Here is a 70,636-nt window from a genome sequence, read left to right as displayed (position 1 = left end):
ACTGTCTCTCCCTGTGTGTGTAGTTTTGCCTGTTGCTGATTGTCTCTCCGTGTGTGTGCATGTAGTTTTGCCTGTTGCTGACTGTCTCTCCCTCTGTGTGTAGTTTTGCCTGATGCTGACTGTTTTTCCCTGTGTGCAGTTTACCTTTTGCTGATTGCGTCTCCGTGTGTGCAGTTTACCTGTTGCTGACTGTTTGTCCACGTGTGTGTAGTTTTGTCTGTTGCTGACTGTCTCTCCCTGTGTGTGTAGTTTTGCCTGTTGCTGACTGTCTCTCCCTCTGCGTGTGTAGTTTGCCTGTTGCTGATGGTCGATCCCTCTGTGTGTGTAGTTTGCCTGTTACTGACTGCCTCTCCCTCTGCGTGTGTAGTTTGCCTGTTGCTGATGGTCTCTACCACTGTGTGTGTAGTTTGCCTGTTGACGACTGTCTCTCCCTCTGTGTGTGTGTAGGTTGCCTGTTAACGATTGTCTCTCGCTCTATGTGTGTGTAATTTTGCCTGTTGATGATTGTCTCTCCCTCTCTCTGTGTGTAGTTTTGCCTGTTGCTGACTGTCTCTCCCTGTGTGTGTGTAGTTTGCCTGCTGATGATGGTCTCTCTCTCTTTTTTTATGTGCGTGAAGTTTTGCCTGTTGCTGACTGTCTGTGTGTGTGTGTGTTAGTTTGCCTGTTGCTGACTGTCTCTCCCTGTGTGTGTGCAGTTTTCCTGGGGATGACTGTCTCTCCCTCTGTGTGTGTGTAGTTTGCCTATTGCTGATGGTCTCTCCCTCTGTTTGTGTAGTTTGCCTGTTGATGACTGTCCACCTCTGTGTGTGTAGTTTGCCTGTTGATGACTGTCTCTCCCTCTATGTGTGTGTAGATTTGCCTGTTGCTGACTGTCTCTTCCTGTGTGTGTGTCTGTAGTTTGCCTGTTGATGACTGTCTCTTCCTCTGTGTGTGTAGATTGCCTGTTGATGACTGTCTCTTCCTCTGTGTAGTGTGCCTGTTAAAGACTGTTTCTCCCTCTATGTGTGTGTGTAGGTTGCCTGTTAACGACTGTCTCTCGCTCTATGTGTGTGTAATTTTGCCTGTTGCTGACTGTCTCTCCCTCTGTGCATAGTTTGCCTGTTGGTGACTGTCTCTCCCTCCGTGTGTGTAGTTTGCCTGTTGATGATGGTCTCTTTCTCTCTTTTTATGTGTGCGAAGTTTTGCCTGTTGCTGATGGTCTGTGCATGTGTGTTAGTTTGCCTGTTGCTGACTGTCTCTTCCTGTGTGTGTGTGTAGTTTGCCTGTTGATGACTGTCTCTTCCTCTGTGTGTGTAGATTGCCTGTTGATGACTGTCTCTTCCTCTGTGTGTAGTGTGCCTGTTAAAGACTGTCTTTCCCTCTATGTGTGTGTGCAGGTTGCCTGTTAACGACTGTCTCTCGCTCTATGTGTGTGTAATTTTGCCTATTGCTGACTGTCTCTCCCTCTGTGCGTAGTTTGCCTGTTGATGACTGTCTCTCCCTCTGCGTGTGTAGTTTGCCTGTTGCTGATGGTCTCTACCACTGTGTGTGTAGTTTGCCTGTTGACGACTGTCTCTCCCTCTATGTGTGTGTGTAGGTTGCCTGTTAACGACGGTCTCTCGCTCTATGTGTGTGTACTTTTGCCTGTTGCTGACTGTCTCTCCCTCTCTCTGTGTGTAGTTTGCCTGTTGCTGACTGTCTCTCCCTCTGTGCATAGTTTGCCTGTTGACGACTGTCTCTCCCTCTATGTGTGTGTGTAGGTTGCCTGTTAACGACGGTCTCTCGCTCTATGTGTGTGTAGTTTTGCCTGTTGCTGACTGTCTCTCCCTCTCTCTGTGTGTAGTTTGCCTGTTGCTGACTGTCTCTCCCTCTGTGTGTGTAGTTTGCCTGTTGATGATGGTCTCTCTCTCTTTTTTTATGTGCATGAAGATTTTGCCTGTTGCTGACTGTCTGTGTGTGTGTTAGTTTGCCTGTTGCTGACTGTCTCTCCCTGTGTGTGTGCAGTTTTCCTGGGGATGACTGTCTCTCCCTCTGTGCGTGTGTAGTTTGCCTGTTGCTGATGGTCTCTCCCTCTGTTTGTGTAGTTTGCCTGTTGATGACTGTCCACCTCTGTGTGTGTAGTTTGCCTGTTGATGACTGTCTCTCCCTCTATGTGTGTGAAGATTTGCCTGTTGCTGACTGTCTCTTCCTGTGTGTGTGTAGTTTGCCTGTTGATGACTGTCTCTTCCTCTGTGTGTGTAGATTGCCTGTTGATGACTGTCTCTTCCTCTGTGTGTAGTGTGCCTGTTAAAGACTGTCTCTTTCTCTATGTGTGTGTAATTTTGCCCATTGCTGACTGTCTCTCCCTCTGTGCGTAGTTTGCCTGTTGCTGACTGTCTCTCCCTCTGTGTATGTAGTTTGCCTGTTGATGATGGTCTCTCTCTCTTTTTTTATGTGCGTGAAGTTTTGCCTGTTGCTGACTGTCTGTGTGTGTGTTAGTTTGCCTGTTGCTGACTGTCTCTCCCTGTGTGTGTGCAGTTTTCCTGGTGATGACTGTCTCTCCCTCTGTGCGTGTGTAGTTTCTCTGTTGCTGATGGTCTCTCCCTCTGTTTGTGTAGTTTGCCTGTTGATGACTGTCCACCTCTGTGTGTGTAGTTTGCCTGTTGACGACTGTCTCTCCCTCTATGTGTGTGTGTAGGTTGCCTGTTAACGACGGTCTCTCGCTCTATGTGTGTGTAATTTTGCCTGTTGCTGACTGTCTCTCCCTCTCTCTGTGTGTAGTTTGCCTGTTGCTGACTGTCTCTCCCTCTGTGCATAGTTTGCCTGTTGACGACTGTCTCTCCCTCTATGTGTGTGTGTAGGTTGCCTGTTAACGACGGTCTCTCGCTCTATGTGTGTGTAGTTTTGCCTGTTGCTGACTGTCTCTCCCTCTCTCTGTGTGTAGTTTGCCTGTTGCTGACTGTCTCTCCCTCTGTGTGTGTAGTTTGCCTGTTGATGATGGTCTCTCTCTCTTTTTTTATGTGCGTGAAGATTTTGCCTGTTGCTGACTGTCTGTGTGTGTGTTAGTTTGCCTGTTGCTGACTGTCTCTCCCTGTGTGTGTGCAGTTTTCCTGGGGATGACTGTCTCTCCCTCTGTGCGTGTGTAGTTTGCCTGTTGCTGATGGTCTCTCCCTCTGTTTGTGTAGTTTGCCTGTTGATGACTGTCCACCTCTGTGTGTGTAGTTTGCCTGTTGATGACTGTCTCTCCCTCTATGTGTGTGAAGATTTGCCTGTTGCTGACTGTCTCTTCCTGTGTGTGTGTAGTTTGCCTGTTGATGACTGTCTCTTCCTCTGTGTGTGTAGATTGCCTGTTGATGACTGTCTCTTCCTCTGTGTGTAGTGTGCCTGTTAAAGACTGGCTCTCCCTCTATGTGTGTGTGCAGGTTGCCTGTTAACGACTGTCTCTTGCTCTATGTGTGTGTAATTTTGCCCATTGCTGACTGTCTCTCCCTCTGTGCGTAGTTTGCCTGTTGCTGACTGTCTCTCCCTCTGTGTATGTAGTTTGCCTGTTGATGATGGTCTCTCTCTCTTTTTTTATGTGCGTGAAGTTTTGCCTGTTGCTGACTGTCTGTGTGTGTGTTAGTTTGCCTGTTGCTGACTGTCTCTCCCTGTGTGTGTGCAGTTTTCCTGGTGATGACTGTCTCTCCCTCTGTGCGTGTGTAGTTTCTCTGTTGCTGATGGTCTCTCCCTCTGTTTGTGTAGTTTGCCTGTTGATGACTGTCCACCTCTGTGTGTAGTTTGCCTGTTGATGACTGTCTCTCCCTCTATGTGTGTGAAGATTTGCCTGTTGCTGACTGTCTCTTCCTGTGTGTGTGTGTGTAGTTTGCCTGTTGATGACTGTCTCTTCCTCTGTGTGTGTAGATTGCCTGTTGATGACTGTCTCTTCCTCTGTGTGTAGTGTGCCTGTTAAAGACTGTCTCTCCCTCTATGTGTGTGTGCAGGTTGCCTGTTAACGACTGTCTCTCGCTCTATGTGTGTGTAATTTTGCCTATTGCTGACTGTCTCTCCCTCTGTGCGTAGTTTGCCTGTTGATGACTGTCTCTCCCTCTGTGTGTGTAGTTTGCCTGTTGATGATGGTCTCTTTCTCTCTTTTTATGTGTGCGAAGTTTTGCCTGTTGCTGATGGTCTGTGCATGTGTGTTAGTTTGCCTGTTGCTGACTGTCTCTTCCTGTGTCTGTGTGTAGTTTGCCTGTTGATGACTGTCTCTTCCTCTGTGTGTGTAGATTGCCTGTTGATGACTGTCTCTTCCTCTGTGTGTAGTGTGCCTGTTAAAGACTGTCTCTCCCTCTATGTGTGTGTGTGTGCAGGTTGCCTGTTAACGACTGTCTCTCGCTCTATGTGTGTGTAATTTTGCCTATTGCTGACTGTCTCTCCCTCTGTGCGTAGTTTGCCTGTTGATGACTGTCTCTCCATCTGTGTGTGTAGTTTTGCCTGTTGATGACTGTCTCTTCCTCTGTGTGTGTAGATTGCCTGTTGATGACTGTCTCTTCCTCTGTGTGTAGTGTGCCTGTTAAAGACGGTCTCTCCCTCTATGTGTGTGTGTGTAGTTTGCCTGTTGACGACGGTCTCTCTCTCTCTCCTTGTGTGTGTAGTTTTGCCTGTTGCTGACTGTCTCTCCGTGTGTGTGTAGTTTTGCCTGTTGCTGATTGTCTCTCCGTGTGTGTGCATGTAGTTTTGCCTGTTGCTGACTGTCTCTCCCTCTGTGTGTAGTTTTGCCTGATGCTGACTGTTTTTCCCTGTGTGCAGTTTACCTTTTGCTGATTGCGTCTCCGTGTGTGCAGTTTACCTGTTGCTGACTGTTTGTCCACGTGTGTGTAGTTTTGCCTGTTGCTGACTGTCTCTCCCTGTGTGTGCAGTTTTGCCTGTTGCTGACTGTCTCTCCCTCTGCGTGTGTAGTTTGCCTGTTGCTGATGGTCGATCCCTCTGTGTGTGTAGTTTGCCTGTTGCTGACTGTCTCTCCCTCTGCGTGTGTAGTTTGCCTGTTGCTGATGGTCTCTACCACTGTGTGTGTAGTTTGCCTGTTGATGATGGTCTCTCCCTGTGTGTGTAGTTTTGCCTGTTGCTGACTGTCTCTCTCTTTTTTTTATGTGCGTGAAGTTTTGCCTGTTGCTGACAGTCTTTCCCTGTGTGTGTGTGTAGTTTTGCCTGTTGCTGACTGTCTCTCCCTGTGTGTAGTTTTGCCTGTTGCTGACTGTCTCTCCCTCTGTGTGTGTAGTTTTGCCCGTTGCTGATTGTTTCTCCGTGTGTGTGTGTAGTTTTGCCTGTTGCTGACTGTCTCTCCCTCTGCGTGTGTAGTTTGCCTGTTGCTGATGGTCGATCCCTCTGTGTGTGTAGTTTGCCTGTTGCTGACTGTCTCTCCCTCTCTGTGTGTAGTTTGCCTGTTGCTGATGGTCTCTACCACTGTGTGTGTAGTTTGTCTGTTGACGACTGTCTCTCCCTCTATGTGGAGAAAGTGAGGTCTGCAGATGCTGGAGATCAGAGCTGAAAATGTGTTGCTGGAAAGGTGCAGCAGGTCAGGCAGCATCCAGGGAACAGGAGAATCGACATTTCGGGCATAAGCCCTTCTTCAGGAATGAGGAAAGTTTGTCCAGCAGGCTAAGATAAAAGGTAGGGAGGAGGCACTTGGGGGAGGGGCGTCGGAAATGTGATAGGTGGAAAGAGGTCAAGGTGAGGGTGATAGGTCAGACTGGGGTGGGGTCGGAGAGGTCAGGAAGAAGATTGCAGGTTAGGAAGGCGGTGCTTCCTCTATGTGTGGGTGTAGGTTGTCTGTTAACGACTGTCTCTCGCTCTATGTGTGTGTAATTTTGCCGGTTGCTGACTGTCTCTCACACTCTCTGTGTGTAGATTTGCCTGTTGATGACTGTCACTTCCTCTGTGTGTAGTGTGCCTGTTAACGACTGTCTCTCCCTCTATGTGTGCGTGTGTAGTTTGCCTGTTGACGACGGTCTCTCTCTCTCTCCCTGTGTGTGTAGTTTTGCCTGTTGCTGACTGTCTCTACCTGTGTTTGTGTAGTTTTGCCTGTTGCTGATTGTCTCTCCGTGTCTGTGCATGTAGTTTTGCCTGTTGCTGACTGTCTCTCCCTCTGTGCGTAGTTTTGCCTGTTGCTGACTGTCAGTTTTGCCTGTTGCTGACTGTCTCTCCCTGTGTGTGTAGTTTTGTCTGTTGCTGACTGTCTCTCCCTGTGTGTGTGTGTGTAGTTTTGCCTGTTGCTGACTGTCTCTCCCTGTATGTAGTTTTGCCTGTTGCTGACTGTCTCTCCCTCTATGTGTGTAGTTTTTCCTGTTGCTGACTATCTCTCCCTGTGTGTGTGTGTAGCTTTGGCTGTTGCTGACCGTCTCTCCCTGTGCGGGTGTGTAGTTTGCCTGTTGCTGACTGCCTCTCCCTGTGTATGTGTACTTTTGCCTGTTGCTGACTGTCTCTCCCTATGTGTGTAGTTTTGCCTGTTGCTGACTGTCTCTCCCTCTGTGTGTGTAGTTTTGCTTGTTGCTGACTGTCTCTCCCTGTGCGTGTGTGTAGTTTGCCTGTTGCTGACTGCCTCTCCCTGTGTATGTGTACTTTTGCCTGTTGCTGACTGTCTCTCCCTATGTGTGTAGTTTTGCCTGTTGCTGACTGTCTCTCCCTGTGTGTGTTGTTTTGCCTGTTGCTGACTGTCTCTCCATGTGTGTGGAGCTGTGAAACAGCCTGACTGTCTCTCCGTGTGTGTGTGTGTGTATGTGTGTGCGCGTAGTTTTGCCTGTGGCTGACTGTCTCTCCCTGTGTGTGTGTGTGTGTGTAGTTTGCCTGTTGACGACGGTCTCTCTCTCTCTCCCTGCGTGTGTAGTTTTGCCTGTTGCTGACTGTCTCTCCCTGTGTGTGTAGTTTTGCCTGCTGCTGACTTTCTCTCCCTCTGTGTGTGTAGTTTTGCCTGTTGTTGACTGTCTCTCCCTGTGTGTGTAGTTTTGCCTGTTGCTGACTGTCTCTCCCTGTGTGTGTGTGTAGTTTTGCCTGTTGCTGACTGCCTCTCCCTGTGTGTGTGTGTGTAGTTTCGCCTGTTGCTGACTGTCTCTCCCTCTGTGTGTGTAGTTTTGCTTGTTGCTGACTGTCTCTCCCTGTGCATGTGTGTAGTTTGCCTGTTGCTGACTGCCTCTCCCTGTGTATGTGTACTTTTGCCCGTTGCTGACTGTCTCTCCCTATGTGTGTAGTTTTGCCTGTTGCTGACTGTCTCTCCCTGTGTGTGTTGTTTTGCCTGTTGCTGACTGTCTCTCCCTGTGTGTGTATTTGTGCCTGTTGCTGACTGTCTCTCCATGTGTGTGTGTGTGTGCGCGTAGTTTTGCCTGTGGCTGAATGTCTCTCCCTGTGTGTGTGTGTGTGTGTGTAGTTTGCCTGTTGACGACGGTCTCTCTCTCCCTGCGTGTGTAGTTTTGCCTGTTGCTGACTGTCTCTCCCTGTGTGTGTGTAGTTTTGCCTGTTGCTGATTTTCTCTCCATGTGTGTGCATGTAGTTTTGCCTGTTGCTGACTGTCTCTCCCTCTGTGTTTAGTTTTGCCTGTTGCTGACTGTCAGTTTTGCCTGTTGCTGACTGTCTCTCCCTGTGGTTGTAGTTTTGCCTGTTGCTGACTGTCTCTCCCTGTGTGTGTGTAGTTTTGCCTGTTGCTGACTGACTCTCTCTGTGTGTGTAGTTTTGCCTGTTGTTGACTGTCTCTCCCTGTGTGTAGTCTTGCTTGTTGCTGACTGTCTCTCCCTGTGTGTGTATTTGTGCCTGTTGCTGACTGTCTCTCCATGTGTGTGTAGCTTTGCCTGTTGCTGACTGTCTCTCCCTGTGTGTAGTTTTGCCTGTTGCTGACTTTCTCTCCCTCTGTGTGTGTAGTTTTGCCTGTTGTTGACTGTCTCTCCCTGTGTGTGTAGTTTTGCCTGTTGCTAACTGTCTCTCCCTGTGTGTAGTTTTGCCTGTTGCCGACTGTCTCTCCCTGTGTGTGTGTAGTTTTGCCTGTTGCTGACTGTCTCTCCCTGTATGTAGTTTTGCCTGTTGCTGACTGTCTCTCCCTGTGTGTGTGTAGTTTTGCCAGTTGCTGACTATCTCTCCCTGTGTGTGTGTAGCTTTGGCTGTTGCTGACTGTCTCTCCCTGTGTGTGTAGTTGTGCCTGTTGCTGACTGCCTCTCCCTGTGTCTGTGTATTTTTCCTGTTGCTGACTGTCTCTCCCTGTGTGTGTAGTTTGCCTGTTGCTGACAGCCTCTCCCTGTGTATGTGTATTTTTGCCTGTTGCTGACTGTCTCTCCCTATGTGTGTAGTTTTGCCTGTTGCTGACGGTCTCTCCCTGTGTGTGTTGTTTTGCCTGTTGCTGACTGTCTCTCCCTGTGTGTGTATTTGTGCCTGTTGCTGACTGTCTCTCCATGTGTGTGTAGCTTTGCCTGTTGCTGACTGTCTCTCCCTGTGTGTAGTTTTGCCTGTTGCTGACTTTCTCTCCCTCTGTGTGTGTAGTTTTGCCTGTTGTTGACTGTCTCTCCCTGTGTGTGTAATTTTGCCTGTTGCTAACTGTCTCTCCCTGTGTGTAGTTTTGCCTGTTGCTGACTGTCTCTCCCTGTGTGTGTGTAGTTTTGCCTGTTGCTGACTGTCTCTCCCTGTATGTAGTTTTGCCTGTTGCTGACTGTCTCTCCCTGTGTGTGTGTAGTTTTGCCAGTTGCTGACTATCTCTCCCTGTGTGTGTGTAGCTTTGGCTGTTGCTGACTGTCTCTCCCTGTGTGTGTAGTTGTGCCTGTTGCTGACTGTCTCTCCCTGTGTCTGTGTATTTTTCCTGTTGCTGACTGTCTCTCCCTGTGTGTGTAGTTTGCCTGTTGCTGACAGCCTCTCCCTGTGTATGTGTATTTTTGCCTGTTGCTGACTGTCTCTCCCTATGTGTGTAGTTTTGCCTGTTGCTGACGGTCTCTCCCTGTGTGTGTTGTTTTGCCTGTTGCTGACTGTCTCTGCCTGTGTGTGTATTTGTGCCTGATGCTGACTGTCTCTCCATGTGTGTGTAGTTTTGCCTGTTGCTGACTATCTCTCCCTGTGTGTGGAGCTGTGAAACAGCCAGACTGTCTCTCCGTGTGTGTGTGCGTGCGTAGTTTTGCCTGTGGCTGACTGTCTCTCCCTGTGTGTGTGTGTGTAGCTTTGCCAGTTGCTGACTGTCTCTCCCTGTGTATGTAGGTTTGCCTGTTGCTGACTGTCTCTCCTTGTGTGTGTGTAGTTTGCCTGTTTCTGATGGTCTCTCCCTCTGTTTGTGTAGTTTGCCTGTTGATGACTGTCTCTCCCTCTGCGTGTGTAGTTTGCCTGTTGATGACTGTCTCTCCCTCTATGTGTGTGTAGATTTTCCTTTTGCTGACTGTCTCTCCCTGTGTGTGTGTAGATTGCCTGTTGATGACTGTCTCTTCCTCTGTGTGTAGTGTGCCTGTAAAGACGGTCTCTCACTCTATGTGTGTGACTGTGTGTGTAGTTTTCCTGTTGACGACGGTCTCTCTCTCCCCCTGTGTGTGTGTAGTTTTGCCTGTTGCTGACTGTCTCTCCCTGTGTGTGTAGTTTTGCCTGTTGCTGACTGTCAGTTTTGCCTGTTGCTGACTGTCTCTCCCTGTGCGTGTAGTTTTGCCTGTTGCTGACTGTCTCTCCCTGTGTGTGTAGTTCTGCCTGTTGCTGACAGTCTCTCCCTGTGTGTAGTTTTGCCTGTTGCTGACTGTCTCTCCCTGTGCATGTAGTTTTGCGTGTTGCTGACTGTCTCTCCCTGTGTGTGTGTAGTTTTGCCTGTTGCTGACTGTCTCTCCCTGTATGTAGTTTTGCCTGTTGCTGACTGTCTCTCCCTCTATGTGTGTAGTTTTTCCTGTTGCTGACTATCTCTCCCTGTGTGTGTGTGTGTAGCTTTGGCTGTTGCTGACCGTCTCTCCCTGAGTGTGTGTAGTTTTGCCTGTTGCTGACTGTCTCTCCCTGTGTGTCCAGTTTTGCCTGTTGCTGACTGTCTCTCCCTGTGTGTTGTTTTGCCTGTTGCTGACTGTCTCTCCCTGTGTGTGTATTTGTGCCTGTTGCTGACTGTTTCTCCATATGTGTGTAGTTTTGCCTGTTGCTGACTATCTCTCCCTGTGTGTGGAGCTGTGAAACAGCCTGACTGTCTCTCCGTGTGTGTGTGTAGTTTTGCCTGTTGCTGACACCCTCTCTGTTGTGTGTGTGTAGTTTTGCCTGTTGCTGACTGTCTTTCCCTGTGTGTGTGTAGTTTTGCCTGTTGCTGACTGTCTCTCCCTGTGTGTGTGTAGTTTGCCTGTTGCTGACAGTTCTCCCTCTGTTTGTGTAGTTTGCCTGTTGATGACTGTCTCTCCCTCTGTGTGTATAGTTTGCCTGTTGATGACTGTCTCTCCCTGTGTGTTTGTAGATTTGCCTGTTGCTGACTGTCTCTCCCTGTGTGTGTGTGTAGTTTGCCTGTTGATGACTGTCTTTTCCTCTGTGCGTGTAGATTGCCATATTGATGACTGTCTCTTCCTCTGTGTGTAGTGTGCCTGTTAAAGACTGTCTATCCCTCTATGTGTGTGTGTGTAGTTTGCCTGTTGACGACGGTCACTCTCTCTCCCTGTGTGTGTGTAGTTTTGCCTGTTGCTGACTGTCTCTCCCTGTGTGTGTGTAGTTTTGCCTATTGCTGATTGTTTCTCCGTATGTGTGCATGTAGTTTTGTCTGTTCCTAACGCTCTCTCCCTGTGTGTTTAGTTTTGCCTGTTGCTGACATGCTCTCCCTGTGTGTGTGTAGTTTCGCCTGTTGCTGACACTCTCTCTGTTGTGTGTGTTAGTTTTGCCTGTTGCTAACTGTCTCTCCCTGTGCGTGTAGTTTTGCCTGTTGCTGACTGTCTCTCCCTCTGTGTGTGTAGTTTTGCCTTTTGCTGACTGTCTCTCCCTGTGTTGTGTAGTTTTGCCTGTTGCTGACTGTCTCTCCCTGTGTGTGTGTAGTTTTGCCTGTTGCTGACTGTCTCTCCCTGTGTGTGTTGTATCGCCTGTTTCTGACGGTCTCTCCCTGTGTGTAGTTTTGCCTGTTGCTGACTGTCTCTCCCAGTGTCTGTGTGTGTGTAGTTTTGCCTGTTGTTGACTGTCTCTCCCGGTGTGTGTGTAGTTTTGCCTGTTTTGACTGTCTCTCCCTATGTGTGTGTAGTTTTGCCTGTTGCTGACTGTCTCTCCCGGTGTGTGTGTGTAGTTTTGCCTGTTGCCGACTGTCTCTCCCTGTGTGTGTGTGTGTGTAGTTTTGCCTGTTGCTGACTGTCTCTCCCGGTGTGTGTGTGTAGTTTTGCCTGTTTCTGGCTGTCTTTCCCTGTGTGTGTGTAGTTTTGCCTGTTTCTGACGTCTCTCCATGTGTGTGTGTGTAGTTTTGTCTGTTGCTGACTGTCTCTCCCTGTGTGTGTGTAGTTTTACCTGTTGTTGACTGTCTCTCCGTGTGAGTAGTTTTGCCTGTTGCTGACTATCTCTGTGTGTGTGTGTGCGTGTGTGTAGTTTTGCCTGTTGCTGACTGTCTCTCCCTGTGTGTGTCGTTTTGCCTGTTGCTGACTGTCTCTGCCGTGTGTGTAGTTTTGCCTGTTGCTGACTGTTTCTCCCTGTGTGTAGTTTTGCCTGTTGCTGACTGTCTCTCCCTGTGTGTGAAGTTTTTCCTGTTGCTGATTGTCTCTCCCTGTGTGTGTGTAGTTTTGCCTGTTGCTGACGGTCTCTGTGTGTGTGTATAGTTTTGCCTGTTGCTGACTGTCTCTCCCTGTGTGTGTGTAGTTTTGCCTGTTGCTGACTGTCTCTCCCTGTGTGTGTGTGTGTGTGTGTAGTTTTGCCTGTTGCTGACTGTCTCTCCCTGTGTGTGTGTGTAGGTTTGCCTGTTGCTGACTGTCTCTCCATGTGTGTGTTGTTTTGCCTGTTGCTGACTGTCTCTCCGTGTGTGTGTAGGTTTGCCTGTTGCTGACAGTCTCTCCCTGTGTGTGTGTGTGTAATTTTGCCTGTTGCTGACTGTCTCTCCCTGTGTGTAGTTTTGCCTGTTGCTGACTGTCTCTCCCTGTGTGTGTGTAGTTTTGCCTGTTGCTGACTGTCTCTCCCGGTGTGTGTGTTGTTTTGCCTGTTGCTGACTGTCTCTCCCTGTGTGTGTGTTGTTTTGTCTGTTGCTGACTGTCTCTCCCGGTGTGTGTGTGTAGTTTTGCCTGTTGCTGACTGTCTCTCCCTGTGTGTGTGTGTGTGTGTGTAGTTTTGCTTGTTGCTGACTGTCTCTCCCGGTGTGTGTGTGTAGTTTTGCCTGTTGCTGGCTGTCTCTCCCTGTGTGTGTGTGTAGGTTTGCCTGTTGCTGACTGTCTCTCCCTGTGTGTGTGTAGTTTTGCCTGTTGCTGACTGTCTCTCCGTGTGTGTAGTTTTGCCTGTTGCTGACTATCTCTCAGTGTGTGTGTGTGCATGTGTGTAGTTTTGCCTGTTGCTGACTGTCTCTCCCTGTGTGTGTGTCGTTTTGCCTGTTGCTGACTGTCTCTCCCGTGTGTGTAGTTTTGCCTGTTGCTGACTGTTTCTCCCTGTGTGTAGTTTTGCCTGTTGCTGACTGTCTCTCCCTGTGTGTGAAGTTTTTCCTGTTGCTGATTGTCTCTCCCTGTGTGTGTGTAGTTTTGCCTGTTGCTGATGGTCTCTGTGTGTGTGTATAGTTTTGCCTGTTGCTGACTGTCTCTCCCTGTGTGTGTGTGTGTAGTTTTGCCTGTTGCTGACTGTCTCTCCCTGTGTGTGTGTGTGTGTGTGTGGTTTTGCCTGTTGCTGACTGTCTCTCCCTGTGTGTGTGTGTAGGTTTGCCTGTTGCTGACTGTCTCTCCGTGTGTGTGTTGTTTTGCCTGTTGCTGACTGTCTCTCCGTGTGTGTGTAGGTTTGCCTGTTGCTGACAGTCTCTCCCTGTGTGTGTGTGTAATTTTGCCTGTTGCTGACTGTCTCTCCCTGTGTGTGTAGTTTTGCCTGTTGCTGACTGTCTCTCCCTGTGTGTGTGTAGTTTTGCCTGTTGCTGACTGTCTCTCCCGGTGTGTGTGTAGTTTTGCCTGTTGCTGACTGTCTCTCCCTGTGTGTGTGTAGTTTTGTCTGTTGCTGACTGTCTCTCCCGGTGTGTGTGTGTAGTTTTGCCTGTTGCTGACTGTCTCTCCCTGTGTGTGTGTGTGTGTAGTTTTGCTTGTTGCTGACTGTCTCTCCCGGTGTGTGTGTGTAGTTTTGCCTGTTGCTGGCTGTCTCTCCCTGTGTGTGTGTGTAGGTTTGCCTGTTGCTGACTGTCTCTCCCTGTGTGTGTGTAGTTTTGCCTGTTGCTGACTGTCTCTCCGTGTGTGTAGTTTTGCCTGTTGCTGACTATCTCTCAGTGTGTGTGTGTGCATGTGTGTAGTTTTGCCTGTTGCTGACTGTCTCTCCCTGTATGTGTAGTTTTGCCTGTTGCTGACTGTTTCTCCCTGTGTGTAGTTTTGCCTGTTGCTGACTGTCTCTCCCTGTGTGTGTAGTTTTTCCTGTTGCTGACTGTCTCTCCCTGTGTGTGTAGTTTTGCCTGTTGCTGACTGTCTCTCCCGGTGTGTGTGTGTAGTTTTGCCTGTTTCTGGCTGTCTTTCCCTGTGTGTGTGTAGTTTTGCCTGTTGCTGACGTCTCTCCATGTGTGTGTGTGTAGTTTTGTCTGTTGCTGACTGTCTCTCCCTGTGTGTGTGTGTAGTTTTGCCTGTTGCTGGCTGTCTCTCCCTGTGTGTGTGTGTAGGTTTGCCTGTTGCTGACTGTCTCTCCCTGTGTGTGTGTAGTTTTGCCTGTTGCTGACTGTCTCTCCGTGTGTGTAGTTTTGCCTGTTGCTGACTATCTCTCAGTGTGTGTGTGTGCATGTGTGTAGTTTTGCCTGTTGCTGACTGTCTCTCCCTGTATGTGTAGTTTTGCCTGTTGCTGACTGTTTCTCCCTGTGTGTAGTTTTGCCTGTTGCTGACTGTCTCTCCCTGTGTGTGTAGTTTTTCCTGTTGCTGACTGTCTCTCCCTGTGTGTGTAGTTTTGCCTGTTGCTGACTGTCTCTCCCGGTGTGTGTGTGTAGTTTTGCCTGTTTCTGGCTGTCTTTCCCTGTGTGTGTGTAGTTTTGCCTGTTGCTGACGTCTCTCCATGTGTGTGTGTGTAGTTTTGTCTGTTGCTGACTGTCTCTCCCTGTGTGTGTGTAGTTTTACCTGTTGTTGACTGTCTCTCCGTGTGAGTAGTTTTGCCTGTTGCTGACTATCTCTGTGTGTGTGTGTGCGTGTGTGTAGTTTTGCCTGTTGCTGACTGTCTCTCCCTGTGTGTGTCGTTTTGCCTGTTGCTGACTGTCTCTGCCGTGTGTGTAGTTTTGCCTGTTGCTGACTGTTTCTCCCTGTGTGTAGTTTTGCCTGTTGCTGACTGTCTCCCTGTGTGTGAAGTTTTTCCTGTTGCTGATTGTCTCTCCCTGTGTGTGTGTAGTTTTGCCTGTTGCTGACGGTCTCTGTGTGTGTGTATAGTTTTGCCTGTTGCTGACTGTCTCTCCCTGTGTGTGTGTAGTTTTGCCTGTTGCTGACTGTCTCTCCCTGTGTGTGTGTGTGTGTGTGTGTAGTTTTGCCTGTTGCTGACTGTCTCTCCCTGTGTGTGTGTGTAGGTTTGCCTGTTGCTGACTGTCTCTCCATGTGTGTGTTGTTTTGCCTGTTGCTGACTGTCTCTCCGTGTGTGTGTAGGTTTGCCTGTTGCTGACAGTCTCTCCCTGTGTGTGTGTGTGTGTAATTTTGCCTGTTGCTGACTGTCTCTCCCTGTGTGTAGTTTTGCCTGTTGCTGACTGTCTCTCCCTGTGTGTGTGTAGTTTTGCCTGTTGCTGACTGTCTCTCCCGGTGTGTGTGTTGTTTTGCCTGTTGCTGACTGTCTCTCCCTGTGTGTGTGTTGTTTTGTCTGTTGCTGACTGTCTCTCCCGGTGTGTGTGTGTAGTTTTGCCTGTTGCTGACTGTCTCTCCCTGTGTGTGTGTGTGTGTGTGTAGTTTTGCTTGTTGCTGACTGTCTCTCCCGGTGTGTGTGTGTAGTTTTGCCTGTTGCTGGCTGTCTCTCCCTGTGTGTGTGTGTAGGTTTGCCTGTTGCTGACTGTCTCTCCCTGTGTGTGTGTAGTTTTGCCTGTTGCTGACTGTCTCTCCGTGTGTGTAGTTTTGCCTGTTGCTGACTATCTCTCAGTGTGTGTGTGTGCATGTGTGTAGTTTTGCCTGTTGCTGACTGTCTCTCCCTGTGTGTGTGTCGTTTTGCCTGTTGCTGACTGTCTCTCCCGTGTGTGTAGTTTTGCCTGTTGCTGACTGTTTCTCCCTGTGTGTAGTTTTGCCTGTTGCTGACTGTCTCTCCCTGTGTGTGAAGTTTTTCCTGTTGCTGATTGTCTCTCCCTGTGTGTGTGTAGTTTTGCCTGTTGCTGATGGTCTCTGTGTGTGTGTATAGTTTTGCCTGTTGCTGACTGTCTCTCCCTGTGTGTGTGTGTGTAGTTTTGCCTGTTGCTGACTGTCTCTCCCTGTGTGTGTGTGTGTGTGTGTGGTTTTGCCTGTTGCTGACTGTCTCTCCCTGTGTGTGTATGTAGGTTTGCCTGTTGCTGACTGTCTCTCCGTGTGTGTGTTGTTTTGCCTGTTGCTGACTGTCTCTCCGTGTGTGTGTAGGTTTGCCTGTTGCTGACAGTCTCTCCCTGTGTGTGTGTGTAATTTTGCCTGTTGCTGACTGTCTCTCCCTGTGTGTGTAGTTTTGCCTGTTGCTGACTGTCTCTCCCTGTGTGTGTGTAGTTTTGCCTGTTGCTGACTGTCTCTCCCGGTGTGTGTGTGTAGTTTTGCCTGTTGCTGACTGTCTCTCCCTGTGTGTGTGTAGTTTTGTCTGTTGCTGACTGTCTCTCCCGGTGTGTGTGTGTAGTTTTGCCTGTTGCTGACTGTCTCTCCCTGTGTGTGTGTGTGTGTAGTTTTGCTTGTTGCTGACTGTCTCTCCCGGTGTGTGTGTGTAGTTTTGCCTGTTGCTGGCTGTCTCTCCCTGTGTGTGTGTGTAGGTTTGCCTGTTGCTGACTGTCTCTCCCTGTGTGTGTGTAGTTTTGCCTGTTGCTGACTGTCTCTCCGTGTGTGTAGTTTTGCCTGTTGCTGACTATCTCTCAGTGTGTGTGTGTGCATGTGTGTAGTTTTGCCTGTTGCTGACTGTCTCTCCCTGTATGTGTAGTTTTGCCTGTTGCTGACTGTTTCTCCCTGTGTGTAGTTTTGCCTGTTGCTGACTGTCTCTCCCTGTGTGTGTAGTTTTTCCTGTTGCTGACTGTCTCTCCCTGTGTGTGTAGTTTTGCCAGTTGCTGACAGTCTCTCTGTGTGTGTAGTTTTGCCTGTTGCTGACTGTCTCTCCCTGTGTGTGTATTTTTGCCTGTTGCTGACTGTGTCTCCCTGTGTGTGTGTGTAGTTTTGCCTGTTGCTGACTGTCTCTCCCTGTGTGTGTTGTTTTGCCTGTTGCTGACTGTCTCTCCTTGTGTGTGTGTAGGTTTGCCTGTTGCTGACAGTCTCTCCCTGTGTGTGTAGTTTTTCCTGTTGCTGAATGTCTCTCCCTGTGTGTGTAGTTTTGCCAGTTGCTGACTGTCTCTCCCTGTGTGTGTGTAGTTTTGCCTGTTGCTGACTGTCTCTCCCTGTGTGTGTGTGTAGTTTTGCCTGTTGCTGACTGCCTCTCCCGGTGTGTGTGTAGTTTTGCCTGTTGCTGACTGTCTCTCCCTGTGTGTGTGTAGTTTTGCCTGTTGCTGACTGTCTCTCCCTGTGTGTGTAGTTTTGCTGTTGCTGACTGTCTCTCCCTGTGTGTGTGTAGTTTTGCCTGTTGCTGACTGTCTCTCCCTGTGTGTGAGTGTAGTATTGCCTGTTGCTGTCTCTCCCTGTGTGTGTTTGTAGTTTTGCCTGTTGCTGACGGTCTCTCCCTGTGTGTGTGTAGTTTTGCCTGTTGCTGACTGTCTCTCCCTGTGTGTGTAGTTTTGCCTGTTGCTGTCTCTCCCTCTGTGTGTGTGTGTAGTTTTGCCTGTTGCTGACTGTCTCTCCCTGTGTGTGTGTGTGTAGTTTTGCCTGTTGCTGACTGTCTGTCCCTGTGTGTGTGTGTGTAGTTTTGCCTGTTACTGACTGTCTGTCCCTGTGTGTGTGTGTAGTTTTGCCTGTTTCTGACTGTCTCTCCCTGTGTGTGTAGTTTTGCCTGTTGCTGATGGTCTCTCCCTGTGTGTGTAGTTTTGCCTGTTGCTGACTGTCTCTCCCTGTGTGTGTAGTTTTGCCTGTTGCTGACTGTCTCTCCCTGTGTGTGTGTGTGTGTAGTTTTGCCTGTTGCTGACTGTCTGTCCCTGTGTGTGTGTGTGTAGTTTTGCCTGTCTGTCCCTGTGTGTGTGTAGTTTTGCCTGTTGCTGATGGTCTCTCCCTGTGTGTAGTTTTGCCTGTTGCTGACTGTCTCTCCCTGTGTGTGTAGTTTTGCCTGTTGCTGACTGTCTCTCCCTGTGTGTGTGTAGTTTTGCCTGTTGCTGACTGTCTCTCCCTGTGTGTGTAGTTTTGCCTGTTGCTGATGGTCTCTCCCTGTGTGTGTGTAGTTATGCCTGTTGCTGACTGTCTCTCCCGGTGTGTGTGTAGTTTTGCCTGTTGCTGACTGTCTCTCCCTGTGTGTGTAGTTTTGCTGTTGCTGACTGTCTCTCCCTGTGTGTGTGTAGTTTTGCCTGTTGCTGACTGTCTCTCCCTGTGTGTGTGTGTAGTATTGCCTGTTGCTGTCTCTCCCTGTGTGTGTTTGTAGTTTTGCCTGTTGCTGACTGTCTCTCCCTGTGTGTGTGTGTAGTTTTGCCTGTTGCTGACTGTCTCTCCCTGTATGTGTGTAGTTTTGCCTGTTGCTGACTGTCTCTCCCTGTGTGTGTGTGTAGTTTTGCCTGTTGCTGACTGTCTCTCCCTGTGTGTGTGTGTGTAGTTTTGCCTGTTGCTGACGGTCTCTCCCTGTGTGTGTGTGTGTAGTTTTGCCTGTTGCTGATGGTCTCTCCCTGTGTGTGTAGTTTTGCCTGTTGCTGACGGTCTCTCCCTGTGTGTGTGTGTGTAGTTTTGCCTGTTGCTGATGGTCTCTCCCTGTGTGTGTAGTTTTGCCTGTTGCTGATGGTCTCTCCCTGTGTGTGTGTAGTTATGCCTGTTGCTGACTGTCTCTCCCGGTGTGTGTGTAGTTTTGCCTGTTGCTGACTGTCTCTCCCTGTGTGTGTAGTTTTGCTGTTGCTGACTGTCTCTCCCTGTGTGTGTGTAGTTTTGCCTGTTGCTGACTGTCTCTCCCTGTGTGTGTGTGTGTAGTATTGCCTGTTGCTGTCTCTCCCTGTGTGTGTTTGTAGTTTTGCCTGTTGCTGACTGTCTCTCCCTGTGTGTGTAGTTTTGCCTGTTGCTGACTGTCTCTCCCTGTGTGTGTGTAGTTTTGCCTGTTGCTGACTGTCTCTCCCTGTGTGTGTGTGTGTAGTTTTGCCTGTTGCTGACTGTCTCTCCCTGTGTGTGTGTGTGTAGTTTTGCCTGTTGCTGACGGTCTCTCCCTGTGTGTGTGTAGTTTTGCCTGTTGCTGACTGTCTCTCCCTGTGTGTGTGTAGTTTTGCCTGTTGCTGACTGTCTCTCCCTGTGTGTGTGTGTGTAGTTTTGCCTGTTGCTGACGGTCTCTCCCTGTGTGTGTGTAGTTTTGCCTGTTGCTGACTGTCTCTCCCTGTGTGTGTGTGTAGTATTGCCTGTTGCTGTCTCTCCCTGTGTGTGTTTGTAGTTTTGCCTGTTGCTGACTGTCTCTCCCTGTGTGTGTGTGTGTAGTTTTGCCTGTTGCTGACTGTCTCTCCCTGTGTGTGTGTAGTTTTGCCTGTTGCTGACTGTCTCTCCCTGTGTGTGTGTGTAGTTTTGCCTGTTGCTGACTGTCTCTCCCTGTGTGTGTGTGTGTAGTTTTGCCTGTTGCTGACGGTCTCTCCCTGTGTGTGTGTAGTTTTGCCTGTTGCTGACTGTCTCTCCCTGTGTGTGTGTGTAGTTTTGCCTGTTGCTGACTGTCTCTCCCTGTGTGTGTGTGTGTAGTTTTGCCTGTTGCTGACGGTCTCTCCCTGTGTGTGTGTAGTTTTGCCTGTTGCTGACTGCCTCTCCCTGTGTGTGTGTGTGTGTGTAGTTTTGCCTGTTGCTGACTGTCTCTCCCTGTGTGTGTGTGTGTAGTTTTGCCTGTTGCTGACTGTCTCTCCCTGTGTGTGTGTGTGTAGTTTTGCCTGTTGCTGACTGTCTGTCCCTGTGTGTGTGTGTGTAGTTTTGCCTGTTGCTGACTGTCTCTCCCTGTGTGTGTGTGTGTAGTTTTGCCTGTTGCTGACTGTCTGTCCCTGTGTGTGTGTGTGTGTAGTTTTGCCTGTTGCTGACTGTCTGTCCCTGTGTGTGTGTGTGTGTAGTTTTGCCTGTTGCTGACTGTCTCTCCCTGTGTGTGGAGCTGTGAAACAGCCGGACTGTGAGCTGGGAGGAGGAGTCAGTCAGCTCCCGAGCTGTATTTGAGCAGCACTGGCTGGCGGAGAGGAACTTGCCGCCCAGCAGGAAGTGTGGGCGGTGTCGAGTCCCAGGTAGCAGCTCCGTCTCCAGCTCCCTCCCTGCCTTCCCTCCCTCACGGCCCGCCCTCACTCACTCCCTCCCTCCCTCCCTCAGTCCGAGCCGGGGTGCGGACAGCAATGCCCGGGATGCAGCTGGACTTCGGGCCCCTGAAGGAGCCGATCGGCTTCATCAAGATCCTCGAGTGGGTGAGTAGCAGCTTCTCCCGAGTCTCTCACGGTGAAGGCCGAGGCCTCGGGCCGGGCCGGGCCGCCCAGCTCCCGCTCCAGCTCGTGGCTTGGACCTGGGCCCTCGGCCGTCCCCCGTCCCCTCCTCCCAGGCCCCGCTCCTCCCGGGGGAGGTTAACCCCACAGCAGCTTCCCGTGCAACATAGTGGTGCAAAAAAAATGTTTTTTTCTCCCCCTTAAAAAAGTAATCTTTATTCTTCAAATTGAAACTTTGTGCAAAACCGACTTTTGCTGAAATCGACCGCAGTCCAGCGAAGTTATGATTTAAATCAATATTTGAGGGTGGAACATTAACTTTACTGTTGGGAGAAATTGTCATTTACCAGGAGAGTCAGCATTTCACTGTCAGTCGTCAGTGAATTTTGTTTAAATAGAGCAGTGCAGCACCGATGATGTTTGACAAGTGTTCACTGTAAGTTGTGTTTTGTTCTATTATTGCATTAACCATCCTTCCTGAAGGTGCTTCGTCTTGGTGACAGTCACCAAAAGTGAGGATTATTGTTTCTCTTGAGAACTTGGGCCTTGTTGCTGCTTCACCCCAGAGTGAGTTGAGGGGGACAGGGTGCACCACACCTTTTGTTCAGTTCTTGCAGCTCACTCCCTTACTTTGACTGCACTGACTCCGATCGTACAGGGTGAACCTTATCCAAGTGAAAATGGGTCCCTGGTTCTCTAAATGGATTGACTAGTAAATGGTTTCAGTGGTGTAAATGTGAGGTGACGTTATCGTAACTCTCATCAACAGCATGGATTGGATTGTTTGTTGTAAACTAACCAACTGGGTAGCGTCCTTTGTGGGGGTGAGAATGCATCTTAGCTATACTGTGAAGTGTAGTGAATGCTTGGTGTTTATAGTAGTTGTCTTGGTAGATATAACTGTTCATTAGTGCAGGCATGATGCTTTTAGGATTTTGTGCCATGTGGAATGATGGGTCAAGTGGGTAGTTCTGTGGCTGATTACAAAACTTCTGGTTCTGCAATCTTCTTGAGGTTTTGTTGACTTCTTACATTTTATGTTTGTTTTTATATTTGAAATCACGACCACAAAACTAGCAACGGCTCAAATTGAAAGTGTTTGACGTTAACAAATTTACACATTTGTACAGTAATTCTTCTTGTCGCTCAAATTGTAATTTTGGAGTCTGTGGGACTCTTCTTCTGGATACGCAACTCCATAAAGGAAGTGGACAAATATTGATCAGTGTCATAAGAGCTTCTATCTACACTGACTTGTAAAATTATAATCAATGAATATACCACAAAAATAGATCACAATACTCTAACTTTATCCCTTGATTATCATTTGAGTTGTCCATTTTCAAAATCAAAGTTTTAGTGGCAAAGAATTTAGAATTTTAAATGAATTCACTTGAGATGCCGATGTCACTGACTGGGCCAACATTTATTGATCAGTGGGCAGTTAAAAGTCAACCACATTGCTGTGGGTCTGGACTTGCATGTAGACCAAACCTGGTAAGGATGGCAGATTTCATTCCAGAAAGGGCAGTAGTGAATCAGGTAGGTTTTCAAAAACCATCTACAGTGGATTGCTTTTTTTATTCCAGATTTTTATTGAGTTTAAATTCCACCACCTGCCATGGTAGGATTTGAACCCATATCCCTAGAAAATTGACTTGATGCGCTGGACTACTGGTGAAGTACCATTATGCTACTACCTCCCCCATTGCACCAGCCCTCTGCATAATTTGCACTTAGCAATATTCTTTGCTGTTTGACTTTCAATAGTTATGCTCCAACATCCTTTACATTTAAACAAAGTGGAAAATGTGTACAATTCCTGAATTGGTTTAATCTTCCTTTATAAACAATCCAGTATAAATAATTACTGTAAACCAAACTTTAGTATCTAAAATATGTTGTAACGGTTTCTGTATTTTCAAAGAATTGTTTCTTCAGAATTTAAGCACATGCTTAATCTGGTACATTTTTGAACCTTATTTCATTTCATTTTCACTGAATGAAATAGCATAAACGAGATCATTCAATATTTGTTTATTCTGACTTGCTGAAAGAATCACCAATCAATTCAACTGCCCTGTTGTCTCTTCAATGCTACGCAGTTTTTGTCCCTTTTTTTTTCTTTAAAGGTTATTTCCAAAACCCTTTTGAAAGTTTTTATTGAACTTCTCTTTCAGGTAGTGAATTCAAAAACATCACATGAATTGAATATTTTTCAACTCTACTGGCTTTGTTGGCTATCAGCTAAATCTGTGCTCTCTGTATGACTCACCTACCATACGAAACACTTGAATTCAAAACCCTTGTACTTCTAAACATATGTTTATGTGGTATAGGAACAGGCCTTTCAGCCCAACCAGTCCCTGCTGTCCTTTGTCTTATTAAGCCTTAGAATTCCCCCTCTAAGGGCATTGTGAGTCAACCCAGAGCAGGTAGACTGCAGCGGTTCAAGAAGGTTGCTTACCCACACCTTCCCAAGGGTAGCTAAGGGCAGGCAATAAATGTTGGCCAGCCGGTGCTACCTACATCCCACAAATGAATTTTAAAAAATAATCTCCACATCTAAATCGATCATCATAGCCGTCAAAAATTATAGCCCTTGAATATCTGTGGTCGCTAAGCTCTGGTCGTGATGACAAAAGCCAAGTGGAACTGGGGAACAAGTGATGGTTATTGGTGGGTAATTGGTTGAAAACATTACTGGCTCTATAGACAAGGAACAAATGAGTGGTTGGCGTTAGTATGTGAGTACTGGGGTTTGTGGCACAGTGGGAGTGTAACCTCTGCGTCTGAAGGCGTGAGTTCAAGTCCCATCTGCTGCAGTGGTGTGTCAGCCTATCTGAACAAGCTGATGAGGCTTTCTTTGGTGGGTTGGAATAAAATTCTGACTGGAAAAACATTTCTAACCGATGTTTTAATCTCCAGTGTTTAACAGTGCCCTTCTCCCTCCTGCTTAATCAGCTTCCTCTTAAATATATCAGCAATTTGTTTCAGACATTCCCTGTGGTAATTAATTCCATGTTGTTAATACTCTGGTTGGAGAGACTTTTATTTTCTGGATTTCCTGTTGATTTGTCTGGTTATAAAGGTGTCTAATTACACACTTCTTGAGAGGAAACATTTGTTGCATCCAATCTTACCAAAATTTTATTAATGTTAAAGATCTCTATTTGGTCAGTGCTCAAATCTCTCGTTTTCAGATCTGTGGGTCTTGTTTAAAGTTAGCATCCCTCCTCGTTCAGGCAGGTATAATATCTGACACAGGCTTTCGATATATGCCTCTCAATCCCTTCAGCCCAACCATCACACTACCAGAACTGTGCTGAAATTTGAGATGCATGATTCTCACTGTTTGGTTGAAAAAAAAATTAGAGGCTTTGTCTTGGCCTGTCACAAGGGAGGGGTTGAGTATTGTTGGAGGCCAGCATTAATGATTTACATTGCTGGCCCAAATCCAACCCAGGTACAGAGTCATAAAGCACGGAAACAGACCCTCTTTGAATTAGCTTTCTCTTTTTGAGAGCTATTGTTCCTAAGCTAGCTGTTTGAGCTAATTTTAGCTTAATTTTGAGTTACTTTATTCAATTAAAAAAAAAACTAAAATTAAGAAATCAGAGTTAATTCTCTGGGATTGTGTCATTATAAAAGATGTAGCTGGGAAGAAGTTTGCCTTTTTTTTTGTTTAAGAACTTTTCTAACATTTGGTCATCTTTTGTGTGTGGTAAACTTGTTTTTGAAATAAACGTAATTGACAGATTGTTGTCAATATTTCCAGGTGGTCTGACAAAGGAGCAGCGCTCCGAAAGCTTGGTGATTTTAAATAAACCCGTTAGACTATAACCTGGTGTCATGTGACTTCTGATTTTGTCCACCCCAGTCCAACACTGGCATCTCCACATCACTATGTTCAGTGACTAATCATCACCAGTAATCAAACCTCAAAAATAAAACTTGTGACCTATTGAGCAAGGTTTTATTCTGGGATCTGACTTGTTCAGTATTACCATCAGCCGAGATCATCACATTGTCAGTTTTGCTAGTGCCATTCAGGAAGGTTTAAACTAGTGTGGTAAGGGGTTGGGAACCAGAGCAGTAGGTCAGCAAGTAAAATGGCTAAGTAGGAATCAGACTGAGGCCAGTAAGACTAAGAGGAAGAACAGCCAAGGAGAGATTACTAAACACAGTCAGACTGGCTGTCTGAGGTGGAGTGTTGCTGAACAAAGAGACCTTGGAGTGCAGGTTCATAGCTCCTTGAAAGTGGAGTCGCAGGTAGATAGGATAGTGTAGTGAAGAAGGCGTTTGGTATGCTTTCCTTTATTGGTCAGATTATTGAGTACAGGAGTTGGAGGTCATGTTGTGGCTGTACAGGACACTGGTTAGGCCACTGTTGGAATATTGCGTGCAATTCTGGTCTCCTTCCTATTGGAAAGATATTGTGAAACTTGAAAGGGTTCAGAAAAGATTTACAAGGATGTTGCCAGGGTTGGAGGATCTGAGCTACAGGGAGAGGCTGAACAGGCTGGGGCTGTTTTCCCTGGAGCGTCGGAGGCTGAGGGGTGACCTTATTGAGGTTTATAAAATTGAGGGGCATGGATAGGGTAAATAGACAAAGTATTTTCCCTGGGATGGGAGAGTCCACAACTAGAGGGCATAGGTTTAGAGTGAGAGGGAAAAGATATAAAAGAGACCTAAGGGGCAACTTTTTCACACAGAGGGTGGTACGTGTATGGAATAAGCTGCTGGAGGAAGTGGTGGAGGCTGGTACAATTGCAACATTTAAGAGGCATTTGGATGGGTCTATGTATAGGAAGGGTTTGGAGGGATATGGGCCGGGTGCTGGCAGGTGAGCCTAGATTGGGTTGGGATATCTGGTCAGCATGGATAATATGGACGGAAGGGTCTGTTTCCATGCTGTACATCTCTATGACAGTTAAGGCAAATGAGCTTGGACTTGGATTAATACATTGTTACAATGATGTTGTAGCTATTACAGACTTGGTTTAGAATCTGGCAGCTTAACGTTCTCAGAAGTACTGAGGGAGGACATCTTGGACAGCATGTTCCTGTGACAACAAAGGATGGCAAAGTTCGGGGACTTTGGATGACGAGAAACTGAGAGCTTAGTCAAAAAGAAGGTGGTAAGGTTAAGGAAACTGAAGACAGAGTGTGAAAATAGCTGGAAAGAATCAAACAAGGACTTAGGGCTCAGAGGCCATGGAACGACTTTAGCAAACCGGATTAAGGAAGATACCAAGGTGTTTTATACGTGTATAAGGAGCAAGAAAGTTGTTCGGGAAAGGGTAGGTACACTCAAGTACAAAGGAGGAAATTTTGTGTGTGGAGGTGGGTGAGGTTCTTTACGAACACTTTGTGTTGGTATTCACAAAGGAGAAGGACATGTTGGATGTGAGCCTTGAGAAGGCTATGTTGATATTCCAGGTTATATCAATATAAAAATGGAGATTGTTGGGTGTTTTTGAAAAGTGTTAAGGTGGGAAAGTTCCCAGGATCTAATGGGATCTATTTCAGAATGCCGAGCCAGGCAATTGAGAAATTGCTGAGGCCTTGTAAGAATTTTTTGTCTTTTTTTTTCTCAGAGCTCCCAGAGGACTGGTGAATAGCTGACATTGTTTCTTTGATTAAGGATGGCAGCAAGGATAATCTGAGAAATTATAGGCTGGTGAGCCTTCTAACAGTGGTAGGGAAATTATTGGAGAAGATTCTTAGGAATTACACACATCTGGAAAAATATGAGCTTGTTAGTAATTGACAGTATGGCCTTGTACAGAGAAGATTGTGTATCTCTCAAACTTGATTGACCTTTTTGAGGAAGTGACCGACTATTATCAAGGCAAGATAGTAGCTATTCTTTATATGGCTTTTCACAAGGTTTTTGACCTGCTGCTACAAAATGTGAGGTTGTGTGGCATTGGCTGTGAGTTGGTAAGATGGGCAAAGAACTGGCTTAGTTATGGAAGGCAGATGGCAATAGGAGGGGTTTTTCCTGACTGGAGATTTGTGACCAATGGCATTCCACAAGGATCAGTGCCAGGACCCCTGTTGTTTTAAATAAATAAAAATCATTTGGAGGAGAACATAGGTGACCTGCTTAGTATGTTTGTGGGTGACCCAAAGTTTGGGGCAATCTGTGGATACTGAAGAGGGTTGCTAGAGGATGCAGCAAAGTTTGAAAACTTGGGCAGAGAAATGGCAGATGGAGTTTAATGTGGCCAAATGTGAGGTGGTGCATGTTGGGAGATCTGATGCAGAGGAGGAAGTATACAGTAAATAGTTAAGACCCATAGTAGCATCAGCATAGATAGGGATCTAGATATATGGTTCCACAGTTCCTTGAAAGTGGTGGACGTCATCTATATGAACTTCAGTAAGGTATTTGACAAGGTTCCCCATAGGAGACTGATTAGCAAGGTTAGATCTCACGGAATCCATTTGGATACAGAACTGGCTCAAAGGTAGAAGATAGAGGGTGGTGGTAGACGGTTGCTCTTCAGACTGGAGGCCTGTGACCAGGTGAGTGCCACAAGGATCAGTGCTGAGTCCACTACTTTTTGTCATTTGTATAAATTATTTGGATATCAACGTAGGAAGTATAGTTAGTAAGTTTGCAGATGACACCAAAATTGGAGGTGTAGTGGACAGCAAAGAGGGTTATCTCTGATTACAATGGGATCTGGACCGGATGGGCCAATGGGCTGAGAAGTGACAGATGGAGTTTAATTCAGATATATTCGAGGTGCTGCATTTTGGGAAAGCAAATCAGAGCAGGACTTATACACTTAATGGTAAGGTCCTAGGGAGGACCTTTGTTGCTGAACAAAGAGACCTTGGAGTGCAGGTTCATAGCTCCTTGAAAGTGGAGTCGCAAATAGATAGGATAGTGAAGAAGGTGTTTGGTATGCTTTCTTTTATTGGTCTGCGTATTGAGTACAGGAGTTGGGAGGTCATGTTGTGGCTGTACAGGACATTGGTTAGGCCACTGTTGGAATATTGCATGTAATTACGGTCTCCTTCCTTTTGGAAAGGTGTGAAAGGGTTGAGGAGGTGACTTTATAGAGGTTTATAAAATAATGAGGGGCATGGATAGGATAAATAGACAAAGTCTCTTCCCTGGGGTGAAGGAGTCCAGAACTAGAGGGCATAGGATTAAGGTGAGAGGGGAAAGGTAAGAGAGACTGAAGGGGCAATGTTTTCACGCAGAGGACGGTGCATGTATGGAATGAGCTGTCAGAGGAGGTGGTGGAGGCTGGTACAATTACAACATTTAAAAGGCATCTGGATGCGTATATGAATAGGAAGGGTTTGGAGGGATATAGGCCAACTCCTCGCAAATTGGACTTGATTAGGTTGGGATATCTAGTCGGCGTGGATGAGTTGGACTGAAAGGTCTTTTTCCGTGCTGTACATCTCTGTGACTCTGACTCTAAATGGATTAGGCATACAACATGCTTTCTTCATCAAGGCATAGAGCATAAAAATTGGCAAGTCATGTTGCAGCTGTATAGAACTTTAGTTTTGGCCAAATTTGGAATATTGTGAACAGGTCTGGGTGCCACACTACTAGAAGGTCCAGACACAGTTTACCAGGATGTTGTCTGGTTGGATGGTATTAGCTATGCGGAGAGATCGGGCAAACTTGGTTTCTTTTCACTTGAACATGGAAGGATGAGGAGCAACGTGACAGAAGTTACCAAATTGAGGAATGGAGAGTCACTCTTTCCCCCCCCCCCCCCCCCCAACAGTGCAGAAATGTCAATTATGAGGTTTAAGGTAAAAGGGAGTAAGTTTTTAAAGGAGAAATTGGACACAATTTTTTTTGCGCAGGAGGTGGTAAGTGCCTGTAATGCATTGCCAAAGGAGGTGGTGGAGGCAGATACAATAACACTGTTTACGAGACCTCTTAATAATTGTATGAATAGGCAGGGAATAGAGGGATATGGACAAGATAGAAGCTTTCTGTGCTATGCTGTTCTTTATTCTTGTAAATGACTAGAGGTATTCAGTTTAAAAAAAATCAAGAACATGAAACTATCATCCTTGCGATTTCATTCTCTCACTTGGTGTTTTGGATTCTTGAAACATTATCTAGAAATCATTACTCGTCTAAAGAGATTAAATTTACAGTAACAATGGTCTCCTGTCAATAAAGCTGCAATAATTCAAGTACCTGGCTCTAACCTGTGTAGCACGTATGCATTTTCATTAAATCAGAAGCACACGGGGATGTTTGTCTGACAGGATTTCTGTGGGCTGGATTTTCCAAAGAGTGACAATCTTAAACAGATTGGGGGTGTATGTATGAGTTAAGTATGGGGTAAGTTGACTAGTGATTCAGGAGTTAGGCTATGTATTTAATGCTCTAATTTTTCCTAATTTAACGGTTTACTTCATTTCATCCAACCCTCTGAATTCTTCCATTTAACTCAAGACTATAGGAGAGTTTCAGGCATTGGGGAATTGCCCAGTGGAGTCTTAAATCTCCAAGTAGTTCCTTTAGAGTCTGCCACAATGAGGATTCCACAATGTCCTCCATTCAAATCCCTCATTTACATTTGAATAATGACTGTCTGATCATCAGAAAATCTGTGCCTTTATCTCAGGGCTGATTTGAATTTTGTCTGATAGGATAGTTAATATTTGGACGAAAGTGGGTACTGCAGATACTGGAGATTAGAATCAAGATTAGAGTGGTGCTGGAAAAGCACAGCAGGTCAGGCTGCATCCGAGGAGCAGGAAAATCGACGTTTCGGGCAAAAGGCCTTTATCAGGAATTTCTGATGAAGGACTTTGGCCCAAAATGTCGATTTTCCTGCTCCTCCGATGCTGCCTGACCTGCTGTGCTTTTCCAGCACCACTCTAACCTGATTAAAATATTTGTCATGTATGTACAAAATTTGAAGACAGTGATGATTGGAACTCTTGCCATGGCTATTGGACAAAAATGTATTTATTGAGAGAATGATACATCCTCAGCACACTTCCCTTGTCTTTTATCGTATTGGTGACCTTTTAGATAGGTTGTGCTTAGTGACTCTCAGAAATGTAAATGACCCAATCTCTGTATAGTGACGGTCACATTTGGAACTTATACAGGTAATTTGAACAGCTAAGAATAAACCAATAAGTTTTTTTTTTAGAAAAGAAATGCTGACAATTTCAACTTGTTCTCATAATTTAATGGGTTTCTGATTTTTTTTTTTGCTTTAAATTTCAAACCTAGATATTTGCAATTTTTGGATTTGCAACATGTGGTGGATTCAGTGGCAAAACTGCACTGAATGTGAAATGCAAGGACTCCAATGACAGCCAGTTATTTACAGCGAACTTCCAATATCCATTCAGGTTGGTGTGTTTTAGTCTTTATTTTTGAAAGTCTGTTGGTGTCAAGTCAACTTTTGAGTTCAGTTTAATTGGTGCAGAAAATGTGGTTTTGCACTCCCTTAAATTGCCTTCATAGGTCTGCTGTTTAACAGTCGGGTTTAATTTGTCAAATTTCTATGTAAATTTAGCAGTCAATTAATGCTTCAACTAAACTGGAACTTTAAGAAAGTTTGTGACAATGTTTGAGTCTGTTACACTGCAGCATTGGGTATCTTTTTGCATGTGGAAATTCTTTTCTTCCAAATATGTTGCGTGATCAGACCTTCCTGTATATGCTGACTAGACAAATAATTGCATATGAACGTGGAAATTATATATTGGAACAACCAAGTGCAAAATATGATGTTGACTGAGGAAATAAATGAGGTAGACTTTTCTCTATAATAGGAATATGTTGCTGAGTGTTGCAGAACAGTTACAATATTAACATTGTTGGAAGACTTTCATATTTATTACCTTTTTAGACTCTTGAGGATGGCACATCTGAGTGTTTTTTGAGAATTGAATAAGCAAGCATAATTAGTGTGCAAAAGTGATTATTAAATGAGTTTGTTATTTTCCAGGTTGAACACTGTTTCAATCATTCCCAAGGCAACCTGCAATCAAACTATAGCAACCTACTTAATGGGAGATTTTTCATCCTCTGCTGAGTTTTTTGTTGCAATCGCAGTATTGGCCTTTCTGTACTGTATCGCTGCCCTTGTTCTCTATATCGGGTATCTCCATATCTACCGGGATGGCAACCGTGGACCGATGATTGTAAGTAACCTTCCATGAACTCACCAATTGTCTTTATATGTCATTGTTTTTACCTAGGTCCTAACTACATTACAATGACTGCAGATGCTGGAAACCAGATTCTGGATTAGTGGTGCTGGAAGAGCACAGCAGTTCAGGCAGCATCGCTGCTCCTTAGTAGTTAGGACCTAATCAAGTTGTAACTTTGACAGAAGTTTTCAGCCCTTATCAACCATAAACCATAAGGAATAGTGTCAATAAGTATAAAAGAAGAGAAGGTGAGGGCTCTTAGCACAGTGGAAGTGCTCTCTCCTCTGGGCCAGGAGACCTGAGTCCAAGTCCCACCTGTCCTGGATGTGTATCATAACATGTCTGGACAGATTTAGTAAATAACTGGGCAGGGCAAATCATTCAAAGTGTAGTGTGTCGCTGACAAATTGTTACCATGGATTTGCCTGATATATAATACTTTTGCAGTATTAGATCTTAGCCCTAACTTCAACTGATTTATGCCATTATTGGCTTTCACACTGACACATAGCAAATCGCTTATTTCTGTCAACCAGTCATTTATTTGAAGCCCTATATGATTACAGATATCCAGTTGTAGATGTATTTTGTTTCGGGTTGCTTCATTTGGTTTTGTATGCCTTGCTGCAAATTAATTGCACTGAATGAACCAATATCCACCATGACGTGATGACAATCTAACCCTTGTAAGTGGGGATCTGGGACTGTTCTATGAATTAGCCTTACTTTATGACAGATGAGGATCAAAACTCTCAGCATTTGGAAGATGTAATTTCTAATGTTGCAATCAAGTATTCCAGTAATCTCAGACTAGTGCCTTTGGCAACTATATTTCAGAAGCATGTAGCATAAATTCCAGTGCATACTGAGGTGGGACTGAAATATAGTGATTTAGGGCTTGGCAGAGTGAGCCTTCTATTATAAGAAGCTTCTCGCTGTATTCCCTTTTACTCGCTTGTCATATTGACATGAAATTCAATACCTAGTCAGGCACTCTGTCGTTCTGTTGCTGTTTATAGTAAGATGTAATTGTGTGCTGTCAGTCATTAATTAGCACTGTCGTCAGTTTATAAATGTTCTGTGCAGTGTAGGTATGTTCAATTTAAGAGTAAATGCATTTCAAAATACAATATTACTTTTAAACAGCTTGTTGAGATGAACTTCTAAAATGTCCTGATACCATTCAATAGTTTGACCACCACAGAACAAATCAATGTTGTATACATGGTGCATTATAACTTTAATGACTTAAGATATACATCTGAAACCTTCTTTGCAACTGCTGATCTATTTAATACAAAAAAAAGTCTAAAAATATGGCTGCCAAAGTATCCAATTAGTATAGATGTTTCGAAAGTTGGTAATGTGACTGTTAATTGTCACTTGCTCAGTTTTCTTGAGGGATAGCCTATAATGTGAAGAAACATCTTCAGAACAATCTCCAATTTGGGAGAATGTGTTGGAATGAATAAGTTACATTTCAGATCCTTTTTATTTGGTTTTATAGCTTTTTGAGGAATATAGACTGATTATTGTGCAGAAAGGAGGTCTTTGAGTCTATTATGTCAGTGCTTTTTTTTTAGCAGAGCATTCCAAATTATTTCCCATCCTTGAAGGTCTTTCCCCATGCTTTTCTCCACTTTTTTTTTAAAAAAAGGTTTAAGTAGTTATCCATATTTCAAGTATGTTAGTGATACATGTCTTTTTTACTTATGTTTGTGAATTCATATCTGCTTGCTTTAATGCCTATAATTTTTGTAGATTTAAATTGCTGTTCTCATCCACATCTTATTCACAATCCAGTCAAAACGGGTAGAAAGATTCTTCATGTTTAAAATAGTTTACCATTTTTATTTCCTGCTGCACAAATTTAAAGGATGAATTTAAATTGTGGTAAGTTGTATGGCATTTACTACTTCATCTCGGGATTTATTATGTAATTAAGGAATTTGTTCTGTAAAAATTCTCAAATAGCTGCGGTATTGTTGGTTGATCTGTTTCCATCTGGTGTTTAACCAGGCTGTGATCATGAGGTGTTCAAGTTGCTTGCTCATGCGAGTCTTTAGTGCGAGCCAGCAAAAATAGTGTTGCAGAAGTTAGCCTACTCAGTGGGTACTTCAGAAGCCTGGAGACATTGCGGTGATTGTGTGTCTGCATAATTTGGTGCTGGCAGCTGAGAAGCAGTGTGCTTTAATTGACTTTTTTCAGTGAATGTAGTCTTCACAGCATCGTGTCCCAGGTTTCCCTTTTTTTTTTTTAAAAAAAAAGTGTTCGCACCAGGAGCTAGGCAGCAGGGGTGGGGGAGAATTTTGGTCGTTATACTTAAGGGTGAGGAGAAAAAAATTTAATAGTCATTACTCTGTCTGCTACATTATAACAAACAAAGTGATCACTATGCATTTTGATTAAATAATTTTAAGTTGGGCAGTGTGCTTGATGTTTGAATGGCTACTTTTACTTTGAACATGTCTTGATGCGATGACTTAAAATTCTGCCTGTGACAACCATCTTGTGTGAATTGACGCTTCACCCTTGTAACGACAGGATGCAGTGAAGTGCTCTGTTCCTTTGGACTCCCACTTGCTTTTTGAATTGTATTCTTCTGGGCTGCTGGAGCATTCTTCACATCAATAGTTTTACTTCTACTTTTTAACTGTTCACTTTCCCCTCAACACTTCAACTGTTTAGATATTCTTTACTTTGTAAATATCTTGGTAATTTTATTTTTGATTTCTCATGATGCCCCCTTGTATTATATTTTTCTGTTCAGACATCTACTGTACTCTCGTTAAACAGTTTACATTTCATTCTGTGTTTTATTATATTTCTAGCCACCTTCCTTTTTGATCCTGTTCTCATTAATATTGTTCATTTTGTTATCTTTTCAAACTTTGTCAAAGGATCCACGATTAAAAGGTTAACTCTAATATTCTTGCCATAGCTGCTGCCTGATCTGCTGAATGTTTCCAGTTGGTGGGCATTTTCCTCCTCTCATGTGCAATGTTGATTGTACATTTCTTTAGTGATACTAGTTAGTTGCATTTCCCTCCTAAAACAGAGGTTGGTGCAGTTTTGAGTGATGAATCTGAAATGTGAAGTAACACTAATGGAGCAAGTTACGTTTGTCTGTGTGCTGTCCTTATTGCTGAAGATTGCTGTCAATTCTGGTAGTCTGAAAGGTTTGCCTGCTGTATTATGCAGGATGCAAGATTTTTGTTTGGGTGGTGTAAAGTGGTTTATAATGTAGCTATTAAATTTTCAGAAGCGTTACTTTATAAAAGTACATATTATAGGTGAAATTAATTATAAAAATCCATTGTTTATTTTCCCCAGATGTTTAGTTTTTAGTGAAGGCTGTATGCACATACTGTTTGTGCTGCAGCTATGGCTAAAATCTTGAAGTCTTGGGTTTATTTCCAAACTGATCCCAAATTACAAGGAGAATCATTGTTTAAACCATCACTTCTTGGCTCCATCATTAGTAGCTATACCTTCAGCTGCCCATGTGCTAAATTGTAAAAATTCCTCAGTAAAGCTGTCCTTTTTAAAAGTGTTCCTTAAAATCTATCACTCTGATCAAGTTTTTAGTCACTGTCCTGATGCTACTATGAAGCATCATGGGATTATTGACTGTTCAAAGTTTGTGCGAAGATTTGTAGCTCGGGTGCTCGTTGTTGTGGTTCTGTTCGCCGAGCTGGAAGTTTTTGTTGCAAACGTTTCGTCCCCTGGCTAGGCGACATCATCAGTGCTTGGGAGCCTCCTGCGAAGCGCTTCTTTGATGTTTCCTCCGGTGTTTATAGTGGTCTGTCCCTGCCGCTTCTGATTGTCAGTTTCAGCTGTCCGCTGTAGTGGTTGGTATATTGGTTGGTATATCGACGTATTTGTTGATGGAGTTTGTGGATGAATGCCATGCCTCTAGGAATTCCCTGGCTGTTCTCTGTCTGGTATGCCCTATGATAGTAGTGTTGTCCCAGTCGAATTCATGTTGCTTGTTGTCTGCGTGTGTGGCTACTAAGGATAGCTGGTCGTGTCGTTTCGTGGCTAGTTGATGTTCATGTATGCGGATTGTTAGCTGTCTTCCTGTTTGTCCTATATGGTGTTTTGTGCAGTCCTTGCATGGTATTTTGTACACTACATTAGTTTTGCTTATGTTGGGTATCGGGTCCTTCGTTCTGGTGAGTTGTTGTCCGAGCGTGGCTGTTGGTTTGTGTGCCGTTATGAGTCCTAGGGGTCGCAGTAGTCTGGCTGTCAGTTCTGAGATGCTCCTGATGTATGGTAGTGTGGCTAGTCCTTTTGGTTGTGGTATGTCCTCGTTCCGTGGTCTTTCTCTTAGGCATCTGTTGAGCGGATGGGCAGCGGATCCAAACACTCTATACAATCAACACAGGAATTCTTGGACATCATCAGAAATATACACATAGACAAAGAAGAAACCATGATATCATTCGACGTGACGGCACTGTTCACTTCGATTGACAAAACCCTAGCCAGAGAAACAATAGCCAATCTACTGGACATACAGAACAGAAAACAGGACGCTGAACCTATCAACAAAGACGGCATACTTAAACTACTGGACTTGTGCCTCACAACACACTTCACATTCAACAACCAGATATACGAACAAATCAACGGAACACCCATGGGATCACCAATCTCGGGACTCATAGCAGAGGCAGTTATGCAAAGGTTAGAACAAACAGTCCTACCACAAATTCAACCCAAACTCTGGGTCAGATATGTCGATGACACGTTTGTAATCATTAAAAACACGGAAATAGAAAAAACACACTGGATCATCAACACCACACTCGCAGGAATCCGATTCACGAGAGAAGAAGAAAAGGATAGCCAACTCCCATTCCTAGACGTGATGGTACAGAGAACACCGAACAGAGAATTCACTACAAGGGTATACAGGAAAGCCACACACAAGTCCTAAACTATGAAAGTAACCACCCCAACACACACAAACGAAGCTACATCAGGACACTATTCAAAAGGGCCACAACACACTGCAGTACACCAGAACTGCAAAACGAAGAAGAGGAACACCTATACAGGGTATTCGCCAAAAACGGATACCCGCGCAACTTCATCAACAGATGCCTAAGAGAAAGACCACAGAACGAGGACATACCACAACCAAAAGGACTAGCCACACTACCATACATCAGGAGCATCTCAGAACTGACAGCCAGACTACTGCGACCCCTAGGACTCATAACGGCACACAAACCAACAGCCACGCTCGGACAACAACTCACCAGAACGAAGGACCCGATACCCAACATGAACAAAACTAATGTAGTGTACAAAATACCATGCAAGGACTGCACAAAACACCATATAGGACAAACAGGAAGACAGCTAACAATCCGCATACATGAACATCAACTAGCCACGAAACGACACGACCAGCTATCCTTAGTAGCCACACACGCAGACAACAAGCAACATGAATTCGACTGGGACAACACTACTATCATAGGGCAAGCCAGACAGAGAACAGCCAGGGAATTCCTAGAGGCATGGCATTCATCCACAAACTCCATCAACAAACACGTCGACCTGGACCCAATATACCAACCACTACAGCGGACAGCTGAAACTGACAATCGGAAGCGGCAGGGACAGACCACTATAAACACCGGAGGAAACATCAAAGAAGCGCTTCGCAGGAGGCTCCCAAGCACTGATGATGTCGCCTAGCCAGGGGACGAAACGTTTGCAACAAAAACTTCCAGCTCGGCGAACAGAACCACAACATTATTGACTGTATTAAAGGTACTATATTATTGCGAGTTGTTTTGGGGACGGCTGATCTGTCTTGTATGCTATGAAATCCTTTCCATAGTTAACCGATGGAATGGTTCAACGTGACGTTTTGACCAAGTTGACTTTTTTTTTGTGAAAGGAGTGTGTTTGAGAAGAAAGTGAACTGAAAGGATGCATCAAGTCGTTTTCATGTTTAGTGTGGGATTGCTCTGCACATTTTTGTCTCTGTTGTCTTTCCTGAGATTGGGATAGTGTAAAGCAGGTGCCAAGAGTCAAACTTGCTCTTGATCAGTTATTGAAAGCACCACCTCATTCAAACGTTGTGCTCAGATTGACACCGTATCCTTTCATGCAGAGACATAGAAATGTACAGGATGGAAGCAGGCCCTTCAGTGCAACTTGTCCATGCTCACCAGATATCCTGAATTAATGAAGAACGATTTGTCAATATTTGGCCTTTCTCCCTCCAAATCCTTTCTATTCATGTATCCATCCAGATGCTTTTTAAATGTTGTAATTACACTAGCCTACACCACTTCCTCTGGCAGCTCATTCCATATTTGCACCCCCTCTGCTGAGAGAGTTGCCCCTTGGGTCTCTTTTATATCTTTCCCCTCTCACATTAAACCTACGCCCTCTACTTTGGGCACCGCTCTCCTGGGGAAAAGACCTTGGCTGTTCACCTATCCATGCCCCTCATGATTTTACGAACCTCTCTCTAAGGTCACTGACGCTCCATAGAAAATAGCCATAGTCTTATTCAGCCTCTCCCTGTAATTCAAGTCCTCCAACCCTTTTTAAACTTTCAATGTTTGTTGTGTGTGAAGTTAACCAGGAATTAATTATGAATTTCATATCCAACAAATTTTAAATAATGCACACAAGAAGTTGAGTTTCCTGTTTGGAAAAGTTTCTCAAAATGACTGTGGCCCAGGCAGTGAGAGTTGTTTAGTTATTTGTATGCTGCAAACTTGGTTTTAATCTAACAGTCTGTTACAATGAGGAAAGGATGTTGTATCTCAGTACTCACTGCCCCCAGCATCCCTCCCTTCTCCCTGGATCACCAATTAAAGCGAGACTGAGAAAGGTCATGCCTGCTTTATTTTAATTATTTTTCACAAGTTCTGGGGTTTTCTTAATGTTGCACATTGAAGTGAAAGACTAGGTAAAACAGTTTATAGCAACCAATGGTTGCTGGATGGATGACCTGGATTAAGTTTATCAAATGTGCTAAAATGTTTTGTCTGATTATTGTTCATAGCCTGTTAGTATGCTGACAAACCCGTACCTTGCTAGTCTCCTTCCAAGTGCTCTTAGTCTCTCTTTCATTTGTCTAATCTAATCTTTCATCTTCATTCAACTTCCCCTTTTTAAATCAAGATGCATTCACCTCAACCCTGCCATCTGGTAATGAGTTCCACATTTCAGTTACACTCTAAGTAAGAAGTTTAATCTAAGAAGTTATTGAATTTTTTTCAGTGATTTTTATATTGTATTTGGTGCCTCCTATAATAGCAACATCTTCACCATGTATGCTGTATCCAATAATTTAAAGATCTCCTCCTCTATTCACCTTTTGCTGCCATTAATCTGGGAGAAAAAGGTCTGCCCATTCAACATTCCCCGAATGGATATAAGCTCTCCGTTCACGGTCATTCTTGTAAACCGGTTACCCTGAGCAGCAGTTGAGCTCTAGAGTCGATCCTGGGTGTGTTTCATAGGTTCATGGAAGACAAGCAGAAGGCTGTGGAGGTCAAGTCATTTGCATTTAAGACAGAGGTAGATGTGTTCTTGATAGTAAGGGGATCAAGGGTTACAGGGACATGGTAGGAGAATGGGGTTGAGAAATGTATCAGCCATGATTGAACAGTAGAACAGATGTAATTGGTTAAATGGTCTCGTTCTGCTCCTCTACCTTATGGTCTAAAGCTGCATTCATTTATTATGAGAACCGTGCTATTTAATTATGTAACATTTCCTATTTGACGTGACCACATTGGGAAGGGTGAGGTCAGATTCTTGTTCAGTATTTTCAATTGACTTTTATTTCCTCATTGTTTTCCAGGACTTTGTTGTGACAGTTGTTTTTGCTTTCTTGTGGTTGGTCTCCTCTTCAGCTTGGGGGAAAGGCCTCACTGATCTGAAATACTCGACAAATCCAGGAAACATCATAAAGTCCGTTCAGTTTTGCAATGAACTGAATAAATGTACTCCCGGAGGGGTGTCTGGCATGGGAAGCTTGAATGTTTCTGTGGTATGTGCACCTAATTTTATCTGCCTCAACCTATCTTGTTGTTTCCCTGCCGGCAATTCATTAATTTAGATATTGGTGCTGTTGCTCGATCATGCAGTCAGTTCAGAAAATTATCAGCATGCACTTGAGGGAAGTGGGAGTACTTTCTTCGGGAGTGCTTTGTGTGGTCTTCCTTTGGTTGTTTTATAATACCATTGCTTCAGTGGTTTATGTGGTTGCTATTGTGCGCTCACTGGGTGTCTTTTAATCTGAAAACTTTCAAAATATGACTTCACAGTTCTGTTGGAGAAGTCTGGCTCTAGGTGTTCTGAGAGTGATGGGATGCTGCCTCAACTATGCTCACAGTAGAGGCCTCTGGCATGTCTTGTTATGGTCTTGTGATAAATATCACGCTGCAGACTTAAAATTTCCAGTGTCTAGAAGCAATGCAAACGAATGAGATCCATTATTAGAGTGAATCTGATCCCTAAAAAGGGGTTGCAAACTTTCACCACATTCACTTAAGAGGTATGACTGCCATTTGATAGCTACACTGTTGCTCTGTGGACATTTTTACAACTTTTTTTATATTTTATTGATCATGTAATCCAAATAAAGATCCAGACAGAGGTATTCAAGTCATAATGTGATAGCTCAGGAATTTAAAGTCAATGAATTAATCAAATTGATTTTTTTAATAAAAATCTAGTCTCTGTAATAGGGACCATGGCATTGTTGGATTTTTCTACAACTCCTTCTGCTTAAACAGTATCCTTTTTCAGGGGCAAGGATATCTGCTATTTTTGTTGGACTTCAACACCATGTGACTTGAGACCCACCGCCTCATGGATTGACTCTTAACCACCCTCCTAAATAGCATAGCAAGGCACCCAGTTATAATTGAACTGCTGCCAAAATAATTAATGATGATAAAACCCAATGACCAGTCCATTTTGCCAAGTCCTCCGTGAACACTTTGGTTGAACCAGAATTGCATCAGCAGCAAGTTAACATCTGAATCCCAGCTTTCAGTCACTGTTCCAGACTCTACCTCCACTATTGCCATGTCTCGTCCATTTGAGGTAGCAGTATAATGCTGTATAGTCGGGAAAGAGTGGGCCTGTATTTCCTTCTATTTGACTCCAGCTCCATAAATGATTTTTAATTCTTTTGGGATGGGCGTGTCACTTGTAAGTCCAGCATTTGATACCCATCCCTAATTGTCCTTGAAGTGGTGATGATGAACCACATTTTGTAGATGGGCTATTAGGAAGGGTGAAATTTGATTCCAAAACAGTGAAGGAATAATTCCAGGTCAGGATGCTTTGCAACTTGGAGGGGAGTCTGCAGATGGTGACCCTCCCTTACATGTCTATTGTTCTCTCTTCCCCACCCCAAGGATGTTGGTAGTAGAGTATTCTATAATAGTAATGCTATTGACAAATGTGTAAGAAGATGGTTAGATCACATCCAGTTGAGGTGGTCATTCCTTGACATTCAAATGACTGTGTCATAACATCGGATCTTATGGGTAAGGAAACCACCTGTTGATTGACACTTATTGCCCTCAGTCATGCTGCCCCATGTTGAACATCTCTTGGAATAAGCACTGAGTTGTAGCAAGGGCCTAGAATATCCAGTGGGTTGGGAACCTTCATTTTGATCTCCCACCCTGACACCAAATACAATGCCACTGCTCATAGAATCAATTGTACAGTACAGACCTTTTTGGATTATTATATGTGCGCTGACAAAAAAAACCTCCTTGAAATTAATACTGGTCCTCCATTACAGCCCATAGCTTTGAATGTTATGACCTTCCAAGTGCTCAAAGTACCTTGTTTTTAAAAAAAAAAAAAAATCTTTGGGAGGTTTCCTACCTTAACTAGCATCCCCAGCAATGTATTCTGGATTTCCCACCACTACCTGCAAGAGAATTTTTATTTTTTTTTTGTTTTGCCCCCTCTAGTCCCTTCCAAAATCCTGCCTTTCATCTTTAAAATTATGTCCCATTGTTAATGACTATTTCAACTAAGGGGAACAGCTGCTTCCTAACCACTCTCTCTATGTTCCTCATAATCTTTTAAACCCCAATCAGGTCCCTATGCAGCTTTTCTCTGCTGTAAAGAAAACAACGTCTAGCAACTCTTCAGAGATAAATCACACACATTTGTGGTGAATAGCCTGTACAGTCCATCCAGTGTAATCACCATCCTTGTTTATCATGCAGTGACCAGAACTGAACTCTAATTGTGGCTTAACCAAAGTTTTTTTTTTTGTGCAGCTCTAATATAACCTCCCTACTAATTTTTTTAAAACAATTATAATCTATGCTACAATGATAAAGGCAAGTGTCCCATATGCTACCTTTACCTTATCAACCTGCTGTTCAGGGATCCATGACCAAGCACCCCAAAGTCCCTCTGTTCCTCTGAACTTTCTAGTGTCCTGCCACCTCACACCTATCAGTGTTAAATTCCAACTGCCATGATTTACCAACTTGACCAATCCATCTATATCCTCCTGGAGCTAAAATAGTCATCTTCTTCCTCCTCCCTCGACCATTCACCCAATCTTTGTGTAATCCCCTAACTTACTTACTTATCAAGGCGTCCCCATGTTCTCATCAATATCACTTTAACAATAAGGAACACAGCACTCCTCCCTGTGGTATGCCACTGGATTCTGGCCTCCAGTTACACAAATGGGCTTTGACCACCACCCTCTGTTACTGCTACTGGACTGATTTTGGATCCAACTTGCCAAGTTACCCTGGATACCATGTGCTTTTACCTTCTTTATCGGTCTCTCTTCTGGGACCTTGTCAAAGGCTTTGCTGAAATCCATATGAAATACATCAACTGCACCACTCTCCTCTACGCACCTGGTCACCACCTCAAAAAATATTAAACCAGATTTGTTAGGCGTGATCTTCCTACAGCAAAGCCATGCTGACTATCCCCGATCAAACTTTGCCTCTCCGAGTGGAGCTCGATATTTGTCCTTCGAATGTTGTCCGATAGTTTTGCTCCCACTGACGTGAGACTTGCCCGTCTCAAACTCTCTGGTTTATCTCTTGTCAAGTGGAACCACATTGGAGCACAGCTAATTCTCTGACACCTCCCCTGTGGCCACACAGGAATTAATCTTTTGTGTGTTCTTTTGTATCCCATGCTCCTGTGGCAGATAAGTCCTTTGAACCCAGAGATTTATTCACTTTTAAGCCCACCAAAGCCTCCAATATCACCTCCCTATGCAATCGGATTCATGTCAGAACCTTTGTTACATTCTGCATTGAGTCATATAGCGCAGAAACAGACCCTTTGGTCTAACCAGTCCATGCCAAGCATAATCCCACCTGCCTGCTCCCGGCTCACATCCCTCCAAACTTCTTCTATTCATGTATCCATCCAAATGTCTTTTAAATGTTGTAACTGTACCCGCATCCACCACTCCCTCAGGAAGCTCATTCCACACTTGAACCACCCTCTGTTTTTGAGTTTTAAAAAAGCTTCCTTCCCCTAATATCTGAAGCCCTTTTTCCTCCTTGGCCTGGGAGTAAAGGGATGGAATAAGATTGGATTCTGAGAGAAAGAGCACCTCATTTTGTAACTCTCTGTTTAGAGTATATATGTTTTCCCAGTACTCTCTAATACTGAAGCCAAATACATGAAGCCCAACTTGTGGAGGATGGGATCTCCACATGCAGTCTTGGCAGAAGTTTGGACTCTCTTCTTTGGCCTGAGATTTACAAGCTACAGAGGCCTTCCTTTTTATTATCCCATAGGACCATATAGTCATTATTTTTTTTCTTCCATAAATCCTGATGGCCTGTACAGTTCTTTTTATAAGGTAAACTTTAAACAGCCTTATGAGCAAGTTGTGGCTCTTGCTGCATCACTTCAATTGGTGAAGTTTGTATTTTATGTTTCCTTTGCAGGTGTTTGGTTTCCTCAATGTGCTCCTGTGGTGTGGAAACGCATGGTTTGTGTACAAGGAAACCAGCTGGCATACTCCACCACAACCTCAGCAGGATCCAGCAAATGTGGCACCACCACCTCAAAACCCATAATGCTGCAGTTGGAAATTTGTTGAGGCATGTGTTTGCAAACTCACCAGAGCATACAGTAGGTTTCATAATTACTCAACATTGCATTAGCTTGATGGGAAAATGCATCTGTTGTATTTGCTATTTGTGCTGTTGTGTCATATGCCTTTTTGATAGGTAGGGGTGAAGAGAAGATGAATGTGTGTAGTCCCATTTAAATTGGGGTTTACAATGAAAGAATGTGCAGACATTGTCAATGATGATGTCAATGTTACACCACATGTACATAACACAGTGAAGCCCTTTCAAGATCAATCTAATATGCCAACTATTTTCCTCCTTCGATGGTGTTTGCTGCAGACTATTTATCATGCATGCTTAAAACCTCTAATGATCAGTAACCGACTATTTGCCAAATTTAAACTTCTCATTGAGATGGAAGAACATTAAAAGACATGATTTGCATATTAACAAGCCCTTGTGGAATGTGCAAAGTATAGGATTGCTCTTAAATCTCTTTCGACTGGAAAAAAAAATGTGCTACTTTTGGTTTTTAAGGTTGTCATTCAATGGTTAGTCTCTGATTTGGTCTGTATTGTATTGAATGAAGATAGCTTGGTATGTGAAAGACATTGATCTTTAATGGGTTATGCTGTGTTACACAACTCAAGCCATTGCAATAAGAAACATTTTTACTACATAACTGAAAAGTTATCTTTTTTTTTTTTTTGTTGCTTTTTCTACTTTCTTGTACAGAAATTATGGAAAGTGTTAAAGAAACTTTTTTTTTGGCCAAATCTGCACTTGCTTTTTTGACAGGGGTGTTAAATCATTAGTTTCCTTGGTGCAGTACTTGATGATAAATGGCACTTTCTCAAGTTTTGTGTAGTTTTGCTTTGGACTTGTCTGATTTGGCTTTTCTGTTTAGTAAAGTGAAAATCCTAATTGTCATCATGACCCACTTTCATTGTAAATTACGTGCCTTATAAAATGAAGGTCATTTGGTGAAGCTTGAAAATATTTATCTATCATAATCCTCGCTTGCTTTATCTCAGTCTGGAAATGTTTTGTTTTGCTGGTGCTGTTACTCAGTGGTTAAGGGCTGATGACATGATGTGATAAAGTACCAAATGTATTTGAGCTTTTTTATATATATGTTTGTACCCTGCCTCGTTTTTTTTGATTTTGGGACTATGCTTTTCTGTTAATTCTCTGCTTCGTTAGAAGCTTATGAAGGAGGCAGGAGGAAAAGAAGGAAAAAGAACTGATTTGCTTCATAGCCACTGTCAAATTTACTCCTCTAATAAATCCAGATTTTCACTGAACTCCAAGTGCCTTTTCATCGTCAGACACTGGCTTGCATTTTGAAAATGGAATTCTCAGAACAGTCCATGTATTTGATTGGTGCTGCTGTAAGAAATACCATCAGCCTTAAAGCTGCATCAAGTATTTTGCCAAACTTGATGAATGCTTTGGCCTCATGAGACGTCTGTTCTGATTTAAAGGCCTCTGTTTAAGAATTCAGGAAACAAATAAAATATTTTCTGTTGACAATAATCCTTTGTGTTTTTTTTTTTGTTGAGATATAAATGTTACTGAAACAAGAGAGGGTGGTACTCGAGCAAACTTAAATTGTACCATAACTTTTTTTTTTTAACTTCTGTTGAAACCTTTGGAGTTTTACAATCATGAATTACTTTTAGAAACTTCTGTGTTTCATTTATCTAAACATTCTGTTTCTTCTGTCTCTGACTGACTGAGTTTTGGATGTGGCCACAAATGAAATTATGTGGTCTCAGATGGTAATTATAATAAATCTTTTGCACTTTATATATGCAATTTTCTGGAATTATGATTTGTCTCTTTTGAAGCATCTCAAATTTCATAAATTTGATCACCTGTAAATTAGATGCAATAAATGGCTTAGGAGTCCTTGCAGTAAAATATTTTCGACTTTAGATTCTGAGTTTGAAATGTGGTTACTCTGGTGAGTGGAAGTTCTTGGCCAGATTATAGCTTTCTGTTTCATTTCTGGAGGAAGGCACTAGCGTGTGTTCTCTCAAAATACGCTGTCTTGCTCCACCAGAAAGGAAGCGAATCTGTCCATCTCTGAAACAAACAAGGTACCGGTAAAGACATACTGCGGATGCTGGAAATCTGAAATAAAAACTTAGTGCTGGAGAAACTCAACAGGTTTGGTAGCATCTGTGGGGGGGAGGGGGGGGTAGCGAGAGAGAGAGAGAGACTGAGTTAACACTTTTAATCCTTCCAAAGAAGGAGTCATACTGGGCTCGACATTAACCCGTTTCCTTGGCAGCTTGCCAAACAAACTGAGTTTCTCCAGAGCTTTGTCTTCCTGATGCCTTAAATAAAAGCATAACCTTGCCATCATGCTCAAAATACCGAGTTATCTCTCAGCTGTTGGTGTTTTCCTCATCAGTTTCAGCTGTGTGTGGATTTCAAGCTGAATTCCCAAATATTAACACCCTCCAGAGACAATAAAGTTTGCCTCCTTCAAAATTTCAATTTGTGAACATAATAAATTAGTGGGCAGGAAGTACCCAAGTTTTCATATTAAACCTGCTACACACTTCTGAAGCATCATAACTTAACATCGTAACTCCCTTCTAGGTAAAAGACCTTTTTGAGCTCTGAATCTGTGAAATTGTTTTACAGGCTCATTTCATCATTTTTATTTGTTCCCTATGGTGGTTCAAATGTAAGCAATGTTACATTATGGATTCTTCTGATGAAATCTCGCAATGATGAGAGCAGCACATGCCTGATGTGAAGGACTGAAAGAGGAATTAATTGTGAGGGTTGTTAAGAGGGCTCCTACTTTTGAGGGAACAAAGCCAAGAAAATAAATGAGGGAGGAGTATAACATAGTGGTGAAAGGCTGAGCAGATATTGGTCAATAGTGTTAAGACGTCTGAGTGCTGGTAACAGAAGATTGGGGATAATATTAAGAAGGCACATTGAGGAGCTGGAAACTATATATAAATGATTATAGAATAGCGATGATGTGAAGGGGTGTGTATATTTAAGGAAGAGGCAGAACAAGCTGAAAATATTGGAGTCAGTAAGACTTGCATGGTAGTTAAATTCTAATGTGATTGAAAATGATTTGAATTATTAAGTAAACCAACCAAAGAGTTATTTATTACAAGATTTTTGTCTGTGTGGAAGCTACTGTTTTGCAGCATGTCCCAGTGATTTTCTTATGATTGGACTCTGAAGAAAAAACCGTATCTTCCTGATTTAAGGGGTTATGCCCAAAATCTTGATTCTCCTGCTCCTCGGATGCTACCTGACCTGTTGTGCTTTTCCACCACCACACTCTCGACTCTGATCACCAGCATCTGCAGTCCTCACTTTCTCCCAGTATCCCCATAAGCAGACCCTGTCTCCCAATGAACTGGCTTACAGTACATTGCGTAAGAGGTTATTCTTGTCCAGCATCTAATTCTATGACAATGTGACCTATGTCTAAATTAATAATTCACTTGTTATATAACCAAATACAATAATCTGACTAACTATTCATCCTGATATTTGAATGGTAGACTGACAAGTACTTCACACATAAATAAACGGAGTAGCTTAGATATGAAATCCTGCCTTCCATCTCTAGCATTTTTATTACAAAATATGCCAGAGTTAGTCTGAATGCCCCCTTTTTGCAGTAGACCGTCCTCTTCTGACCATAAAGCCCCTTGATCTGTAAGCTGTGAACTCAAAGGAGAGAGAATTTTCTGGTTAAGAATTTCTTCTTTACAAACCCTTCCTGATTGCCTCCAATCTTTCTTTTCCTCGTGTTCAGGATACCAAAAGCTTAATTTTCTGAATCTTTCCCAAGTCTCCAGGACTGTTAATTTTATATGTGCCAGCTCCACACTAAGTTAGGGACTGCTGGATGAGCAGTAATTTTCATCAATCAAAGTTGGCCAATGTCTTCACTCCCAACTGCAAACCACCATTTAGAACCCCTTCTCTGGTGACTATTGGAGGCAGAACCAGACCATTTGCAACCTTTGAGTCACACTAGGTTCACTAATGTCCTTTTACAGAAGGGAAATCCTGCCCTTTGTCTGGCTGACATGAGTCCAGATCCACAGCAATGAGATTGACTTTTAAGTTGTCCGATGGGCAGTTAAGGCTGGCTAAGGCAGCACCCACATTCCATTAATGAATTTAGGGGAAAAAAAGACTTTCAACCAAAGGTGCATCATCTCTAAGATGGATACCACTTCCATAACATTACCTAACTCCTCCATACCTCAACTTGTGTGCTGCTGAAACTCTCATCTCTGCCTCTGTTTCGTCCAAATTTTATTATTCCACTGCACAACTTGTTGGCCTTGCATAGTCTCCCCTCTGTTTATGTGAGATCATCAAACCTCTGCTACCCGAATCCCTTCCCCAGTTTTCGTTTTTCATTTAACCCCTGTGTTTATTGATCTACATTGCCTATGTTAGGCAACACCTCAATTTTTAAAATTCTCATCCTCCTGTCTTGTCCCTCCCCCCTCTACAATCCTCCATTCTGCCCTCTTGATTATCCCAGTTTTAATAATTTCACCAGTGGTGACTGTGCCTTCTACTGTCAATGGTCAAAACTTCAGAATACCTTCCTGAAGCCCTCTACCTTTTTCCTTCAGTTGCTCCTTTTAATATCTAACCCCTTTTTTTTAGGAGGTTTTAGCCTATAGTATAATACCTTCCTGTGATTCAGTATCAAGTGTTGTTTTATAATGCTGCAGTGAAGCTCCTTGGGATGTTTATTACATAAAAGATGCTAAATGAATACAATGTAGAAAATAACAGTCCACTCTGAAGAGTAATCGAGACACAAAACATTAGTTTTGCGCTCTCTCTCCACGGATGCTGCCTGATCTGCTTTGATTTCCAGCATTTGTTTGTTTGTTTTCAGTACAGATTACAGCATCTGCAGTAATTTGCTCCTGCGACTACAATTGGTTCTTCAGAAGTGATGACTAAAGCCATGGGGCAAGTGTGAAGGTTTGGAAGAAAAAGAATATCTTGGGCTAATAGACCCTTTTAAGATCTGCATTTTTGTGAAGAGAATTTTTGATAATTTACAAGTTGGCAGGTGATTTATCATTTGACTGAGTTGCTGCAGTTAAATAAAAGTAAAATGGGTAACAAGTTAATTTTAGAGTGAATCAGTTCCTCCTTGTGATTATATCTTTGAGCAACTCTGTTTTAGTTCAGCCGAGGCTTGAATGAAAGAAACATTTCTTTAAAAATGGGTTAAGTTGAAACTTGGATGTTGGATGAAACAGTTAAAATTTGTTAACTGAAGGCTTCTGTCAACAGTGAGTTGAGCTTCTGGTGTTGCCTTACTGCAAATTGAGAGTTTTAGATGTAAAACTCCAAAGTTAAAGCCTATTAGAATCAGGAGAGTTCTGATGGAGGCAACTACACTTAAGCTGGTAGAGAAATGTATTTCGTGTCAGAGGTCATAGAGATGTACTGTATGGATACAGACCCTTCAGTCCAACTCGTCCATGCCGACCAGATATCCTAAATTAATGTGGTCACATTTGCCAGCACTTGCTCCATTTCCCTGTTAAACTCTTTTTTTATTCATATCCCCATCCAGATGCCTTTTTAATTGTTGTAATTGTATTTGCTTCCACCCCTTCCTTTGGCAGCTCATTCCATACTCTCACCACCCTCCACATGAAAATGTTGCCCATTTGCTCTCTCTCTCGCGCTCTGAACCTGTCCCTCTTGATTAGATCCCCTACCGTTCGGAAACAGGCCATTTGGCCCAACAAGTCCACACTGACCCTCTGAAGAGTAACATATCCAGACCCATTTTCTCATACTTATCCCTGACTAATGCACCTAGCATGGCCGATTCACCTAACCTGCACATCTTTGGACTGTGGGAGGAAACCGGAGGATCTGGAGGGAGCCCACTCAGGCTCTGGAAGAATGTGCAAACTCCACATAGTTCTCCCCTATAGTTCTGGACTTCCCACCCCAGAGAAAAGACCTTGTCTGTTTGCCCAATCGAATGTCCGTCATGGTTTTATAAGCCTGTAGAAGGTCATCCCTCAGCCTCCAATACTCCAGGGTAAACAGCCCCAGCCTATTCAACTTCTCCCTGTATCTCAAACCCTCCAACCCTGACGATATCTTTGTGAATCTTTTTCAGAACTCTTTCAAGTTTCACAACATCCTTCCTATAGGAGGGAGACCAAAGTTGCATACAATATTCCATAAGTGGCCTAACCAATATCCTGTACAATTATAATATGATCTTCCAACTCCTATACTCAATACTCTGACCAATAAAGGCAAGCAAACCAAACGCCGCCTTCACTATCCTATCTGCCCTCAACTCCAGTTTCAAGGAACTTTGTACCTGCACTCCTCTTTGTTCAGCATCAGTCCCCAGTACCTGACCATTAAGTGTACAAGTCCTTCTCTGATTTGCCTTTCCCAGATACAACACCTCACATTTATCTAAAACTCCATCTCTCACTCCTCGGCCCATTGGCCCATCTGATCGAGATTCTGTTGTACCGCTGAGGTAACCTTTGCTGTCCACTACACTTCCAATTTTGTTGTCACCTGCAAACTTACTAACTATACCTCGTGTTCCCATCCAAATCATTTATATAAATGACGAAAAGCAATACACCCTGTACCGATCGTTGCGGCACACCTCTGGTCACAGGCCTCCAGCCTGAAAAGCAACCCTCTACCTTCTGTCTTCTAACTTTTTGAGCCAGTTCTGTATCCAGATAGCTAGTTCTCCCTGTATTACATGTGATCTCACCTTGCTAACCAGTCTACCATAAGGAACTTTTGTCAAACACCTTAATGAAGTCCATATAGATCACGTCAGCTGCTAAACCCTCATCAATCCTCTTCATTACTTCTTCCAAATAAAAACTCGGTCAAGTTTGTGAGACATGATTTCCTGTGCAGGAAATCATGCTGACTATCCCTAATCAGTCCTTGCCTTTCCAAATACATGGAAATCCTTTCCCTCAGGATTCCCTTCAACACCTTGCCCACCACTGATGTTAGGATCACTTGTCTGTCGTTCCTGGCTTTCCCTTACCACGTTAGCCAACCTCCAGTCTTCTGGCATCTCATCCGTGGCTATTGATGATGCAAATATCTCAGCAAGGGGCCCAGCAATCACTTCCCTAGATTACCAGAGTTGTGGGGTATATCTGATCAGGTCCTTGGGATTTATCCACTTTTATGCTTTTCAAGATAGCCAGCACTTGCTCCTCTGTAATATTGACATTTTTCAGGATGTCGCCATCTATTTCCCCACATCCTTCTTCACACGAAACACTGATGCCAAATACTCATTTAATTTCTCCCATCTTGTGCAATTCTACACATAGGCTGCCTTGCTGATCTTTTTGAGGGACCCTATTCTCTCCTGAGTTACCCTTTTGTCCTTACTGTATTTATAAAATCCCTTTAATTCTACTTCATCCTAGTTGCCAAAGCTATCTCATGACTTTTTTTTTCCTCTCCTGATTTCCCTCTTTTATATACTCCTTCTGCCTTTATACTCTTCTAAGGATTCACTCTATCTCTGCTGTCTACTCCTGACATGTTTCCTTTTTCTTAATCAAAACCTCAACCTCTCTACTTATCTAGCATTCCCTGCACTTACCAGCCTTTCACCCTAACAGGAATATACTGTCTCTGCACTCACGTTATCACATTTCTGAAGGCTTCCCATTTTCCAGCTGTCCCTTTACCTGTGAACATCCGTCCTCCCCCAATCAACTTTTGAAATTTCTTGTCTAATACTGTCAAAATTTAGAACTTTAACTTTTGAGTGAGGAATTTACAACCATATGGCAATTGGGAGAGATTTTTGGAAAAACTTGTCAGAAGTAAGCAGGAAGGTCAAAAAATTTTGACTCCTCTCTGCACCTTCATTGCAAAATTCCGACTAAGTGGTTAATCTTACAATTTTTGAAAAGTATCTGACTCAAGTAATTATGGTGAAAGTGTTATGGTGGTAGAAGGCAAGTGTATGTAAGGAACTTTAACTGTTCATGGTAGGGCAGTTTTTAAATTCTGAGCTTTTTAACTTTGGAGAATTAAATTATCTTCATCCAAACAGTGAATCTTGTAGCTTCATTTTATTTCAGTAAATATCTGGGTTTTTGGAATCTTTAGTAAATGACGGTCTTGACCGAGATCATAAGTTTTTTTTTAATTTTAGAAATGATAACCAGTAGGAATAGTCCACCTGAGAGTAGGTGATAAATGTAATCAATGAATGAGAATGTAAATTTTCTTTCAAACAGTGCTGGCAATATCATGTGAATTAAATATTCCCTGCTTATGCTCTAGAAAGGACTCTTGATCCTTTATCTTATCATCTTGAGATGATGTTTGTTAAGGGGCTGTTGTAGATTAGAATGATATCACTTGTAATTTTGATATATTTTCCTAATTGGATGGTAATGCAACTCTGTGAAGGTTTCAGTAAAGTTTTTTTTTAAGTGGAAACCTAGGTGAAGGGACAGGCCACTAGTGCATGACATTACCCAAGTGTATTCTCTGAGAGAAGTGGCAGGCTGAGAAAAAACTTGGTTGTGTCTTAGAACCAGCAGCCCCTCAGCAGTATGCATCACCTTGACCAGTAAAGACAGCACAGTCTTACCAGAGGGTAGTCATTCCCTGTCATGATAGACTGGAAAGGAGGGGTGTGGAGATGGGTGACATTCACCAAAAGGAGAAGAGCCAGCAAGTCCAGGAAATGCAGGATTTTTTTACAGCTGTCTACCCGGGATGAAATTTTAGTGATCAATTTAATAACAACTGAGTCGGGGTGGGTGATTCAAGGGAAAATCACATACCCTGGTATCCTGAGGCTACACTGGAAAAGAGAGAGAGAGAGAAAGATTCCCTACAATGTGGAAACAGGCCCTTCAGCCCAACAAGTCCACATCAACGAGCAACCCACCCAGACCCATTCCCCTACATTTACCCCTGCACCTAACACTATGGGCAATTTAGCATGGTCAATTCACCTAACCTGCACATCTTTGGACTGTGGGAGGAAACCCACACAGACACAGGTTGAATGTGCAAACTCCACACAGACAGCTGCCCATGGTGGGGATTGAACCCAGGTCCCTGGCGCTGTAAGGCAGCAATGCTAACCACTGTGCTGCCCCAAAGGCTGGTAGACATTAGAAAGGTAATGGTAGTGGTTATGGACTCAGTTGTTTGAGGGATAGACAGTCTAGTCTGCAGCTGAGATCGTGAATCCTGTATGGTCTGTTGCTTTCTGTTTGCAAGGATTCGGAATATAATGGAAAAGCTGGATAAATCTCTGCAAAGTGATGTAAACAGCCAAAGGTTGTAATTCGTGTGGGTGCCAAAGACATAAGGAGGGACAGCTTGGAGGAATTGCAGTATTAGTTCAGGAGTTGGGGAGTAGTTGAAACACTGGACCTCCAGGGCAGTAATCTCTGAAATATTACTTGTGCATGAGCTTCACCATTTAGTAAAGACAGGTCAGGGAGGTAAATGGGTGGCTTCAGGGGTGGTGTAGAGGGGAGGATTTAGATTTTTGGGACATGGGGATCGTTTTTGGGGAAAGGAGAAAGCTGAAAGAGAGATGGGCTTTCCCTGAGCAGAAATGGAACTAATTTCCTGACTGGGAAACTAAATAGTGTAGTGGGGATGCATTTAAACTTGTAAACTTGGGGTAGCGGGGGTGAGGATGCTGTCTTGCATTTGGAAATATCAGTGAGGGCAAAAGTTGGAGATCAGGGAAAAGGAAATGAGGGAAGGCTTTGGTGTTAATAGGGAACAAATGGGTCCTAATGGGTATGAAAGAGATCAAGGTGGGGTTAAATTCTATGCATTAAATGCACACAGGGATAGTGAACAAAACTGGGGAACTGGAAGCATAAATTACTTGGGGTTGGGGGGGGGGGGGAAGAAATATGTCATGGTTACATTGGCCAAAACGTGGCTCAAGCCAGAACAGGACCAGATACTTGACATCCCAGGTTGCAAGGAACAGGGTGGGTAAAAACGAGGAGGTGTAACAATCTTGGTCAGGGATAGTATCATAGCCCTTGAATGAGATGCAGCTGTTGAATTAGGATCTGTCTGCTTGGAGGTGAGAAACAGGAAGGGAGTGGTGACCTTTGTGTATTTAATATTGACCTCCAAGTAGAAGAGAGCATTTGCAGAGAGATTATGAAAATCTGCAAAACACATAGGGTTGTGGTGGTTGGTAATTTCAAGTACTCTCTGGTAGACTGGGGAAAAAAGTAGTGTGGGGCACAGAAGGAAAAATTCCTGCAATGTGTGCAGGTGAACTTTCTGGAACAATACATTTTCCAGTCCAGCCAGGGAGGAAGGGACATTCCTGCTGAAGAGCTGATGCTTGAAAGGTCGACTCTCCTGCTTCTCTAATGCTGTGCTTTTCCAGTACTGCACTTCTTGGCAGGGAGGAAGCTGTGTTAGACTTGGTCCCAGGAAATGAGACAGAACAAGTGGCGAGCATCGGAGGGGAGGAATCATTTGGGGGGAGAAGTGATCATAATAAAATAAGGTTCAGTATTAAGTTAAAGAAGGAATAAGCCAAGGATTAAGATCTCAGACTGGATAAGGGCAAATTTTAGCACTCTAAAAGTTGAACTGAATCGAGTTGATTGGAAATGCATTTTGATGGATAAATCAGTGGATGAAAAAAGGAGACTTTCAAATGAGAGATGAATAGGGTGCAAGCTAGGTATATACCTAATGAGGGGAAAAAAAGCATCCAACTCTAGAGTACCCTGGATGACTAAGGATACTGATGAGAGAGAAAAAGGAAGAGAAAGGAGGCTTATGATGCATACCAGAATAATAATAGCTCAAGAATTCAGGAAGAGTATTTTAAATGCAGGAGAGAGTAGAAGACTGGAAGAAGGAAGGCTAAGATGAAACATGAGGAAGGGATGGCATATTGTGCTAAAACGTAGTAAAATGTTCTTCAAACATTAATAGTCAAAGATTAGTGAAGGACAAAGTGAGGCCTATAAGGAACAGGCATTGTAAACTACTCACTGAATATAGGTATGGCAGAGGAACTAAATTAATATATTGTTTCTGTCTTTACCAAATTAAAGATGGTGACAAAAACCTAGTTGAAAGTCTGGGTGTTGAGCTACTGAACAGTCCGGTGATTGATAAAGAAGGGGTGCTTAAAAAGGTTGGCAGCACTTCAAGTAGAGAAGTGCCCAGATGGGATGCATCCAAGATTGCTGAGAGAGATAAAGGAGCAAACTGCGGTGCCATTGACTGAAATTTTCCAGCCCTGTCTGAGCACAGGATTAATCCTGTGGGCCTGGAAGATTGCAAATGTGGTAGCATTGTTTAAAAAAAGGCCAAAGGATAACCCAGTAAACTTCAGACCTGTCAGCTTGACATCAATGGTGGGAAAACTGGTGGAGACCATAATACGGATAAGATAAACATACTGAGAGGAAAGAAAAGTTAATATGAGACAATCATTATGGTTTTGTCAAGCTCAAGTCTGACAAGTTTAATTGAGTTCTTTGAGCTGACACAGGCAGTGGATGAGGGTAGTGCTGTGGATGTTGTATATTTGGATTTTCAGAAAGCATTTGATATGGTGCCACATAACAACAGGTTGGTTAGTACATTAGGAATGTTTGGGATTAGTGGGTCCTTAGCAGCAATGACTAGAAGTTAGCTAAAGGATTAGAAACAGAAGTATAGATCTAAGTATAGATGAATGTTTTTCAGATTGGCGACGAGTTGAAAGTGGTGTTCCCCAGAAATCGATGTTGGGACCCTTGCTTTTTCTGATTTTATTCTGACTTTTTTTGATTTGGAGATGAGCGTTAAGGGTAAAATCTCTAAATTTGCAGATGACACTAAATTGGGGAGAATAGTGAATAGTGAGGGTGATGCTGAGCAACTTTAGAGAGACATTGACAAACTGGCCAAATGAGCAGACACTTGAATTTCAATGCAAAGAACTATGAGGTAGTGAGTTTTGAAACCTGGAGAGATGTTACAGGCTCAATGGTACAACCTTGTGGAGAGTTCCGGAACAGAGGGACCTCAGGGTTCAAATGCTTAATTCTCTAATTTAGATTGACAAGAAAGTTGCCAGGGTTGGAGGCTTTGAGCTGTAGTGAAAGGCTGAATAGGCTGGGGCTGTTTTCCCCGGAGCGTCAGAGGCTGAGGGGTGATGTTATAGAGGTTTATAAAATCATGAGGGGCATGGATAGGGTAAATAGACAAAGTATTTTCCCTGGGGTGGGGGAGTCCAGAGCTAGAGGGCACAAGTTTAGTCTGAGAGGGGAAAGATATAAAAGGGACCCAAGGGGCAACATTTTCACGATGAGGGTGGTGCGTGTATGGAATGAGCTGTCAGAGGAAGTGGTGGAGGCCAGTACAATTACAGCATTTAAAAGGCATCTGGATGGGTATATGAATAGGAAGGGTTTGGAGGGATATGGACCAAATGCTGACAAATGGGACTAGATTAGGTTTGGCTATCTGGGGCATTTGGCATGGACAAGTTTGACCAAAGGCTCTGTTTCTGTGCTGTACCTCTCTATGACCTAAATCATTGAAATCTGAGAATCAGACTTCAAACTTTAAGTGGCAGAGAGATTATTTGTTCAGAGTTAAGGTTTATCCAAAAGTATGTAAACATTTACTTCAGTTTGAATAGACCAGCTCAAATGTTTTCTGGACTCTTCAGTGAATATTTTGTGGATAAATGTCCCACAACTTTCTGCGTCATTGTGATTGAATCTTTAGACAATGAGCAGGGCAAAGTGGAACCTCCTGATTCTGTAAGTTAACTGTCGACTCCAGAAATTGCTGTTTAATTTACTGTGTAACTGTGATGGGAGCTAATAACCTCACTGCAATACTTAACATACTATTAGGGCCGTTGAAGTATTGCTAGATGATAGCAATGTCATCTGATTTTCATGTGGTTTTGGTTGGAAGGAATGTTTGCCAAGGTACTAGGAGAATTCTCTGCTCTCCTTTGAATAGTGAAATGGGACCAGATATATATAGTCCCAGTGATCTGTGATCGGAGATGAGACAGTAGAAAATGGCTCCAAGGAACACTGTCAGGACTCTCATGTCTATTTTCTGTGTCTACCATTTTCCCAGCTATTTAACGGAGAGTAAGGGAGTGGGTTTTGAGAGTAGTGGCATAGTGTTAATCTCACTAATCTAGTAATCCAGAACTCTGGAAAAATGTTCTGGGGAAATGGGTTTGAATCCCAAAATGACCAGGTGGTGAAAATTGAATTTGGTGAGAATCTAGGTTTAAAAGCTACTCTAATGGCAACAATGAAACCACTATTGATTGCTATAAAAGCCCATCTGGTACACTAATGTCCTTTTTGGAAGGAAATCTGCCATCCTTACCTAATCTGGTTTACCTGTGACTCCTGACCACAGCAATGTGATTGACTCTTAACTGCCCTCTGGGCAATTGGGAATGAGCAATAAATGCTGGCTTGGCCCGCAATGCCCATATCCCATGAATGAATGTTTTAATAAATGTTAACGATTCTCTATAATTAAGCTTCAGAATGTAGTGTACAATTAAATTGTTGTGATGTGTTTTTTCTTGAGTAAATGGCTACTTATAGAACAATATAAAACCTCTGAAATTATTGAGGAGATTTTGATCAAAATTAGCTCAATTGCTTGCTGACCTTGGCCGTCCTTGTGTTCAGATTCATTCATGCATCACCCACCTTATTTCTGTCACCTTTTCTAGCCCTGCGATGATATAAAAACTGGGCCTTTATTTTAAATGCTAATCTTACCTCCCAATCGCTACCTTGTGTTGACATCCGTGTCTTCAATTTCCAGCCCTCTGGAATTCCCTCTCTTCCTTGGAAATGCTCACTAAAATTCCACCTCTTAAAACAAACTCGAGTCATATGCTTAACAGCTTATTCTTTGGCCTAGTATTCGATTTTGTCTAATTATGATTCTGTGCACTGCCACAGGATGTTTGTCTACATTAAAAATGCAACATAAAATACAAGCTGTGTTTGAACTGACTTTTTGAATTCATCTTATGTGTGTTCTTGAGCTCAACATCACTGAAATGTGAATCTTGAGGAAAGAAATTCTGGCATTTTCTTTGAAAAGAAAATCTGAATTCATTCTTGTTGCAACCACTGAAGAGTGCAAAAGGAAATCTTTGAGACTTCACCTCAGGAATTTACCGTTACCTCAGTTCAAGAAGGTTGTACAGTGAACAAGCTGAATTGACATGGGAATTTGATGAGAGACTGCTTGTAATGAAAGTGAAGCAAAGTTAGAGTAAAATGAAAGTTCTGTGTTGAGAAAGCGAAAGGATATTATTAAGTTGGAGACGGTGCAGGAAAGATTTACCAGGATGTTACCAGGACTAGAGGGTTTGAGTTATAAGGAGAGGCTGGATTACCTGGGAATTTTTTCACTGGAGTATAGGAGGTTGAGGGGTGACCTTATCGAGGTTTATAAAGTAATTAATAACATGAATAGCAAAGGTCTTGTCCGTAGTGTAGGGAGTCCAAAAATGATAGACGTATTTTTAAAGTGAGAGGAGAAAAATTTAAAAGGACCTTGAGGGGCAGAGAAGGTGGTCCATAAATGGAATGAATTACCAGAAGAAGTGGTAGATGCAAGTAAAGTTACAACATTTAAAAGACATTTGGACAGCTACATGAATAGGAAACGTTTAGAGGGATATAGACCAAATGCAGGCAAATGGGGTTTGTTTAGTTTGGGAAACTTGGTTGGCATAGACAAGTTGGACTGAAGGGTTTGTTTCCATGCTGTGTGACTCAGTGACTCAGGAAGTTTCTTTTTTTTTGTTAACCAATAATTTATTGTTTCCATTCATGTTCTGAAACTATTTTGTGAGAAGCTGTAGTTTTAAAGAAGGATTAAGCTGGGGCAGCAAATTTTAAAATGAAGCAAAATATGGAAAACAAGCACCAAAGTTTAACCGTATTTTGCAAGACTAAGTGTAAAATATTAAAATTGGGCATGTGAACAGAGTTAATCCTAAAGTCTTCTGGCTTCTTTTACTCTGCCAAGCTAACTTTGTTGGGAGAAAGTGACGTCTGATGAAGGATTTATACACAAAATTTTGATCCTCCTCCTCCTCGGATGCTGCCTCACCTGCTGTGCTTTTCCAGTGCCGCACTTTCTAACTTTATTGGAAGCCTGGTGTGCACAAGTGAAGGAAATTTCCAACAATTCTCTGAACACAGAATTCCTCAGAACATGTTGACTACAGTGGTTTCTAAAGAATGTAGTTGGTCTCTTGTGATGTTGCCCACAGAAATTCAGAATCTTTGATGGTTTAGAATGTGAACTGACCAATTCTTAGCACCAACATCTCTATATACTTCTAATCTCAGAACTATATCTGAAATGAGGTGTCATGGCTTTCCTGGTCCTTTCCCTCTTCCTGTTCAGTAGGATTATGGACATGTACAGACAATCTCTGTATCATTGCCTTTTGCTTTCTCTTTTCTATTCCTCTGCCCCACAATGAGGCTGCAGGTCTGAAGAAAAGTGTCTCTCTTCAGTTACAAGATTGTTTTTCCTTCACTCCCTCTAAGTAGGGTCCTTTCCCTTGCCAAGTTACAGCGTTGCCAAAGTAGTCAGGAAGTTTGTTCATACTGGAGATCGGCTTCAATGCATGCGCATATATTAACTTTACTTTTTTTTCCTCCCCTGTTCCTATCCTCCTCATTTCCTCCATGACTTTCCTTCAGTTCTCTTTCCATTCCTTCTATTTCCCTAAGATGTTTTTAATTCCCCATCATCCTATCGTTCCTGTTTTGCATTTCTGGTTTATTTACCCTCCTCATCGTACCCCATGCCTTTCGTGGTCTGATGACATTGCAACTGGTCTTGGGAAAAGCAAAGGAAAGCAAAAATTGAGGGTAGTGTGGGCCAGCATGAAGAAGGAAATGGGTTTTACAAACTTACTCCTTGAACGGTCAGCTGTTCAAAATGCTACATCCAGTCACCAGAAAGGATTCCTCAGTCCATTACAGTTCCAGACAGGATGTCCCAAACTGTTAAACTCCTCAGTTAGGAGAGATTAACTGGCTCCACTTGTTCACCCACGCCTTAAATGATACGTTAATAAGGCACATTTAAAACGGGACACTCCGTCCCTTTTGGGAAACTTTCCTCCAGTCCAAAGGAATTTGTTTTAAATTTAACCAGGCTTTCTTGAGTCTTGGAGTCAATAATTCTTAAGTTATTAAACATGAGAAGAAATAACAATGCAACATACACACACACAGATCAGAAATGAAATGAGTGTTCATAAAAGGAAAAGTTAATAAAGGTATACAGGTCAGTCTGAATTCCATAAAAAGTGGACAATGAGACATTGATATGTTGATATGTGAACAGTTGATATTAAGATGTTTAGCTTTGTAGGTCCACTATAAAAATACAAGCTCAGTCATTTCCTTAGCTGTATGTTTTTTAAAAATTGTTTTAGTAGGCCCATAGATGAACCGAAGTTATGATCTGTCATCATGATAAATGGAAACAACCTTAATGGTTAAGCAGTCAAACAGGTTTGAGAGTAGAAGGGAGAATGAAGTTATTTTGTAAAATAATAGAGCTGGGAAAACTGATAAATAACATGAGTTTTAGTTTTACCTGAAGTACAGTTCTACCAGGCTGTTGCTATGTGGTTTGATATTTAACAAGATATTCAGAAACCCCATTCGGTAGATTATATTGTATCTTGGTGTGATGAATTTTAAGGGTAGAGTTTGACTGAATATTTAATATATTTTATAGGTTGGCAACGCATAGTCTTTTGTTGACTTGTAGCTCCTTGTGAAATGTGATGATACATTTGGTTAGATACATGAATTGGAAAGGTTTGGAGGGATATGGGCCAGGAGCAGGGAGGTGGGACAAGTTTAGTTCAGGATTATGTTCAGCATGGACCAGTTAGACTGAAGAGTCTGTTTTGGCGCTGTATGGCTCTATGACATAAAATGTTTGTCTTGGAACATTAACAGAGGGATAAAGTTGGTGAAATTAAATAGTGACATCCTTTCCTTTAAGAAAGGAAATGACTTCACCATGTCTTTGGAGGCATTGATCCAGGGTGAGGACCCTATCTAAGGAGGAACTAAAAATTCTGAAGGCAAGTGACTCTAGGCAATTTCAAGCAGCTTGTAGTGGCAGCTCTTTGGTCACCTGAACAACCCTGGCAGATTTAGCACAGAGTTTAACACTGAGACAGAGTTAAATTCATTTTAAACTGGGAACAGGATTGTCAATCGGCAGCTAATTCTCAGATGTAAAAGCTTTTTTAAAAAAATATAATTGCAAGGAAATATAACGCCAACTAATGTATACTGGAAAGGATAGAGATTCGGGGGCACAATCCCATTGTTCATAAAAGACACTCATGAAATAGATACAAGCATTCTTTGTTCATTGGATCTCTGAACAAACACTGCCAATTGTTATTGCCTTCCATCAACTATAAGAAATTGGCTCACTGCCTTGCTGTCAGAATGGGGACTGTGTCTTGAGCATTATTGCAGGCTAAGCAAGTAGAACAGATGATTCAAATTAGTTTAATGGATGCTTGCATTTCTTAGTGTCATCTGAAAACAATCCATATGAAAGAATAGTGTGTAAGTTTACCAGATCAGTGTAAATTAGATTTTGGATGCATTAATTTTCTTCCCATTGTATGCTAAGCCCCATTTAAGAAAAGGGGAATGTTTTTGGTGTTACATAAAAATGTACGAAGGCTGAATGAACAAAAAGGACAGGACTAATGTAGAAATCTTCTGCATTGCTAGAAACAAAAGTATTTCTGTTTAGAGAAAGAGATAGCTGCAAAGTTCAGTGGAAACAAACAATTGCTGCATTCAGAACATCTACAAGCTGACCAAGCTTATAAAGTTGATTGGCAGTGATTCAAAAGTCTTTTTCTCTAACTGTAAATAAAACTAGAAATGGAAGAATTTAACTCCATAAAGCTGTTTAGATTCCAAAGTCAAGATATATTAAATATTGAGACTGTAAGGAAGATTGGACCTATGTTTTAATAGTGCTGCAGATCTGTAATTTATTGATTTCTGGAACTGTGTAATAAATGTTATCTGGCTATTAGATGTCATAGCGTACAAACACAAATTGAGTTTTCCGTGACCACTTTACGGCTTCACATTCTGTATATCACTGTAGAAAATCTTTCCATTTCATACAGTGCCTACATTATATCCAGTTGAACTCTGATGTTAGTAGTTTGCAATTGATACAAATTATTTTTATAAACTTTTGATTTTAGTTAACGTATATAACAAAGTTTGCTTTTGGTTACATGGGTCTCTGAGCAGTAGCAATACATTTAGTAATTACTCATATAGGACATAAATATTGAAAGGGTGATCCAAAAACATGCCCCAAACACGTATTGGTTTTGACACTCTACTCTCGTACATTTTCTGGTATTTTAGAGCATATTGTAATTCTGCCTTTCAAAAACTTGCTCCTTGAATGGTTAGTTATGAAATAAGACAATAATGGCAATTCATGAATGGTTAGCTCAGTTTTGATTTTTTTCAATGACCTGGCCTTAACAGCTACTTAGCGGATACTTTATAATGTCAGAAGAACTCGTCTATGTGTGGGTAAATAACATAGCTACGTTAAATGACAACTGAACAGGGTTCATAAGAAAGTGTACGCCCCGGACAGCTCAGAATTGAGGGTTTAGTTTGTCTAGTTGATATTTTTTAAACACTATGGGCGGCATGGTGGCGCAGTGGTTAGCACTGCTGTCTCACAGCGCCAGGGACCCAGGTTTGATTCCAGTCTCAGGCGACTGTCTGTGTGGAGTATGCACATTTTCCCAGTGTCTTCATGGGTTTCCTCCGGGTGCTCCGCTTTCCTCCCACAGTCCAAAGATGGGGGCAGATTAGGTGAATTGGCCAAACTAAATTGCCCACAGTGCCCAGGGAAGTGTAGGTTTGATGCATCTTTCGCTGGAAATGTAGAGTATTGGGATAAGGGAATGTGTATGGGTGGGATACTCATCAGAGGATCGGTGTGGACTTGTTGGCCTGTTTCCACATTGTAGGGATTCTATGAACTACAAAGCAGTAAATATATGTCTCTAAGAGTTTCTATCTTACTGAGAAGGCTTCAAGACAATTCACGTCCAACAACCTGCACTGTAAACTCTGCTCAAATTTTGACAGCTGTGATAAATTCCAGCAAAGCAACTGAGACAATCGACCATTTTCTAAAACAACTGCCAGCTTCCTAAACAAAATAACCCACAACATTAAAAAACAGTCAAATTTCCCTATCTCTCTAATATTAATGATTACTTAAATTATCAGGATCCAGGTCCGTGTCTTCACCAAAAAAAAGAAACTGGATTTTTCTCGAGGTATGAGCAGTAAGTCTACTAGATTTGTTGAAATCCATCAAACAGATTAAAACTGACTAACAACCAGGATCGAAGCCAGCTTAGGTGGTGGAAAAAAGCACTACTCTGCAACTCTCAAAACTATAATCAAACAGTTTGCACTACACATCATCAAATTGCTTTGTAATAACATTTTAAAAGTGGAATTCTCTTATTTATTTAAAATGTGTAAAAGTTATTATTATTTCTGTCCTTATTTTCAAACCCTGGTCTTTCCCTCTGTGCAGTGAAGGGAATGTATAGTAAATCCAATAAATGCATTTATGACAAAGGAGATTGAATTAAATCTGTAGCTGTGATTAACCTTAGAGCCGTCAGTGACAATGGTCAGACATGCTGCATAAAGTTACTTCAAGGAAGTTCAAGCCGTTTTCATTATAATATTGTTATTGTTTATTTGTCAAAACATAACTTGGCGAATAAAGACTAACGAGAAATGATTAGGTAGTTAAATTTGTGTGATTGTATAAAACAAATGATCATGAATTGACTATCCATGTTACATCTCTCCTTATATTTGCTTAAAATGTTTATTTGCCATAAAGATGTGGGAGAATATGTGCAGTAAAGAGGATGTTGGGATTCATTTTGAATTGCTCACATAATGGTCTAACACCACAGAGTGAACTGAGGGTTTTTCTTCTATATCGTCACTCTTTTGTTTCTAAGATTGCCAACAAGAATGAGAATGTCCACGTTCTTGGATTGTTGTTTCTGAGATTTACTCTCCAGACCTCTACACTTTCTATCAAGATGAATCTAAACATTGACCAAGCATCTTGTTGTGGGGTGTGGAGGTGGAAACTATGGGAGAGTGTTACAAGTTTATATGGTTGTCTTGTGTTTTAGGATGTCTCTTTAAATTAGGATAAAGTGAAAGAAAGAAGGGGGTCACATAACCTAATCTGAATTCTCCCTGCATGAGGCATAAGTGGCCTGGTTACTCATGGGGACACCAGTTGTTCTCCAAGGAAGATGGTGCAAGATTTTCATATCTATAGACAACGGTGAGAGCATCTGCTCTGACCGTGCATCATCTCCAAGTCTAACGGGAAGCTGTTAAGGATGTCATGTTTGTAAATGATTGTACATTAAGCTATCTGTGCAATTCCAATATCTGAAATGGAACATTTCTACCTGGATCCAAGGCCCTGAGATTCACATTATCATTGGAGTGCATTTTCTGAAGGAAAAGTCAATAAAAACACATTATGATTTTGTTGTTGTTTTAAAATATACCTGATCTTCTCAAATCATCTGCAAGAATCTGAGAAAAAGAGAGGCAGAAAGAAAGATATTAAGATAACTTGTTTTATATCTGAAGCAGAAAAAAAATCCTCTCTATTGTTCACCATGCACTCAGATTCAAAAGACTAAGTTTGCAGGGATTGAGCAGAAGCTGGATGTTTCACCTAGAAGGAACAATCTCTAGAATAATCCTCACAATGAAACCCATTTCAGTTATTTGAAGGTACCCAGCTGGGAAAGGGAAAAGGAAATGTGCTAGTGGGGGCAGTGAACACCTCTGGACTAGTTCTGAGAGAATAAAGTGTCTATTTAAGGGACAGATAAACCATAGTGGGGAATTTTTCATAGTTTCTAAAGTTAAATGGGGTATCTTTTCTGTAGATTAAGATAGAAATTGCCTGATGAATAGTGCATAAATAATGTTTAACTTTGTTATAATAAAAGTCTTGAAACTTGAAATCCTCTTGTTTGATCTTTCAAGTCAGTCACTTGAAATTCAAATTTATTTTACAAGATATTGATCTCAAATGGGGACCATAAGCCATTGCTTCTTGATGACTTCTGTGGGTATCCTGTTATCAAAAGTAGCTTTGAGGAGTAGATCACTTGCAGAGCCTTAGCATCAGGTAGCAGGATCCTGAGCACCTAGAGAGATACAGAGGTGATGAATAAAACTGATTATATGCATTCAGGGTATGTGAAATGTCCTTCAAACTAGTAAAAGCTATTGGAGCAGAACGTTCTGTCTGTGTTTAGGTTGATGAAAATCACCTTGAAAGATGTTGCAAATTCCAACTCTGAGGCTTTCTTCAAAATATGTCATACATTTTGTTATTCCACTGAAAGATAGAAGTAAACATAGGATACAGTTGTCTTAATTGCATTAAGCACCAAATCCCTCCATACCACTGTTAATATAATGCAAAAATTAAATATCTCCCTGTTATATCTTCTCCAAAATTCAGCAAATTAATAATTCAATTGCCGAGTGATAATTTCTAAAGGGTCAGTAATTGTGACTATTATTCCTCGTGTAATCTGCCTCATCTTGAGCTGTCACATGGCACAAAGTTGAAAGCTTTGAAGATCTTCACAGATGAAGCATTCATCACACAAAAGAATATCTGGATATAACTCAGCTGAAAAAATAATGTTGGACACTGACAGCTCATTGCTAGCTCAGCTGTTGAGATGTTGAAATGGCACAAAATGCCTATGACCACAATCAGCAAAAAGTATAATTCTCACGAAGAAACAGTCTGGGTTTATATGCTGACCAGTTCATTAGAACAACACAGGTCATTTGTCTATATTTTGAAAAATGTGCATTTTCACATCTGTAAAGAAAATGGCTTCTGCAGGTTCAAACAGAATGACATGGGAAAGACATGGATTCATGCAGAAGTGTGACTCGTTTACATTAAAAAGAGCAGTTTGCATTTATGTAGCACCATTAATGTAGTAAAACATTCTGTGACACAGGAGCCTTTCTGAAGCAAATTTTGACCCTAAGCCACATGAGGTAAAAGAGCATATGACTAAAGACTAGGTTGTACAGAGTGCCCCAGAAGGAGGAGAGAGAGGCAGAGAATGTTTTAGGGAGGGAATTCCATATTTAGGCCCCAGATAGATAAAGGTGTGGGTGACAATGATGCACAAGAGGCCAGAATTGGTAACACATATCTTTGAGGATTTGGAAGAAATGACTTTGGAGCAGGAGTTCAATATTTGACCCTTCCAACCTGTGCATCGTTCAATATGATCATGTATGATTTAATTGTGCTCTCAACACCAGTACCCTGTCTGCCCATGGTAACCCCGGAGTCAAATGCCTCTCAAATATCTATGAGACTCTGCCTTGAATAAATTCAATGACCTAGCCTTCACCTTTCTGGGGAAGAGAATATCATTTATGAAAAACCCACTGAGTGAACAAGATTCTCCACATCCTTATCTTAAAAGTGAGACCTCCTGTTCTTAAACAGTGTCCCCTAATTCTAGTCTCCCTTGTAAGAGGAAATGCCTTCTGGTATCCAGTCTATCATCTTTCTTCAGGATCCTTCTTTGCTTCAGTAGGATCATCTCTCATTCTTCTAAGCAGCAAGAGGATATTGGACCAACCTGCTTCAGGGCAGGAAGAGATTGTGAAAACTGGGAGGGGCAAGGCCATGGAGGGATTGGAGAACAATGGAGAAAATTTTAAAGTCAAGCTTAACCATTAGCCAATGTAGGCAAATGAGGACGGATGGTCTAGACTCAGTACAAATTAGTGCATGAGTAGCAGAGCTTTGGAAAATGTTATGTTAAGGAAGGGTGGAATGTGAGAAGTTGACTAAAATGGTGTTGGAATAATCAAGTTTAGAGACAAAAACTGACTGAGCTGATGCTGGAGTGAAATCAGGTGATGCTGCAGAGATGAAAATAGATATTTTAATGCAGATATAAATATGTGGGATCTTGGGATCAAATCTGACACCAAGTTTGCTAACACTCCAGCTCAGTCTCAACCAGGAAGTTTATTCTGTCAGAATCACCATGATTCATAGATGTGTACAACTCAGAAGGAGACAAAAATTTGACTGCAGTAGGCCCATGTTTTAGCTTTTGGCTCATTGCCCTAAAAACTGCTTTAAAATTACCAGAACTTAAGACAATCACTTTTTCAGACAGTGAGTTCCAGACTCTCACTATCTTCAATAAAATAAATTCTCTTCCATTCTCCTCAGCCTCTGACATTTTACCTTAAATACATGCACCCTTATGAGTGACCCCTCTACAAATGGGAATAGTGTGTTCCTCACCACTCTATCTAATACCTTCATAGTCTTACCTTCGATGCAGTAAGGAACACACTGCAGCCTATCCAATCTTTGCTCGAAGCTCAGACCCTCCAGCCCAGGCGGCATCGTGGTAAATCTCCTCTACACCTTCTCTTGTGCAATCATATCCTTCCTATAATAATGTGGTGATCAGAGCAGCACGCAGTATTCTAGTATTTTATGCAGTGCCAACATAAGCTCCCTGCTCTTTAATTCTGTGCCTCGTCTAATAAAGGCAAGTATCCCATATGCTTTCTCAACCGTTTTTTTGGCATACTTGCAAGTCAGCACATTCTTTTTAATGGCACAATTTGAAGTTTTGTTTTGAAGATTTATAGTGCCAACTGATTGCGTCTTTTGCTTTGATTATTTCTACACAGAATTGGTCCACTTGGCAGATTAGGTCTGGCAATAATAATTTTCGTTTAACACTCACATGAGTCTGCCTTTTGGATCTGGGAGGGTTAGTTCCTGATTATAGCCTTATCGACTGAATACACTCTGTATAACTTGAGTTCCTTCCCTTTCCTTTGTATCCATAATTTTGAGTGAGAGGCTGGGAACTGCAGAATTCTGATAAACTTTTGTGACTACTGTGCACTTTTCCAAAACTAGCTCCAGATTTTGATCCAGACCAATTCATAAAGCTTCTGACTACTCAGTGCCAGGTTTCCCTGCCTCAGGCACCAGAGGTAACTTCTGGAGAGGGCTGAGCCAGTGATGTCTCCATCATGATTGAAGCCATCTTGGATGCACATCTTTGTTCAAGGGGGAATGACCTTTTTAAACAGAATAGTTTTTTTTCAACCACAGACATTGATACAATGAAAACTGAGTTGGCTTGGTCTCATAAACAATGTCAGACATTGACTTGCCAAAGTGAATCTTCTATTGAAAGGGTTAAAAATAGATATTACTTTTTGGTTAAATTAGCAATAGTTCTTTGAGCCAAAAGTACTGTCACAGTATTTCCTTCTGAGAGAAATGGGAAAGCCTTTTATTTGGTCAAGATTAGGGAAGCAGAGCTTATCAGGGATAGCTCACATCTACATCCTGGCAAAGAGACAATCTTTTAACTCCAAATGAAATGTATTTATATAACATCTGTTTTGACCTCAGGATGTCATTAGTTCCTTTTAAAGTAAATTGATGTTATAATGTGAGAAATGTCGCAGCCAAAGTGCATCATCAAAGTCCCACAAACTGCAATGCAGTAACGACCAGATACTAAGTTCTGAAGAAGGGTCACTGAAACGTAAACTCTGCTTTCTCCCTCCACAGATGCTGCCAGACCTGCTGAGTTTCTCCCACAATTTCTGTTTTTGTTTCAGATCTTCAGCAACTGTTAGTTTCTTTTGCAATGGTTAATGAGGGATAGATGTCCAAGACACCAAGAAAGAACTCGCCTACATGTGACTATAGATGAAAAACCAGTAATTAGGAGGGCACAGTGGCTTAGTGCTTAGCACTGCTGCCTCACAGTGCCAGGCACCTGGGTTTGATTCCAGCCTCGAACTGTGTAGAATTTGCACGTTCTCCCCGTGTCTGTTTGTTTCCTCCACGTGCTCCTGTTTCCTCTCACAATCTAAAGATGTGAAGGTTAAGTGAATTGGCTGTATAAAATTGCCCATAGTGTTCAGGGATGTGGAGGTTAGGTACATTAGTAAATGTAGAGAAATGAGTTTGGGTGAGATACTGTTCAGAGGGTCAGTGTGAACTTGTTGGGCTGAAGGGCCTATTTCCACACTGTAGGGATTCTCTGATACTTCTATTCAATGAAAGTGTCACACTTCTAAGTGAAGGATCATAAGTTCTAAGTGAACTTATTAGATTAGATTACTTACAGTGTGGAAACAGGCCCTTCGGCCCAACAAGTCCACACCGACCCGCCGAAGCATAACCCACCCATACCCCTACATTTACCCCTTACCTAACACTACGGGCAATTTAGCATGGCCAATTCACCTGATCTGCACATCTTTTGGACTGTGGGAGGAAACCGGAGCACCCGGAAGAAACCCACGGAGACACGGAGAGAACGTGCAAACTCCACACAGTCAGTTGCCTGAGGCAGGAAATGAACCTGGGTCTCTGGCGCTGTGAGGCAGCAGTGCTAACCACTGTGCCACCGTGCCGCCCACAACTTATGTAGTTCTAAGTGAAGGATCATAAGTTAAAGATCATAAAAACGATGATATCCTATGCTCTTCTGCTTCACCTTATGGTGCCTTCACTACACAACAAGTGCTACTAATGTGACTTTGCTCAGACGAAACTCCTTAGAGAACCATTTAGTAAGGATCACTGTTTCAAAGTAAGGAATTGCCCTTTGATGACAGAGATAAGGAGGAATCTTTTCTTATAGAGGGGCATGAATCTCTGCAACTCTCTTCCTCAGAAGATAGTGGAAGCAATGTCTTGAATATTTTCAAGGTACATGTAGATAGATTCCCAATAAACAAGGGCTGAATGGCTGACGTGGAGGAATCGGATCATGATCATATTGAATGGCAGAGCAGGCTCAAAGGGCTGAATGGCCTACTCCTACTCACAAATTGTACGTTTGTAAAACGTGGTAATGCCCCTATCTCTGAGCAAGAAGACCAAGGTTCATTTCCCATCTACTCCAACGGTGCGTAATAATATCTCTCAACAGATTAGCGTTGGGAAGGACCTATAATTCTTAGCTTAGGGCTCTTCCCGTGTTTCTTCCTATGAGCCAGGAGGTCTGGGTTCAGGTCTCACATACAGTGGAAGTGTACGACACCATTCAGAGCAGGTTGATTAGAAAATACCTCTGAAAGGCTTGTTTTTTAAGGAGTGAGCTCAGAGTCAAAACAGTCAATAGCTATCAGATGGGGTTGTGCCTCTTTTAAACAAAAACACAATGGATCTAACTCTGTCGCTAGCTTACAGCAGAAGGTGATTGAAAACACAAAGTTCTGAACTCATTGCGAAAATAAATTGCAATGTTGTGTTAAAGTGAGCACATCTTTTATCTGCTGTTCAGCCAAAATCTTGGGTCCTACTCATACAACAAACCTTGGCACAGAATGTTCATACTTGGTGCTGACCTAAGGTTATGATGGAAATCTGGGCGGAGTTAAATCCCTGCTTCACTCCCAAAGTTCAGAAGGACTCCTTGCTCCCGAGCCTTGCCTGATGTCTCTGCTGACACCAGATTTAAACTGGAACTGTTAGAGTTGGGTGTGAAGCATAACCATTTGCCCTTGATACCAATTGTAGTGTCAATGCAGTTTGTAGGAAACAGAGTTACAGATCAGCACAGGGTCAAAGCTAACTTTCCTAGGAGAAGTGAAAATGTGTTTTCAAGTTGAAATTTATTTTGGAACACGAAAGGAATTAATTTAAGACTTGTCATAGCTTGTTTAAGCAGGGCTTAACAACGATTAATGGTTACTCAATCCTGCAAATTGTGCTGATTTAAAATAGCTACAACCCATTGATCTGGTCAACTATTTCCATTATGATATTAACAACATGGGAATCTATGATTGGTTACGTTCATGTGAATTTATCACCTGTTCAGTTGAGAGGGTATGTGACGATATTATGGCTTTGAGAGGTGTGTTTTGTCCTGGTTTGTTTTTCTTTGAGGAGAGGTTTTAGGACAGAGGAGAGGAGCTGTCTGTTTGAATCCAATAAAGTAAATAGCTTGTAAGACCTTGGGTTTTGTTTAAAGCTGAAACAATAGAAGCAGCCGGAATGGGTGGGGTCAGGCTTCCTCAGAGCCAGGATTTTTAATTCCTGTTTTTTTAGTAGCAGTTGCTGGGATCTTGAAGCTGGATTGCTGTCAAATGTTCCCTCTAGCCTTGTGGTCAAAACGTCAACAGATCTGGCAGCATCTGTTGGGATAAAACAGAGTTAAATACACGTCTCCCTGTTATTCCAACTTCTTCTTTTGTTGTATTTTAACAATAATGCAAGAATATATTGTGTTTTGCTTGAAGACTAATAGATTGACCAATCGAATTACATCTGGAATGCAATGCTTGGCACTTGCCTTTTCAAAATAAGAAAACGTTAGAGTCTAGGTTTTCCTGTTACAATATTTTGGAGTGGGAATGGGGTTTAATCTCGTCCATAGCAGGTATAATTATTCCCTGTATAGGAGAAGTCTGCCTTTTTTAAATGTGGTTAAATTGTACACTCTCCTGAATGCAATAGTTCTCTTCTCAGCACCTTCTGAGTTTCTCATTTTCCTGAGATAAAATTTGTGTTCCTCTTAAGTTCACTAGAAGAAACTGATTAAACATTTTGCTTTGTTCTAGTTAAACACATTTAACTTTTGTCTAGTAACTCTTGTATTCACTGGTGTACAACAATGAAAAATGACTATTTCAAATTTGTGATGCTCAGTATTTTTAACCATTTGTCCACGGAATATAGGTAAGATTTTGCATTGGAGACATTGCGGGTACCACGTAGAGTAATTGAAAGAAAGGTAAGATATGCTTCCGTAATTGGAGGTGGACGAGCAGGAGGCTGGAAGAACACAGCCAGCCAGGCAGTATCAGGAGGTGGAGAAGTCAATATTTCGGGAGCAGACAATGTTTGCTGCACAACTCATCCTCTTGGTTGGATGTATTTTGAAAATGATCCAATGTTGAGTGAGGAAACCTGTGCTGAATGTTGTTGTCAAATGTTCCCTCTAGCCTTGTGGTCAAAACGTCAACAGGTCTGGCATCATCTGTAGAGACAAAACAGAGTTAACGATTCAGGTTCAGTGTATTTCCTTCAGAACTGACTGTAGCTAGGAAATGTAGGATCAAGCAATATTTAAAACTCTGGACAAAATCCTAGACTTTTCCAATCTCTAAAATACTGGACAAAACTGAGGGCTTCGCAAAACTTTAACAAGGTAAAGCCACAGCTAGTCTGAGTTCTGTGGAGAATACACAAACAGAACACACAGAATGGAGATGGCTGAATGGAACCATTGGTCAGCCTGAAATTCTGAGTTACATCTTCTCTCTAAGAGGACAATCAACTGAAACTAACAGAATCTATCCAGTTGCTCTCGATGTCGTCTCCTCTATATTGGGGAAACAGGGCGCCAACTCATGGAAAGTTTCAGGGAACATCTCTTGGACATACGCACCAA

The 70,636-nt window shown here is 42.7% G+C and overlaps 1 protein-coding gene and 1 long non-coding RNA gene across 2 annotated transcripts in view; one reads left to right on the top strand and one right to left on the bottom strand.

The window, feature by feature from the left end:
- The first annotated feature begins 19,524 nt into the window (after positions 1-19,524).
- Positions 19,525-43,482, top strand: sypl2b (synaptophysin-like 2b). The gene is made up of 5 exons (XM_043709109.2): positions 19,525-19,681; positions 28,938-29,059; positions 29,662-29,857; positions 37,710-37,898; positions 41,818-43,482. The coding sequence occupies exons 1-5, from the start codon at positions 19,613-19,615 to the stop codon at positions 41,947-41,949; spliced, it is 708 nt and encodes a 235-aa protein (XP_043565044.2). The 5' UTR covers positions 19,525-19,612; the 3' UTR covers positions 41,950-43,482.
- Positions 43,483-63,157: 19,675 nt separating this feature from the next.
- Positions 63,158-70,636, bottom strand: part of LOC122559521 (uncharacterized) — an 18,205-nt gene continuing 10,726 nt past the window's right edge. Inside the window, exons 3-6 of the long non-coding RNA XR_015760488.1 lie at positions 70,153-70,222; positions 69,197-69,377; positions 63,464-63,531; positions 63,158-63,337 (exon numbers count right to left, since the gene is read on the bottom strand). This is a non-coding gene — a long non-coding RNA (uncharacterized LOC122559521). The remainder of the gene's footprint in view (positions 63,338-63,463; positions 63,532-69,196; positions 69,378-70,152; positions 70,223-70,636) is intronic.

Source organism: Chiloscyllium plagiosum, unplaced genomic scaffold, assembly GCF_037043375.1.
Source record: "Chiloscyllium plagiosum isolate Xiang-an unplaced genomic scaffold, Cpla_swu_hap1 HiC_scaffold_19, whole genome shotgun sequence".
Lineage (NCBI taxonomy): Eukaryota > Metazoa > Chordata > Chondrichthyes > Orectolobiformes > Hemiscylliidae > Chiloscyllium > Chiloscyllium plagiosum.
Note: the sequence above shows the minus strand (reverse complement) of the source record. Positions and strands in the feature narration are given on the sequence as shown.

Excerpts from the sequence above, each read along its gene's own strand:
- sypl2b (XM_043709109.2), top strand. The coding sequence starts at position 19,613 with ATGCCCGGGATGCAGCTGGACTTCGGGCCCCTGAAGGAGCCGATCGGC. Across the intron at positions 19,682-28,937 it reads TCATCAAGATCCTCGAGTGG|ATATTTGCAATTTTTGGATT; the intron begins GTGAGTAGCAGC and ends TTTCAAACCTAG. Across the intron at positions 37,899-41,817 it reads GAAGCTTGAATGTTTCTGTG|GTGTTTGGTTTCCTCAATGT; the intron begins GTATGTGCACCT and ends TTTCCTTTGCAG.